At 36.5% G+C, this 72,089-nt stretch overlaps 2 protein-coding genes and 1 long non-coding RNA gene across 3 annotated transcripts; 2 read left to right on the top strand and 1 right to left on the bottom strand.

The window, feature by feature from the left end:
- Positions 1 to 15,898: 15,898 nt before the first annotated feature.
- On the top strand, positions 15,899 to 68,351 carry LOC131439556 (lipase 3-like). The gene is made up of 7 exons (XM_058610710.1): positions 15,899 to 16,160; positions 16,283 to 16,638; positions 26,161 to 26,407; positions 26,474 to 26,717; positions 26,781 to 26,926; positions 32,481 to 32,727; positions 68,216 to 68,351. Exons 1-6 carry the CDS (start codon positions 15,990 to 15,992, stop codon positions 32,631 to 32,633), a joined length of 1,317 nt encoding a protein of 438 aa, XP_058466693.1. The 5' UTR covers positions 15,899 to 15,989; the 3' UTR covers positions 32,634 to 32,727; positions 68,216 to 68,351.
- On the bottom strand, positions 45,885 to 46,455 carry LOC131439557 (uncharacterized). Its single transcript, XR_009231140.1, has 3 exons — positions 46,367 to 46,455; positions 46,098 to 46,303; positions 45,885 to 46,012 (listed from the first exon to the last, which is right to left on the bottom strand). It is a non-coding gene; the product is annotated as an uncharacterized LOC131439557 (long non-coding RNA).
- Positions 56,247 to 68,611, top strand: LOC131433841 (homeobox protein Hox-B5). Its single transcript, XM_058600446.1, has 3 exons — positions 56,247 to 56,940; positions 68,216 to 68,367; positions 68,426 to 68,611. The coding sequence occupies exons 1-3, from the start codon at positions 56,247 to 56,249 to the stop codon at positions 68,609 to 68,611; spliced, it is 1,032 nt and encodes a 343-aa protein (XP_058456429.1).
- The last annotated feature ends 3,478 nt before the right edge of the window (positions 68,612 to 72,089 follow it).

The raw sequence follows: 72,089 nt of genomic DNA, 5'->3' as shown, positions 1-72,089 counted from the left end.
AACTCACTTCACTGTTCCGCGTAAAACATTATTACGCACAATCGCTTCAAATGCGCACAAATTCTGAATAAACACACTTTCCACTAACAGTTTACGTCATTTTTACATATCGGTTTAGAAATTGAAATATAGATATATCGTAACACATGCGAAAAACATCTAAACAATTGCAAGCAGTTTCAACAAGACTGTCTTTTTTAGCTTTTGAATGGATTATTTTGCTTTGACACTTCTCATGAGTTTTTGGCTAATAAACTTATTAATAAAACCAATTTCATTTTTGTTTTCTTTGTGCTGTCCTTCAGTAATGATGGTGATAGATAAATATAGACAAATTTTATGATTTCAATAACAAAATTAGTTGTCAATGAGAATTTTGTGTTGGATTGAAATATTGCTCGTTTGTGTCCAGGATATTCGCCAACTAAACACATTCTCTAAAAATAAGACTTTTTTCAGCGAAGTAAATTCTCAATTTTAACTAATTTTATAATCATTTAGGGAATTTTGTTGATAAAATCAACTAATTCAAAAACAGTAATACGAATTTGGCGCAGAGCTAATTTCGATCGTTCCGTGCAGAAAAATGAGTTTTGTCTTTTTTAAAGTTTACGCTGCATAGAAAATTGATAGGAAACAATCCTAATAATAATAGAATACCTTTTCGGAAATCTATGTTACCTTGAATAGAAAATTATGCTTAATACTGATTTCCGCCTTCACTGTTTAAGTCAGTATTGAGAATCCGTTATATTTATTTTTTTCGGTATTTTAACGATATCAAACTAACTAGAGATTATAAGAGGAGAAAGAATATGAAATCATAGAGCCATAGTACTCAAGGAAGAGCAAGGATGTGAAGAATAAAGTGCGGAAAAGTGAGACGTGACAAGGGTCATTTAAGTAAGCAGAAGGCTTCTCGTATCTAAACTTTTACCTTCTACCAGAGGAGTCGAACTTAGGCATCTTAAAGATACGAGTCATCCGAGTCTCTGATATGTCAGAAAGTAAAGGCAAAGGTCGTTTGCCATTTACTGTCCGAACCGGCAAAAGTAAAGTTACGAGAAGTTGTCACATTCTGCCCACGACGGTTTCTCACACAATGTGTTTCATTGTGTTGATATTTTCTCATCTCTATACAGTTAGTTATAACACCGAAATGGAAGATTTGTCCGAAACTATTGCTTGAGTGCCTGGAGTTGTAGCGTATGGCTATGCGTCCCAGGGTGCAAGCGGCGCACGGACAGCGCTCCATTCATCGCTGTGTGTGATGGAATCCCATCAAATTTTTTTTACTTTTTACTTTTTTATTTATGACTTCTGGTCAGTCAGTAATTTTTACTTTTTTCGGTATTTTAACGATAGCCATACGCTACAACTCCAGGCACTCAAGCAATAGTTTCGGACAAATCTTCCATTTCGGTGTTATAACTAACTGTATAGAGATGAGAAAATATCAACACAATGAAACACATTGTGTGAGAAACCGTCGTGGGCAGAATGTGACAACTTCTCGTAACTTTACTTTTGCCGGTTCGGACAGTAAATGGCAAACGACCTTTGCCTTTACTTTCTGACATATCAGAGACTCGGATGACTCGTATCTTTAAGATGCCTAAGTTCGACTCCTCTGGTAGAAGGTAAAAGTTTAGATACGAGAAGCCTTCTGCTTACTTAAATGACCCTTGTCACGTCTCACTTTTCCGCACTTTATTCTTCACATCCTTGCTCTTCCTTGAGTACTATGGCTCTATGATTTCATATTCTTTCTCCTCTTATAATCTCTAGTTAGTTTGATATCGTTAAAATACCGAAAAAAGTAAAAATTACTGACTGACCAGAAGTCATAAATAAAAAAGTAAAAAGTTATATTTAATTTCCAGGTATTTTTTCTGAACAGATGTGTGTTTCTGACGCACTTTTAGATTCAATTATTCTCGGTTTCAAGTCGCGGTGGGTCGCTCTCAGTATTTTCGTTCCAATGAATTTCATTTAATAGAATTTTCCAACCCAACCGTATTACGTGTACTTCGACGTAAATTTGTGCGAACTGCGATGCTCAATTTATGTGCACCTATAAGATGTAAAATCACAGAGATTTTTTCAAACTGTGCGTTACTTTAAGCTCAAAACAAGCTTAAAAAGCACCATCACCATAATCTATTTTTCTACCAGGTGTTCATAATGAATTAAAGGAACAACGTAATTCGATGGACATCTCAAACAAAAATAACCAGAGTAAAAAGTTTACATTGGGATACAATTTCAGTGGTTTTCATTGGATTTCATTCGGAACTCTCAGCACGTCCTCCCCCAGGAAAATCGAGATCCAGCGAACAATCGCAACAGCATGCAGTTCCAGCACATCTCACTTCAATCTTCTTTGTATCTCGTACTGCTTCATCGGGGAACGAATCGGACTTGCAAAAACGGAACTGATTGATTGAATAAGGAGAAAAAACAGTGATTGCCATTCGATTTGTTGTCTTTATTTCACAAGCTACTTTTACGTTGGTTTGATTTGTTATCCCACCCAACCTACCTCGTTTCAAACTTCTTCAGACGATCCTGTTCTGATTGTACTCAACTAGGGGCAAATATTATCGTATTCTGTTAATTTAATTGAAGGCTTCGCAATCCGGCCTCCCTAGAAAACCCAGACAAGACCTCCAATCAAATCGCAGTCGCTTTGTTCGCGGTAGAATGGGGCTCGGTTTGTTATTCTTTCGACTTACTCCGACTCCGGAATGGTTGCCACAATTTCAACGAGTAAATCGTCAAGTGCTGAATCAGTTCGGTGCAAAACGAGCTGTTCCTTTCCATCAAACGGGCATCTCCTTAGATGGTCGGGTAAACATTTTCAATCCCGGGCTGATTTTGTGAGTGAGCATCCTCACACATTGATACGTGCACGAGACGAGCGCCATCGTCATCAGTTGAAAGTAAACGACTATATATACGAAGAAGCAATTTCATCTGATTAGCATAAAAGCAAATGGGAAATTTTATGCATAGACATAATATTTCAGCATATTGGAGAACGCTTTACTTGCTGAATAATTCGATGCTTTATGCCCGGTGTGTGGATACGCATGATATGTTAGGAAAAGTTTAAGAACTCACCTAAACACCCTGGACCATATGCGAAACATCATGCAACACACTTCAATTGATTTAACTTGCATTCGATCGTTTAGTGTCGACTATGACAATAACTGAAAACGAAGTAGTTTAGCTTACCATTTTCTTTCTTCATCAATCTTGCTCAAATATAAAGTGTCTTCCACAAGAAAGGAGAAGAGATTTTCGATAGACGCAGACTGACGTAGTCACTCTGAAGGAACAGTCACTTATAGAAATTAATGACTTTCCTAAACGTGGGAAAACAAGAAAGACGCACAGAAAACACAACAAAATTAGAGCGCAGATATTTGAGAAATCATGAAACCAAGATTAAGCTTGTCAGCAAAAACATTAATGTCAGCCCCACAACACAATCAGGTGACATTTACACGACTTCTGACATCAACATTCGACACCCATTCATTATTCCTGTTCTGAAAATGCTCATATACCGCATTCTGATTTGGGTTTTAAAAACTCTCACCTCTAAAAATCAGCATATTCAGAGAAAATCGAGAGAATGATTTTCAGTAAGGGGCTGTCCATAAAAGACGTCACGCTTTTTTTGCACTTTTTGACTCCCCACCTCCCCTTTGTCACAAATTGTCACAGCAGCAAAGACCCCCCTATGTCACATGTCACGAATTCAAAATAAATAAAATTCATTCCAATACATACTCAATATATATAACAAACCATACAAAAAAAAAACGATTTATTACATGCTGTCATTAGATTAAAAATATCCCTAAAACTACTAAACCATCGAAATTTTTTTATTAATATTAATTATATAATTTAACAAAAGTATTTGATTGGAATTGATGAAACATTTAAATCATCTGTTTTATTCCATAGATATATTATTTCTTTAGCTAAGGAATAATATTTCCTTAGTGTAGCATACAGGGCTGAGAAAATAAAGATCAAAACCTCATGAAATCGAGATCACTGCCGAAGAAAATCGCTTGTGATCTTTCCCGATAAAGATCACTTCTGATCTGATCTTTTGAAGATCAGTTGGTCAGTGATCTTAAAATCACATCGATCAAAATCGGTACTGATCTTCCGTCACACAAAATCGGTAGTGATTTTGAGCTAAAATGATTCTTGGTTCATGTGAGTTCTATCATTGGATGATTCGATCAGCTTTGATCACATATAATCAAGATAAGACATGACATGATCTACGTCTCAAATCGTTGATCCCCCGCTAAGGGGTGTGAAAATCAGTTACAACAGCAATCCTACAGGAATTAATAACTAAGGATAACGCGTACCAATGAGACTTTTACAAAATCATGGAACATTGTCAATTTTGTAGCTTTGGGAAATGCGCTTTTAACACTTCTTATCAACAGTTCGTATCGAACAATCGTTCAAATCGGTCGCTTCGTTAGAATATCCCCAAGCGTAGAGTGCCAATTTGTGAATTGCAACCTTTTGTTACGGGTAATTTCAGTACCAGTGTATAGGATCGGAGCTAATCCATCCCGATCAAGTGCAATTCGATCCGTTGTACGGATTCGAAACCACAAAAAATATTCAAAACTTTATTCGAAACCACAAAAATCGTTGTGATAACACGTGCTTACAGCAGCGAATCTCCATATTGGCTGCCAAGGTCGAGCTCTGCCTCCCGAACGGTAGCCAGCTCGGACTTAGCCTTCCAGGCGGAAACTGATAGCCATCGGCTATACTGTATATGTGCAGTGAAGACTTGTGTGATAGTGAAAGTGTGTGTCTGAAGATACTGCTTAGCATCCACCGCCATCGTGCAACCAAACACGTGGTCAGCGTTCGCTTGAAGTGAACCAGTGTTATACAAAGCTAAGTATTATTGTAGTATTTGTTCTCTCTATCCTTCTCGCTAGTATATATTTGTAAAGCGTCTCCCTCACCTTATTATGAGCGAGGGTGGAGGCCTTTCCCCCTCAAATGATAAAACCCTCATCAATATGGATGGTATAGATGATCTTCCTCCCTCTGATAATCCATCTTGTACTCGCGTGTGGCCGATCGGTTCTGCTGGGCCTTATGTGGTATATTTCCGGTCCAAAAAAGATGAACCGCTTAATTTGATGCAAATATCGCGCGAACTGGCTAAACATTATCCGGACGTGATTCAGATAACAAAGGTTCGGGCAAAAAAATTGAAAGTGGTCGTAAAAACTATAGAGCAGGCGAATCAGATCGCTCGCCACGATGCTTTTACACGGAGTTATCGAGTCTACATACCAGCGCGAGAAGTAGAAATTGACGGCGTGGTCACGGAAGCGAGCCTGAATTGCGAAGACCTCCTGAAGCATGGGGTTGGTTGTTTCAGGGACCCTACACTTCAGAAGATAAAAATATTGGACTGCAAGCAATTGAGTTCAATAAAAAATTGCAGAGGATAATACAAAAACATATTCTCCATCAGGCTCGTTTCGAGTGACTTTTGCTGGATCAGTTCTCCCTAACTTCATCCTTCTGGACAGAGTTCGCTTACCGGTTCGACTTTTTGTGCCGCGGGTGATGAATTGCACCAACTGCAAGCAGTTGGGCCATACAGCCACCTATTGCGGCAATAAACAGAGATGCATCAAATGTGGGGGGGACCATGCGGATGATTCCTGCGGTAAAAAAGCTGAAAAGTGCCTTTACTGTGGGGAAAATCCACATGAATTGAGTTCATGCCCCACATACAAACTGCGCGGGGAAAAATTAAAACGATCTCTTAAAGAACGTTCCAAGCGCTCCTTTGCAGAGATGCTGAAGAACGCCATGACACCTGTCGAATCGGTAAACCTTTATGATTGTTTGCCTTCTGACGAGACAGACTTCGATGATCCTCAAGAGGGACCTTCCTTTGCTATGCCTAGCGGTTCTAGGAAAAGAAAGCCAACCTCATCTCCTAAACTGCCTTGTAAAGGCCCAAGGGTGTCCCCTGCGGGGATTAACAAAGTTGCAACACGGGGAAATGCTTTACAAAAACCGAAGCGAAATGCTCCTGGTCTGGCTAACTTAAGATCAGACCAAGAATTTCCATCGCTTCCTTGTGCATCAAAAACCCCTAGTACCCCCAAAATTCAACTAGAAAATCAATCACGTGCTGGACTACTAAAATTCTCTGATATTGTGGACTGGATTTTTAGAACTTTCAATATCACTGATCCTCTTAAAAGTATGATGATGACATTTATACCAACAGTTAGAACATTTTTGAAGAAGTTGACTGCAACATGGCCCCTCCTTTCTGTGATTGTATCCTTCGATGGCTAACTCATCGAACGGGGTTGAGGATTCAATCACTGTCTTACAGTGGAATTGCAGAAGTATTATCCCAAAAATTGACTCCTTCAAAAATTTAATAAATAGTATAAAATGTGACGCGTTTGCATTATGTGAAACCTGGTTGACTTCAAATATTTCCCTCAACTTCCACGATTTTAACATTATTCGCTTGGATCGAGATAACCCCTACGGAGGAGTACTTTTGGGGATCAAAAAGTGCTATCCTTTCTATCGAATTAACCTCCCCTCGATACCAGGTATTGAAGTGGTCGCATGTCATATCACAATGAAAGGCAAGGACCTTTGCATTGCTTCCATTTACATTCCCCCAAGAGTCTCGGTTGGGTTCCAATGGCTCAGCGATATCATGCAACTCCTTCCTGCGCCGACGTTAGTTTTAGGAGACTTTAACTCTCACGGTACGGGATGGGGTTGTCTTCACGATGACAACAGATCAACCGCGATCTATGATATTTGCGATAGCTTCAATATGACTATTCTGAACACGGGAGAAATGACACGGATTCCTCCACCACCAGCAAGACCAAGTGCGCTGGATTTATCCCTTTGCTCGACCTCGTTACGGTTAGATTGCAAGTGGAAGACAATCCCTGATCCCCACGGTAGCGATCATCTACCTATCGTAATTTCAGTCGCCAGGGGATTGAGACCATTGGAGACAATCAATGTTTCGTATCACCTCACACGAAATATTGATTGGAAATGCTACGCAATCTTGATATCAGAGAAACTAGAAACAACACAAGAACTTCCCCCGGAGGAAGAGTACACGTTTTTGGCTGGCTTGATTCTCGATACTGCGATTCAAGCTCAGACGAAACGTGTACCCGGCGTGAAAACTAACATCCGTCCTCCCAACCCGTGGTGGGACAAAGAGTGCTCATCAGTGAACGCGGAAAAATCTTTATCATTCAAAAAGTTCAGAAAAAATGGAACATCTGAAAATTATCGGAATTACGCAGCGCTAGACAAGCAAATGAAGAACTTAGTTAAAGCAAAGAAACTAGGATACTGGCGACGGTTTGTTGACGGGTTAACAAAAGAAACATCGATGAGCACTCTTTGGAACACTGCTCGACGAATGCGCAACCAAAACAAGTCGAACGAAAGCGAAGAATATTCTAACAGCTGGATATTCGATTTCGCAAAAAAAAGTATGCCCCGATTCTGTTCCGGAACAGAAGATCTCCCGCGTCGCGACATCGAATACAAACGAAACGCCGTTTTCGATGGTAGAGCTCTCACTTGCGCTCCTGTCGTGTAACAATAAAGCCCCGGGGCTAGACAGAATTAAATTCAACTTGTTGAAAAATCTGCCTGACACCGCCAAAAGACGCTTGCTGAATTTGTTCAACGAGTTTCTAGAGGGTAATATTGTCCCACATGACTGGAGACAAGTGAGAGTGATCGCCATTCAAAAACCAGGGAAACCAGCCTCCGATCACGATTCATATCGGCCGATTGCTATGCTTTCCTGTATCCGGAAGTTGTTCGAAAAAATGATTCTCTTTCGTCTAGATAATTGGGTCGAGACTAATGGTTTGCTTTCAGATACACAATTTGGCTTCCGCAAGGGCAAAGGAACGAACGATTGTCTTGCGTTGCTCTCAACAGAAATTCAAATGGCATTTGCTCGTAAAGAACAAATGGCATCAGTTTTCCTGGATATCAAGGGGGCTTTCGACTCAGTTTCTATAAATATCCTGTCTGAGAAGTTGCATCAGCATGGTCTTTCGCCAGTTTTGAATAACTTTTTGTATAATCTATTGTCCGAGAAACACATGTATTTCGCGCATGGTGATTTGTCGACAATACGATTCAGTTACATGGGTCTTCCTCAGGGCTCATGCTTAAGCCCCCTTTTATACAATTTTTACGTGAACAACATTGATGAATGTATCAACTTCTTATCAACAGAGTTAGGGAAAATACCGGTTTTAAAACCTAATCATATGGATATTTCCGGAATGTATTTGATGAGTAGGACCCGGAAAAAAATACTTGGGGTCCTTTCGAAATTCAATATGGCGGCTTCCGGTTTATTTATGTTCCTTGAAAAGCCTTACAATATGGGTATTTTCAGAACGGTTTTAATGTGGTACACGGGTAAAAATTCATTGCCGGCACCATGATTAAAAATCATGAAATCATGAATCATGTCTGTCATGAAATCATAAGCAAAATGATTGGTATCATGAACAACAACACATCTTTCATGAAAATTTTCATGATATCAATCATTTTGCTTATGAAATTTCATGAGAAGGCATGGTTCATGATTTCATGATTAAAAAATCACGGTACCGGTAGTAAATTTTTATCCGTGTATGTACCGAAAAAAGATGTTTGAGGCAGATCCGAAATCCAAGATGGTGACTTCCGGTGTATTGATATTCCTTTGAAACTCTTATAACAGGGGTACACTGAGATCATTTTTACGCGGATTTCCGAAGTTACACGATTTTTCTTCATACGAATTTTCAATTATCCATATTTCTTGTTTTGTGTTAGGAATCCATAAAATGTCGAGATCAGGTTTTATCCCGAACTATTTTTTAAGTCAACTCTCTGACACTTGGGAAGATATCAGTTTTTTTTTAAATTTATGCATTTCTAAAATGCATAAAAAATGTCTTTACTTTTGCAGGTTTTTTTCTATGCGGGTTTCCGAAGTTACACGGTTATTTTTTTAACGCGGACTTTCGAGGTTACACGTTTTTCCTTTACGCGGCACGTATAGGGGATACGTAAAAGAAACCTCAGTGTACTTTCTGAACGGGGTTGAAAAGCGGATACCGGAAAGCTATGTTTGAAATAGTTTCGAAACCCAAGACGGTTTCGGGAGAAGCCCTCAGATAAAAAGAATATTGTTACTGGAGATTGTTTATGTACATAATTTTCGGTGCGCCTTTTGCCGGCGTTTTAAACAGACACTTTAATCTTTTCCACTGGAACTTTCATTATTAAGGAGTGTATCGAAAATAAGCGATCCACATACATTTGTGTTATACGCATATATTTGTGATGGTTTTTTACGCTCAGATCACAGCATGCTGTGCGTTTGGCTGTCAGCTTTCGTTTGTTTATTTGTTTGTACGGTTGAAATTATGCGTATTGAAAAGGAAATGAAAATTTAGATCTTGGACACATGGCTAAGTTAGAAGGGTATCACTATGCGAAAATTGGCGAAGCGGTTTGGAATTCATCATGTCAGTGATGAAACCATCAGTAATAAGTTTGAGGAACACTATTCTTTGCATGAGCTACAAGGAAGAGGCAGAAAACCCGGTTCTTCCAACCCGAAACTGGACCAAAAAGTGGTATCTCTAATCATGAAGAACAAATCAATGTCAATACGTGATTTGGCAAAAAAAACAGGAACGAGTGTCGGAATGATCCAGCGTATCAAGAGGCGAAATCACCTGAAGACCTAAAAGAAGCAGAAAATCTAGAAACGTAGAACAGAAGAAGTGAGCAGCAACAAGGGCCCGAAAATTGTATTCGAGCCTTTTGCAGTGTCCGGATGCATGCGTTTTGATGGACGATGAGACTTATGTAAAGAAGGACTCAAAACCCCTTCCAGGTTCACAATACTTTACTGTCGTCGTTGGAGAGGATGTGAGCGATACGGACAGGTCGATTCAAGTGGAGAAATTCGGTCGAAAGATACTGGTATGGCAAGCAATATCTTCCTGTGGTTTGAAGTCAACCATTTTTTACACTACCGAAACTATAAATGCAGAAATCTATCGATCTGCGTGTCTCCAGAAAGATTGCTGCCTTTATATAAGAAGCATAGTACACCTCCACTGTTTTGGTCGGATTTAGCGTCGGCTCACTATGCCAAAACCACTCTCAATTGGCTTGCGGAAAAGGGTATATATTTCGTTGATAAAAATATCAATCCACCAAATTGCCGTCAGCTTCAACCCATCGAACGTTACTGGGCAATCGTGAAGAGGGTCTTCAAGTAGACTGGTAAGGCAACTGGAAAGATGCAGAAGTTAAACAAAGGGCTCAAGCGTCCCAAAAATGCGATGCAAGACTTGTCCGGAACTTGATGAAGAGCGTTCGATCAAAAGTTCGAAAATTCGTGAAGGAATAACCTAAATTTCATCCGGTTTTTATTATGCTCAAGTTTAACCTCGTACAATAAAGGATCAAATTTTAGTTTGAATAAAATAACGTTTTTTATCATAATTTGAAAGAAAATATGTGGATAGCTTATTTTCGATACACTCCTTAAGTATTGTTGAGTATTGTGACTATGGCTGAGAGAAGGTTATTATATTACATATCTTAACGTTTATTGTCATGTCACTTCAGTCTAAGACATTCTGAATGTCCATTTCCAAGGCACAAAAGTCCGAGATAGTTTCCTTACTTCGATTCGTGGAGAACGGAAAACATCTTCTAAATTTGTAGGTCATATTAGATGATGGCCATGCAAACTTCCTATGGGTATACAGGCTTCGGTATCAGGTTCCGAAAGTAGCGGTCTAAAATTCAAAAACGACCCCCTTTTAGAGATGACTTGAGGTTTGGGAACAGTTTACATCCTGAACCATGAGGCTCTTTCATAGTGATTTCGGCCTTCAATGGCTCCATTAATGCACGCTAAAACTTGCATTAAGGTTTTCCTCCAAAGGTATACTATGACAATCCCAGAAAACCGGCATCATGATCTTTCCGACACATTGAGCCACCTTTCCAGGCATTCGTGCCGCTTCGAAGCACCACTTCAATCCATTGTCGGGTGATCATTTTGTTCTCTGGAGTATAACAATGAATCCAACCAAACATGTACTGGAAGTGCACTTGCGCTCGTCTTTTTAGTCCTAAACAAGTATGTGCGGGATCCAGTGGCAGGATAACTTCCTGATCTGCGGAGTCTTGTCCAACTATGATAAACTCGCGCACTTTCTCATTTAAGTCAACCAATACAATTTAGTGTCTTTTTATTATTGTCGTTTATTTTGCCTCGGATTTAGCCTTTATTTTATTTAATTTTGACACTGTTCGCTTCATATCAAACATTTATTTTTTGTCTCTGTTTCTGATTTCGGGAGGAGCCAGGGCCTGCATTTTACTGGTATTGTTATTGCAAAAAACATCCATAATTTATCTCAGAAGTGCGATTTTTCTTTGAACATATATTTTTTATAACATTTATTTTACCCCGGCTTTAACCATTCTGGTCGTTCACCGGGGAGATAAAAAAATTGACCGTTTTGGCCCACAGAGTTTAGTGTTTTTCTTTTTTTTATGTATATAAAATTTTCCTTCTTCGCCTGTTTTTGAAAATAAAAATAACACCTCTTATTGGACAACCCTTCAATTCACAAAAATTAGCTTACTGATCCAACAAGCTACGCTAAAAACCGGTTTTAAGTAAATGGAGCATGGAGTTCACGTAAATTTACGTGCAAGAGCATGTAAAATTATGTGATTTGAAAATTACATGACTTGAAATTCAATTAAATAAAAAACAAAACAATCATTGCAAAAATTACAGCAATAAATGCTGGAAGAACATAACACCCATATACCATTCGAATCAGTTCGCCGAGAGCATCAAATGCGTGTGTGACAAATAATTTTACTCATTTTTTTCGGAGATGACTCAACCGTTTTCTACAAACTCAGATTGGTATGAAAAGTCGTATGCTCCCAAACAAGGTCTCTGAATTATGTTTGGTTCCAACCTCTGGTTCCGGAACTACAGGATGATATGTGAAACGAAATTAAAATTGTGTAACTCATTTTTCTCGTAGATGACTGAACCGATCTAAGATTCAAATGAAAAATTTTATGATTCGATAAAACATCTTGCTTTTCAGTCAGATCCAACTTCCGGTTTCGAAGATACAGGGTGATTAGTATAAAAATGTCTATATCACATAAATTAATAAGGTTTATAGGGTTAGCAGATTTGGATAGTCGATAGCCAAATAAACTTATTCCAGTTTTAGAGGTATTCAGTTTTCGATTCGGATTTAATTCACACTACGATTTCTCAAAAATGTCTACACTGTTTTTCAAACATTTTGAAACAAATGTAAACTATACAGCTACTGAGGAGAATTTATCTGATTTCGGCTACACCGATTTTCGAATTCCGGTTTCAGTATTGAATCGTTGAATTCAAATTAAAATAAACTTATAGTCCCATACAAAATTTATAAATTTTATCCAATTCTAACGATTATGGAATTACAGGATGATGAATTTTTAAATTTCAAACCGATATAGATACGAATCGGTTTGGGTTATGTTGGTTCCTGATTACCGGCTCTGGAAGTACCATAAATTACCGTAAACTTTAAAGTGGAACTTACGCAGAATATTTATGCAAAAAACACATGCGGATTGATAAAAAAAGATATCATCTCACTGCTAGGTCGATTAAGCACGTTTTTCTGTATATACTCTCACTTTTTTCATTTATTCATTTCACACGGTTAAAGATGCTTAGAGCTAAACGGAAGTATGCAAAAAGCACATCAGTTTTGCTCGTATTCACATCATCCAGTTATGTTTCTGACATTACCAGCCCGTGTTTAGTCAAGCACACATCAGTTTTTGCAATGACTGAGTGGAAACATATATTGGAGAAGCCAAATGAATGAGAAACTCACAGAAAAGATGATTCTTTTTTGGAAAAGATACGCCTTGTGATAGACACAGCTCTAACACACGACTAGGTTTGGTAAAGCGTACATCGAACATGATCTAAATCCTAAATCCAAGCATCTCTATCGATTACCGTAACCACCCAGCGACTGGCACAATAGAGAAGGAAGGCAGGTATAGAGGGAGAAGACTAGTGTTTGTTGTCTGATGAACAGAGAAGATGTTTGGATATGGGATACCGGTCGTGAGGCGGCTAGGATTTAGACCATGTTATATGTACGCTTTACTAAACCTAGTCGTGTATTAGAGCTGTGTCTATCACAAGGCATAGGATGGCGAAATGGTAGCGCTTTTGCACGGAATGTCTCTGAGCGTATCTTTTTAGAAAAAACCACTTTCCGGAGAGTTTTTAATTCATTTGGCTTCTCCAAAATATGCTTCCACTCAGTCATTGCAAAAACTGAACCTACCCAAGTGGCATGTTAAGTTGCTGTCCTGCATTTTTCTACTAATTGTGCAATTTATCAAGTTAGTTTATATTATTATTCTGATAACTGTTGTGTTATGGAAAAAGCGCAATTTTTCTGTGTTGTGCAACATATCTTCAAGTTCATCCGTTATTACGAACATTTATTCACAACGATTGTGCAACTGATACAAAAACTCATGCCTCGATTCCACCACAAAGGCAGTAATAAAATCAGCGAAAAAACAATTGTGAAACTCGTAAGAACTACTACGTAATGTAAACAAGAAATGGAATGACGTTTACAAAAACATGCAAACTTAATTTCAAATGAATAAGTTTCACATTTGATTTTCAATACAACTGCTCTTAACGCAAACACGAGTCTTGTAAAATAATCTGCACATGAAAAATGATAATGGTACATATTGTAGAATTGATTTTTTGTGTTTTTGTAATTGAAAAATCGACAACGAACTGCATTTTTATGGTGAAACATGTATTCGTACGGCCGAAATTTTCAAGCGCCTTTGAATTAACGCGTTTTTAATGATTGTGCACCAATTACTGTTAAAATAACAGTCTATTATTTTTAATGAGAATCATCGGAATGGTGTGTAAAATACGTGTATTCAAACATTCTTAAAATTTTCAGACGATTTTGATCAAACAAATGTGTAATTAATGTGAATTTTGCTTGAATATTTTCCAACATGGAATCATGGTAACAGTGAGTTGGATAGAAAAAGGTTCACCCAACCTAATAACATATATCATCTAAATAACAGGAAACATTAACATGTTAATATTTCGGAAAAAATGCTCTACGTTTTGTTTTTTTATCAGTAATCTTCTAGTTGAATTAAACAACAATAAAGTATAGTCATTCATCTTAGCGGGCCCGACTTTTGTGATACGCACTGTAGGTATTATATTGGCAAGTCCATGTGCTGGAGTTGCAAAAACAAGTTCCACAATCGGTAATATATAACTATGAGAGTAACTATTATGAATTAACTTTGCGTTCAATATCTTTAAAAAGTGAAGTCAGATCTGCTTTTTTTTTCGCGAGATGAAAACCGAATACAATTTATCTGATTGATTTTTGTTTTCATTGCGTATGTTATGCTGTATTCCTGCAACCTTTATGATAATATTGTCATGTCGGCAAGTTTTGCATTCATTTCAAGCAGATAAATCTTGCACAACTTATTTGCAAGATTTGGATTTTATATCATTGTTTTTCTAAAACTGAAGAAAACTGCACACACTTACCTAAAAATTCATGAGGCAGCCAAAACTATGCGGACTCAGCAGAAACATATTTTTTACAGCAAGGTTATCAATTCGGTTAATCATTTTTGCGGAGAGCATCAATCATTTCACTAATTTTTCTTCTACAAGAGATTTAAAGCAATTTCGACGTATATTGTGTCCGCTACTATTATGACAGCCGTTTGGAAAGTTTTCGATAAGTTGCACAATTGTTATAGTTACTCCCGTTTCACATGACGATGTGAAATTTTTTGCAGGACTTTAGTGAAACTTAAACAAGTTGGTGATTTACTGCACAGTTGTTTTAGATATACATTAAGTTGTTCTACAGTGATTTTTTCGGTAGTATTGTGAAACTTAACAGTGATACGTTGCACAACCAATTTTAAAATATTTAAAAATCTTTCTGAACATATCTAACATAACTAACACACATGCCGATTAATTATCAAAAAAAAAATTCTCAAAGTTATTAGATTAATCCAGTCAAAGAGACAAGATTCTAGGAGCGAAATTAGTCGACAAACGAAACGGAATCCACATTTGAAGGCAAAATTATTTTAGAGGTTTTTGGTTACCATGCACAAAATGTTTTTGTCAAAATAAATGTCGTTCTATTTTACGATTTGTCTTCGATTTCAATGATGCACTAGCAGCTCAATATCGAACTACAATGCACTGTAGACTCGAAAACAATACGTAGAAAAATAAAAGAAATAATAATGGTTCTCAGCGAGACCATTTTTCAGTCCAGTCCAAATGCTCATTCGAATGCCGCGCTTGAAATCAGTTCCTAACACTCAAACATATATCAAAGCAGCGAACGATAAATTACTCATCGCTCCACAGAAGGCACTAATTGCTGAGGTGCTTTGATACCTCGAAATCCAAAATAGTACTGGCATCGCTCTTCAGGGCAAGTGAACATTTGTCAACCATGGCGAAACAAATGACAATTCCGCTTGCCCCGTTTCAGTTTAACGAAAGTTAGTGAATACAGCGCAATACTCTGGATTATTATTGGCCATGGACCGTCCATTCCACGAGGGCTACGGTTGACTGGTATCTCTAAGGTAGCATTAAATTCGATTCACTCGCTCGGCCATTTGAGATTGTCGTTCCAAATTGTGCACAGTGAGCTCACAGTGAGCACTACCGACTAAGCAGGGAACCGAAAATTTACAGTCCATGTGCGATGAAAGTTATTCCGCAATTAGTTTTAATTGTAATACCGAGCTTTATCCGTACCGAGACCAGCTGTAGTATTCCGGAGTGTGGCGATGATGGCTATTTATTGGCTAACGAGACCTTCGAGCCTCGAGCCCGGAGCATTCGGCAATCGTCTGACTACGAGCGGGATTTAGTGGTAAAATTTGTTCCTGCTGAGATTAGATTTAAATCTTCGAATTATTGACCCTAGCTCCACATGCGAACGCTCTAATTTGTGGCACAATTAGTTTCAATGCAGTTTCGGAATTTTCCAAATAGATGGATACTATCCAAGCAGCTGATTACCCGGTGGACGTTCACGTTGTCGTGACAAAGGACTCCTACATCCTGAAGCTGCATCGCATTCCGGATCCTGCCCTCCAGGATGATGACAGTGTAGCAGAGCGAGACCAAACCTCGTCAGATGGTATCGCTACTTTTCGAGGAGTCGTTCTGCTAGTGCACGGTATGTTTTCCACGGCAGCAGATTTCGTTATTACGGGGCCGGAAACCGGTCTCGCGTTTATTCTCGCCGATGCCGGATACGACGTTTGGCTGGGAAACGCCCGAGGAACACGCTTCTCACGGAAACACCTTCATCTAAGTCCGAAATCAGCCGCGTTCTGGGATTTCAGGTGAGTAACTGTGAAGCAAAAAGTCTAATCGCTTTTTGGTTGCTACGGCTGATTACGCATAAACGTTTGAAAGCTGTCGGTTCAATACCAGTGAGAAATCTTACCTGACTTTAAATTCCATCCCAGAATGAAAAATGTTTTCGATTTTCGGTGAATGCAAAACTGAAAAACTCCCACTACTGCAGCCATCAACAATCGTCTCGGAAACGATTCAATTCACCTAGGAATCTCCACGTGCTCGCAAAGTAGCTGATTCATTAGCATGATAAGCGCACTTTTCCAGCAGCACGGCGAACTTTGCAGCATCCGTTCGGGCAGGGAAGAAGAACAGGATTTCCTTTCCGTGTGAAATTATTTCTACACTTAATTTCACATTATTGCAGCTAAATGAGCGCACGTCCCGATCGCATTTTGCGTTGGAAATGCCGACATACAAGAAACGTTTACGCCCGACACCACTACACGGTACTAGGATCGAGGGTCATTCGTGGGTGAATTAAATAAATTACGATAAATTAATTACCACTAAGTGAAGGTATGCCGACCATTCTGTGTACGAAAAAAAAAATGAGTTTACGTGTTCTGATAAAGCAACATAATGCTTTCTTTTTCACTAAAGCTGTTTCATTAGTTATTCTCATCTGCATTCGTTTGCTCGTCTCTTTCAGTACAGTTCAACGAGAAAGTTTCAATACAATCTCAGCGTAGTTTGAATCTTACAACCTTTATCAAATTGTTTATAGCAGAGCCGTAGTGAGCGTGCCCGAGGCGAACCCAAAAATAACCACCAAATTTTTAACAAACACCTTGAAGACGAACATACATTATTTTATTTTTCTGTAAGGTTATCCCAAGTAACATTTTTACCTCTAGTAAATACCCATAGCAGCCTTAAGTGTTACATCATAAATCTTGCATTGAAACTGTATAATCCTTTCGTTATCTTATGTATACGAAAATACGCGCTCTAATGCTAAGTAAGATTTTTGCTACTAGCTTGAAAAGGTTCGCAGGATTACTCTCGAAAAACGATCGCAACAAGCATAAGCGTCGGACGTGCAAAATGTTCACTCCCTTCAAAATTTTTCGATAATCAGTTTTTTTTCGTTTTAGTAGAAAAAAATACAAACTAAGTCTTTATTATTGTGATTCTGTATTAAGTTGAAGTTTATTTAAGTTTATTTTACACGAGGAGACGAGACATTCGTAATGCGACTCCTGTGTCGTGAAGTTTTTTCACCATTGTCGACCTTCTGTGTGTTGAATTTTTGATTGTTGTTGAATACATTGAACTAGTGATCATGAAAAATGGACTCCTGGTTTGACAGGAATGATATAGCCGGTGAAGTTGTTCAAATTTTAAATTGAATGTTTAGCACATTGTGGTGAAGCCCAACTTCTCATTCTTGTTTCCCTCTTACACCATAGTCGAATGGCTAGCTTTAAACGAATCCTAGACCTCATACCAACCCAAATATCCAGCTTCGCGAAACCTATTAACACTCCAAATACTAAGCCTCAAAAAATGTTGGAACGGTAACTTTGAGCTGTCATAGCTCAGCTGTTTTTCAACGAATCATAATAAATTTTACACCCTCGAATTTTGTGAAGTTCGTAGATTGATTCCAAAACTTTGTAGCAGACGATTGGTACAGGAAAACCAATGAAAATTGGATTTTATCCGTTCCAGGTTTTTTTCACGCGCCCAATATGCCATATCTGCTTTCCAATTTTCTTTCCTTACGCATAAACGTCGCATAAAAAATATTGAACACTTCAACTTTACCGAGTCATAACTTTGTTGTTAGTCAACCGATCTTCAAAATTTGTTCACCATTGGAAAAGTATTACTTCCAGAAATAACACGAACAATAGGGTTGTCTATCCGAAGTTATAATGAAAAATGTAGATAGATGACCTCAGAAAAGGTGAGACTTTTTACAATGACCGTAAATATCTCGAAATTCAAAGCGATGACCTATATATTTTTACACATCATTCTATTACTAGTGATACCAGCTACAATTTTCGCCCTACTACCATTCCTGCACTATCAAAAGAAAACCTTAAAAAATCGATGAATTTAAAATATATATGAATTTTTCATTTTATTCACATGTTTGTATATAACTCAAAAATTAAAGCGATGACATGTACATTTTTCTACTCCAAAATATTGAAATCATTACCAGAAACAATGTATTGATGAACAAAATTATATATCCGTTCAAAGAATCTCAAAAAATTTGGTACAAATGCAGAGGATTTTTATTAAAACCAAATTATTATAATTGCCAAACAAAATTAAAACAAAAATTTTAAATTAGTTGACATATATTGTTTTATTATTTTAGTTGGAAATTTATTATGAACAAAATTTACAAAAAACTGAAACTTGGATTTCACAGAAAATCTTAAAAATTTAGGTAAATATACCTAAACTTTAAAAATAATTATATATTTGTATTGGACAAAAGATCTAAACAATTTTGATGTAGTACGCAAAAGCAATTGATAACTACTAAAATTCTGATTTTGTTATAGGTTTTCCATAAAATCTAAAAAAAATCGGTTGAAGATCAGAAATTTTAAAATGTGCGATATATATTACGTTCCAACTGCAAATCAAAGTGAATATATTGCAATTCGTGTTGATTTCATCTATTTCAAAAAGACATAGAATTGGTTTTTTATTAATAAAACTAGCTGACCCGTCGAACTTCGTCTCGCCCAAAAACCATTTGTTCGCATTTATGTGTTCGAAGAGCAGAATGGTCAAACGACTAAGTGGTTAACGTTTTTCTCCAATATTTTGCTGATTACTTAACTGCTGATTACAATCAACGGAATTCGACACACATTCGCTTTAGCCCAAAAAAAGAAACATCACCCAAAATTAATGTGAACATGTGTACAGCTTTTAAGCATCGATAATGTTTTCTAAAAACTTGTTCTGTACGTTCAAGTTGCCAAAAAGTACCACACGTACTTTAGAGTTCTAATAAAGTGGATATTTTTAGATACAAAGGAACTTCTGGTGCCTTGGAGAGACGACGCTTACATTTTAAGTTGATATTGAACTTACCAATTTGAGCATTCTTCTCAGCAACAATGACTTTTATCGTATCAAAGAACGCTCTCTAGCAACTCTTCACACGATTCAATCAGTGCCATCAAAGAGAGACGAATATCATCTCAGTAACAAAGCACCTGCATGGTCCATTTAACACAGAATGGACACCAGTTTTTCTCTAGACAACCCTTCTGAACATCACGGGTTAGCACGTTGGGGTAGGGATTCGCTCTGAAGCAATTCTCGTTTTGCGATCCGATTCTATACGGGCAGTGGATAATTGCGATAGAATCATTTTACTATTGTCGCCTATTCTAACTATGTACATATAACTTCGGCATAAGTAAAAAAAAAAGCAAAGTCTTGGCATTACATTCCTTTTGTGGAATTTGACCTTTCTGTTTCAACAGACTTCGCAGCCGATTCTTAGTGTACAGAATCATTGCTTGGCTAGTACCATGGATCCTACTGACACTAAGAATCCTTCCAGGTCGGGGCTCGAACATACGGCATAAGTTGTGTCTATGAAAATATCTGTGAATGCTCAACACAAAGGTTTCGAAATATTGTAACCTAGTATGAGAATCATCAAGTTGATTCATCGGTTCGATTTTCTGGGATAATTGTCAAATTGCGATTATCCCTTGTTAAATTCCACACAGCGCCGATTATTGCAAAACTGTATCTATTTTGGTAAGGTCCGTGAAATACTCAAAGTATGAGATGGAGCGAAAAAATGTAGAAAAACTACAAGGATCAGCCCCATGGGGTTGCTCGAGCCATTGATGTGGAACAAGGCAACCAAAATTCTAATGATCGACATTTTCAATTAATCATCACACTTTTGAATCCGCAAATGCACGAGAGTCTGCTTAGTATTTATTAGGAACCAACACCGAACACGCGAACTCAGAATATAGACTATATTTGTCGTGATTTGTATTTGTTTTGTAGCCGACGAAATTACATCATTAGCCCAAATGTATGCAATTATATATTTGTAAATGCTTGCGATACGGATATCGATATTTAGGCTTCTTTTCGCCAAGCTTGTGTTCAAGTTTTGTATGCAAGCAGTTATTTTTATAGCGTTTCTCTACCACTACTACCATTCTGCGATTTCGGTTGAAGCGATAAACTTTTTCTCATTATCAATCTAGTTCATCTTATATAAATTAGAAATTAATCTTATGCACTCAAAATTTACTTGGGGTAGTTGTCAATTTCTCAGGCGAAACGATATTTCATCCAATCTTTCATGATCAAGATCAGAGCATAGCAATTAAAGCTTCAAATCGTTTTATGGCATTTTTTGTCTTGCTGTCTAGCAACAACCTTCGTCTGGCATGCTACGTGTAGGACTGACACGTTAGCTATAATTTTGCTTATATTTATAGCTTCGCGTGCTTCCAACGGCTTGGCTTTTGCATCGATTGACCAATCAGAGCGCTCTTTTCCTTTGATATATCGCTAACTCCTTCAAAACCGTCGACTATGGCAGGGAAATCCGGTATGCCGGAGATTTTTTGCAGACAAAATAGGACACTTCTAGCTATTAATCAACATTTCAATAATATACAATTAAAAATACATGGATGTGAACTTTCAAATCAATACGTAGAAATATTTCCAATCAAATGGTGACATGATATTAATAATTGATACAAAATTGACTGAGCTATAATTGTTCAAAACCTGACCTCATTTCTACGTGTATTTTTCTTAGGTTTTTAACTTGCACCCCTATATAGAAAACAAAAATGTGTTCCACATTAAAAATCTTCCACGGTTCATGCATTGAGAGGCAGTGAGTTCTTGTAGCATCATCTACCAGATTGACGATGTTGTATACAATTTAGAGAAATAGTATCAATCCATCTTGATTATTGATATCTAATTGCCACTTATTATGTGCGCTTCGTGTAATCTAAATCATTCGAAAGCAAAACGCAAGAAAAATCTCTTAGTTTGACTTTAGCGCTTCTAGAGCACAAACTATTTGTTGATTCCCAGTGACCAATAGTATTCATCTGACTCCATTACACACATTCTGGAATTCCACCAGTCATTTAGTAGGCAACAATGTTGATACCCAATTAAGCACGTGGCTCGGAATGACGAACCACATGAATCAAGCATGCACATCACACAAATCAACTCGTTGCGCGCCAAAAGATTCTTTCAACGATCTAGTATTCCTTCCTTCGACGGCCAAACACTTATGCAACTCGTTATACGCCAAACACCTATCAATGATCTAGCAATCATTGGCGACTTTTTCAGTGGAAAATCCCATTGTCCATACAAAATAACTTTATTGGTTTTTCCCACTTTTCCGGTAAGTTTTCCTATTTTAATGTGGAACACATTTTTGTTTTCTATATAGCGGTGCAAACTAGAAACTCAAGAAAAATACAAGTAGAAATGTGGTCAGGTTTTGAACAATTACAGCTCAGTCAATTTTGTATCAATTATTAATATTATGTCACCATTTGATTGGAAATATTTCTACGTATTGATTTGAATGTTCATAGCCATGTATTTTTAATTTTAAATCATTGAAATGTTGATTAATAGCTAGCAGTGTCCTATTTTGGCTGCAAAATATCTCCGGCATACCGGATTTCCCTGCCATAGTCGACGGTTTTGAAGGAGTAAGCGTATATCAAAGGGAAAGCAGAGCTCTGATTGGTCAATCGAAGCAAGAGCAAAGCTGTTGGAAGCACGCGAATCTACAAATAGAAGCGAAATTATAGCTAACGTTTCAGTCTTATGCGTAGCTTGCTAGAGGTAGGTTGTTGCTACACAGCAAGATAAAAAGTGCCATAAACGATTTGAAGCTTTTATTGGTATGCTCTGATCTTGTGTCATGCAAGATTGGATGAAATCCCATGTTATGTCGTTTCGCCTGAGAAATTGACAACTACCCCAGGGTAAATTTTGAGTGCATAAGACTAATTTCTAATTTATATAAGATGAACTCGATTAATAATGAGAATTATTTTATCGCTTCAACCGAAATCGCAAAATGGTGGTAATGGTAGAGAAACGCTATAAAAATAACTGCTTGCATACAAAACTTGAACACAAGCTTGGTGAAGAGAAATTAAATATCGATATCCGTATCGCAAGCATGTACAAACATTTAATTGTATACATTTGGGCTATTGATGTAATTTCGTCGGCTACGAAACAAATACAAATCACGATAAATAGAGTCTATATTCTGGGATCGCGTGTTCGGTGTTGATAAGGATCAATCTAAGCAGACTCTTGTGCATTTGCGGATTCAAAAGTGTGACGATTAATTGAAAATGTCAATCATTGGAAATTTTGGTTGCCTTGTTCCACATCAACGGCTCGAACAACCCCATGGGGCTGATCCTTGTAGTTTTTTTTATGTACGAACCCGGTGAGGGTAAAAACTGATCAAACAAAAAAAATCATCTCAATCCGTCCATCCGTTCTTACGTGATGCGATTACAAAGAATGATCTCTGCATTTTTATATATATAGATAAATTTTGTGACAACACAAAAATTTTAAATTGTTTCAATGGCTTTGTACAATAAGAAACAGAACGTAAAATTATATGAATTCCATATACTAACCCAGGACAAAAGAAACCAACTACAATTTAAAAAAAAAACTACAAGGATCAGCCCCATGGGGTTGCTCGAGCCATTGATGTGGAACAAGGCAACCAAAATTTCTAATGATCTACAATCAAACAGTTCAATCAATCGTCACACTTTTGAATTCGCAAATGCATGAGAGTCTGCTTAGATTGAACTTTATTAGGAACCAAAACCGAACACGCGTACCCAGAATATAGACTTTATTTATCGTGATTTGTATTTGTTTTGTAGCCGACAAAATTAAACAAATAGCCCAAATGTATGCAATTACATGTTTGTACACGATACGGATATCGATATTTAAGCTTCTCTTCGCCAAACTTGTGTTCAAGTTTTGTATGCAATCAGTTATTTTTATAGCGTTTCTCTACCATTACAACCATTCTGCGATTTCGGTTGAAGCGAGTTTCTTATTATCAATCGAGTTCATCTTATATAAATTGGAAATTAATCTTATGCACTCCAAATTTACCCTTCGGTAGTTGTCAATTTCTCAGGCGAAACGACATAACATGGAATTTCATCCGAACTTGCATGACACAAGATCAGAGCATACAAATTAAAGCTTAAAATCGTTTTATGGCACTTTTTGTCTTGCTGTCTAGCAACAACCTACCTCTAGCAAGCTACGTGTGAGACTGAAACGTTAGCTATAATTTTGCTTATATTTATAGATTCGCATGCTTCCAGCAGCTGCGCTTTTGCATCGATTGACCAATCAGAGCAATGCTTTCTCTTTGATATATCGCTTACTCCTTCAAAACCGTCCGACTATGGCAGGGAAATCCGGTATGCCGGAGATTTTTTGCAGGCAAAATAGGACACTGCTAGCTATTAATCAACATTTCAATGATACACAATTGAAAATACATGCCTATGAACATTCAAATCAATACGTAGAAATATTTCCAATCAAATGGTGACATAATATTAATAATTTATATAAAATTGACTGAGCTGTAATTGTTCAAAACCTGACCACATTTCTACGTGTATTTTTCTTGTGTTTCTAGTTTACACGCCTATATAGAAAACAAAAATGTGTTCCACATTAAAATTATTGCTTGATTTTTGTTTTACAAGTAATTAAGAACAAAAACATATATCTTCAATTATTTTTACGTTTCGTCTTTGACTCATCAGTGCAGAGCAGTTCAAATTGAACTGCTTAGTGCTAAACTCGGCAGTTCAATTTGAACCGCTAAGGAGACGTAAAGTTTCTGCTACTTACAGAACACTTTTTGTTTTGCAACGGAGTGCAATGTCTTTTCTGACGTGCCGAACGAAAACGTGTTTTCGACTATTTCTGGCCGATGCAGGTATGGTAACTTAGGGGTTAGCCAAGTTTTGTGCTAGGGCACATAACCGTTTTTAATTATTTTGTCGTGAATACGACTTACTTTACTATGGGGTGCCTTTTCAAAATTAGCCATATGGAAGAATGGGCAGAACTTAATCGTGAATATCTCGACCTGTATTAACGGCAGCAACATAATTCTTTCATCATTTCATCAAAAATATGATCAGGAATTTAGGATAATATTTTGAACATTGTGAGATAACCACAAACAACTCAAAAATTAGGTTGTCATGTCGCTTTTGATATTGTGGCCGCTTTTCTTTTAGCGCACGACTAAGGCACATCAGTTGCGTTCGGTAGCGATTTCCTGTGATGGTTTCACCCGGTTTTAAAAGCTCGTAGTAAATCACACCGAGCTGATCCCACCAAATACAAATCATAACCTTGGCGCCGTGAAAATTGGGTTTTGCCTTCGACGAAGTAGCATGCCCGGGCTTTCCCCATGATTTTCTGCGTTTATCGTTTATCGATTTATCGTCTCGATCCCAATTTTCATCACCGGTTACGATTCGATGTAAAAACCCCTTACGAAGCAGTTGCTCATATACAAATAGACGGCGCTCGATGTCCATCGGTTTCAACTCGTACGGCACCCAGTTTCCTTCTTTCTGAATCATGCCAAGAGCCTTGCGACGTTTTGAAATGGCTTGCTGACTCACTCCCAACGATTCGGCAAGCTCTTCTTGGGTTTGGCACGAATCTTCATCAAGCAATGCTTATAATTGTTGTTCTTTGAAGGTTTTTTCTCTTACACCACCATGTTTATCTTCGACATCGAAATCACCATTTTTAAAACGTTGAAACCACTTCCGACATGTTCTTTTACTCAGAGCCGTAAGTTTCTGAGAGCATTCGATGTGCTTCAGTTGCATTTTTTTCGAATTGTAATAGAAAAGTAAAACTTCCCGCAAATTGCGAGAATTGGGCACATAAACAGACATTTTCGAGCGTGAATAATACGAAAACAAGAACAACTGTCACTGAAACGGCGATGACAATTCGTTAGGCACTGTACATACTCACTTTAAAGGCATTATCATCTATGTATTTTGACCAGCCTCAGCCGGTACAGCCACCTATCGGAAAACGGCGGAAGCAAAGTTGTACACCTAATAGAATCTACTCTTCATACGTCATGATAATGGAACGCTTGGAGAAAATATATATTCGATTCTTTAAAAAAAAATCCTTTCAAGTCGAGATCGGCCTCCGGCTTCATTTTCCCATATCACTTTCACCGGCTTAATTTTTCCATATCACTAAAAAATTTGAACCTTCATGTCTTCTGTGCTCCACTACCATCTTTAGACTAAACTGGTTTTCTTCAGACGAAATTTCTTCGAACGGCGTTTGGACTTTATGAACCGCTAGCAACATTCGATGATTCAATTACCTTATAAGACCCACTGTACTGTCAAATCAATTAAATTACCGAATTTACTAAATTGCAGTTGGCACGAAATTGGCGTCAACGACTTACCGGCGATGATAGACTTCATCCTGCGGTATACAAGACAGCGAAAACTGTTCTACATTGGTCACAACCAAGGTGTAACCGCCATCCTGACACTGCTTTCCGAAAATCCAGCGTACAACCGGAAAATCAGTGGCGTCGTCGGATTAGCCCCACTAGTTTTCCTAGGAAACGGAAACAATGAAATAGTCCGACAACTTGGCAAACTCAACGAACAGCTTTGGGTTACTATTTGATATCGCTTCTAAAGTTGGCTCATTGATCCAAGATCCTTTTTTTATCATTCACAGCTCACACTAAAAACACTGAACATCTTTGAATTGACACCATCGCCCAATGTTCTCAAATTTCTCGGTAGCACAATCTGCTCCGAAGGATCATTCACCGGTACAGTGTGTTCCGATTTACTGGCCACCATTTTTGGATATTCTTCGGAACAAGCCAAATTCATGCTTCCCGGTTTAATTACTAACTCGATGCTCACGGGAATCTCGACCAAGCAGCTGATTCATTATGGACAACTGATGGAGACAAGTTAGTGTCTTAGATTTTTAGTCGAATTGTACAGAAATGAAAACTTATTTTGTTACGTTCCAGGGAAATTCCAACAATTTGACTACAAAAACTTCATAGAAAATTTTCAACGATACAAGCAAGGGAAACCACCGTATTATGACCTTTCGCGAGCGACGGTCCCTTTTACTTTATTTAGTGGTACAAACGATTTTTTCAGCTCCTCCAAGGTGAGATATAAGCATGGAATGTAAGATCCAAAATCAAATCAATTATCTGATGCGCACCTTTGTTCTCGCTATTTGTTAACAGATAGCAGCAGCAGTAAGGTCTGGCAAGCTTTTCAATATGCTCATGAACTTTCGTCACTAACAAATGGTATTCAATTCAACACCATTTGCTTCCGCGATTCTGTGATTTATTGTGTAATGTAATCATTTTCAGAATTTTATTCTGACTCCTTTGAAGCGTTTTCTTCCTGGTGGCACAACAACTTCACCAATTTGGTATTGCATGAGGCATTTTTTTTTATAAATTGATAATTTGTTCTAAAGATAAAGCTTGAAATTTTAGTTTATAAGAGGATATAAAAATTTAATGTATTTAATACACTTTGCCGGGATTCCTTCTATGTGATCCTTAAAAGTGAGTTTTTTGTCATATTTTAAACCGATTAAGAAATTACGAAAATCATGAAACGTGTCTTCTCATGATTTCATACCTATTACTAATGATATTATGAGCAAAATGATTTAAATCATGAAAATTTTTATGAGATTTGATTACAAAATCATCAGTAATAGGTATAGTCTCAGGATGAGTAATGTTTCATTCATCGACTTTCGATCTGTAACTAAGAAATTGTTGGTAAATACAGGAATATGCCGTTATAATTGAAAGAGTGAGTGAACAAAGAGAAACTGTCTTTTGCATTTGGGACCTTTTCTAATGTTCAAGCTTCTTTGTAGGCGACTGTAGATCACTCTTAGATTTCTACCTGTGGCTAACAGACTTGTGTCGTCACAGAATTGAGACTTTTAACAACCAATGTGTAGATTTGGAAGATCAAAAGTGAAAATATTATACAAGATTGGAGCTACGCTCGAACCCTGCGGAACACCTGCTCGTACTGGTAGCAATTCAGATTTAAAATTCTGATAACTAACCTGAAGAGTACGATCAGTTAAATAATTTTGAATCATTTTGATCAAATAGTCGGACATTTTTGCTATCAAACCTTTGTGCCAAAGACTGTCGAATGCTTTTCCTATGCCTAAAAGAGCAACTCCAGTGCATAACCCAGAAGAATTATTTGCTTTTATCATCTTCGTTACTCTGACAAGTTGATGAGTAGTTGAACGTCCATGACGAAACCCTAACTGCCGTGGTAAAAAATAGCATTTTCATTGAATCATAGAATAATGTCCCATTCTCAACTAGATAGGGTAATGGCTCCCTATTTCATCGCATTTGTAAGGACGTAACCTTAATAACCTGAATTAGCCACTAAAATCACTATGATTTTTTTCATATTTCTGCTTAATTTAATAATTAAATAAAATTATGTTCAAAAAATCAGCTAGAAACACTTCTGATATGTTCACTACTCTGCTCTTAATTCCATCTCAAAGGATTTTTATTCATCTTATCGTTGGTCCTTTATTCAACCTATTAATTAGTAATGGCGACAGCAATCAAAACAAAACATTGCACTATTACACTCTCAGGCTCAAATTGTCCGAATTTTTCTTAAAAATGGCCTAATTCCAACTATAAGACAACACACGATAATTTTAGAACCAGTTTGAAATCATTTCCAAGTTTACGAAGTTTTACTGTGCAGCTAATTTGGTAAACTTAACAACAAAACAAAAAAGGAATTGTTTTTATTTAGGCATTAGCCTTCTAAAAACAAAATGCAGAGCCAGAGATGCCATCTATACAGATTATCTGTATTATCTGTATTGAATAGATTTTTGAGTTCGCATACTGATTTAAATCAGGATACAGATTTTATACAGATTTCCTAAATGTAATACAGATTTGTACAGGTTCATAAAAAGTGAGAAGTAAAACAATTAGACTTTTCTCTCTGAGTATCTATTAGTATTTGATTGCAATAATTCTTTGAAAGTTTATTAATCAACGGACAAATCGCCTGTTAAACTGGAAATCTTCGCAGATATGAAGAATTATCTTTTAACATAATTTTATTAGTGAAAACAGATAGAGCAGATATAGACTTTTTATGCAAAGCAATACATATTTTTAATGAAAATATCTGGCATCTCTATTCACAGCCGATGAAACAGTTTGTAACATTATGAGAAAACCTGATAACTTTGCGAAACCAAATGAGATGAAAACAAAGCGCAATCAAGTGAACTAAGTGAAAAACTTAATTAGAGAAGTAAGCGAATGAAAAACACTTGTTTAAAAAAGTGTTCTGTAAGTAGCAGAAACTTTATGTCTTCCTAGCGGTTTATGTTGAACTGCTGGGTTACACAACAGTTGAACATAAACTGTTATATACTGACGAGTCGAAGACGAAAGTATAGACTTGTTGAAAATTTTAACCTAGAGTCTCAAGGAAACATCGGAAAGATTTTCAATAAGACCATCGAACATTCCATCATTACCAGGAGCCTTCATGTTTTTAAGTTTCCTAATGATTGAATTAATTTCATCAAAATTCGTCTCAGTAATGTCATCTTGTAACAAAACTTGAGTTGAAATATAATCATATTCCAGTGAGACTTCATTTTCAATAGGACTCACAACTTTCAAATTAAAATTATGGACACTCTCGAACTGCTGAGCAAGTTTTTGAGCTTTTTCGCCATTTGTAAGAAGTATTTGATTTCCTTCCTTGAGAGCAGGAATTGGTTTCTGAGGTTTCTTAAGAACCTTAGAAAGTTTCCAGAAAGGTTTAGAATATGGTTTAATTTGTTCAACTTCTTTAGCGAAATTTTCATTTCGCAAGAGTAAATCTATGTTTAATTTCTTTTTGTAAATCCTTAACTATGTTTTTCATAGCAGGATCACGAGAACGTTGATATTGTCGTCGACGAACATTCTTCAACCGAATGAGCAGTTGAAGATTGCCATCAATGATAGGAGAATTTAATTTAGTTTGAGCTTTTGGGAACTGGAAGATTACTAGCTTCGATAATATAATGATTCAAATTATCAATTGCTGTGTCGATGTCCGCAGAATTTTCTAAAATAGTTTCATGATCCACATGATTTTCAAAGTGAGATCTGTAATCCAACCAATTAGCTCTATGATAGTTGAATATAGAACTAATTGGATTAATTATAGCTTCGTTGGAAAGTCTGAATGTTACAGGAAAATGATCTGAGTCAAAGTCAGCATGTGCAATCGGTTCACTACAAATGTGACTTTGATCTATTAGAACCAGATCAATTGTAAAGCGGTTTTTTAACGGAAGAGAAACAAGTCGGATTACTGGGATAAAGAACTGTAAAGTAACCAACAGAGAGTTGATTATGAAGTATTTTGCCATTACTGTTATTTTGTCTACCATTCCACTGGACATGCTTAGCATTTATGTCCCCTATTGCGAAAAATTTCGGTCGATATCTTGTGAGTTTTTGCAAATCGCCATTAAAGAAATTTAATTGTTCGCCGATGCATTGGAATGGCAAATATGCTCCAGCGATTAAATAAATTCCATTGATGATTTCAATTTCGATTCCCAAGCTTTCAATAACTTTAGTATTGAAAAAAGGTAAAATTCGATGTTTAATTTGCCGTTGGACAAAAATGGCAACTCCACCACCCGTTCCAGTAAACCTGTCAAATCGATTAACCACATAATGTGGATTGCTTTTCAATTTGACAATCTATATTATTATTTGAACTAAACGATTAACTTCTATAAATTATAAAATAAGCTGTTATTTTAAGACATTTTGTTGATAATTTCATAAACTATTTCGAGCTTGTTTGTATAATTACATAATTTCTATTCTAATTTAGCTATTGGTTGAACTCATGGACGCAGCTGGAATCAGAACTAAGTTTTAAAAGGGTTATTTATTAAATTGAATCTCCAATTATCTTTATGAAATGATAAAGAAGTTTCATATATGGAAGGTCACGACAAGCAAGAATGTCTCGAACTGGGATATTGGATAGTCTACCTTGGGTACGCAAAGAATTTATTAGTTGAGATCTGACATCACGATACTCCACGCATGTCCAAACGACAAGATCAATATCCCGATAACCTTCACCACAAGCACAATGATTAGTCTCGGAGAGCCCAATTCGAAGGAGATGTGCGTCTAACGTGTAGTGATTGGGCATGAGTCTGGACATCATACGAATGAAATCCCTACTCACATCCAGTCCTCTGACTCATGCCTTAGTCGATATTTTAGGAATAATTGAGTGCATCCACCGACCCAGATCATCTCTATCCCAAGAAGCTTGCCAATTGGTAAGTGTTCTTTGGCGAAATACGCTATAGAATTCGTTGAAAGCAATCGGTCGCTCATAAATATCACCCTCAATAGCACCACACTTGGCTAAAATATCGGTTCTTTCATTGCCAGGAATAGAGCAATGAGCCGGGGTCCAAACTATAGTGATTTGATAATTATTATTCAATATGTCGTTCAGACACTGTTTTTTTTGCCCAAGAAAAACGGTTCATTTTTGCCAGCAGCGTTTGAGCGAATGGCTTCAATTGCACTCAGACTATCTGTGAAGAGAAAATAATAGTTTGGAGATAATGTGACGATTACACTCAAGCTATAATGAACTGCTGCTAACTCTGCTATATAAACAGATGCAGGTTCTTGAAGCCTGAATGAGGCCGAAACATTATTGTTGAACATACCAAACCCTGTCGCCTCTTCAATTCGTGAAAAATTCATCTTCATTCGATTTTAAAGATCGAGCATTCCAATTTAAAATTTTCAAATAATTATTCAACATCATTGTTAAATTTGAAATTCCTTATAATATTATAGGCATATTGCAGGGGCAGATAATAAATGTTTTCGTTGGAAGAGGAATTGGAAGGTTTTCCAGTTTTTTGTTCGTTTACGTTAGAAAAATTAAGTGTAATAGAAGACTTAGGCGTTAAATTTTTTTTTCCCTGCGCGACATATCAATTCCATTACAATTAGAACATGAAAAGTGGTTTCATTCATTGGACAAACATTTTTTGAATGCGATTTACAACAATTGAAACACCGTATGTCCATACGAAAATGTTTATAATGTTCCCAATGAATTTTAATGCAGAACATGAAACGTACTTTTTCTTAAGTTTTCAAATTCTTTACATCACTTCGATTGATGTGTATTAGGTAAAGTTCATTGGGAATCCCAGAGCGTAGCTTAGTAATACCATTCGCTCATTTTTCCATAAGTGTTAACAAATATTTTTTTTAGTTTAGCCTTTCAAGGAAAAAAGAAAGTTTTTTTCCACGCGCCATGTTCTCCAGATAATACGCCATCCGATTGTTAATTGCTCCGTTCGAAGGTACATGGTCGAGCTGATCAGTAGCTCCACTCTAATGGAGTCTTTTCAAAATGCTCCGTCAATATATTAAAACTCTCCCACAGAGATTGCAAAAAAAGGTCTATACAGCGTTGAGTAATATTTTCCATGTTTTTTTTGTAACAATTTCTTTCAACAAAAATACATTTCCATTAATAATAGCTAGAGCTTAGATACGCATCTAATGTATAGTTCATTACTCTGCTTGTAATTAGTATATATTGCTTACATATCATGTATTTTTCAGGATTTCAAAAAGCTAATTCGTTCGCTGCCGAACGTAAGCGAATTCAGCGAATTATTCGGTTGGACACACATGGATTTCATTTACAACGCACAGATCTACGTAAATGTGTACCGCAAAATTTTAGAAGCAATGAGAAATAGCACAACAAAATAATGTAACATAACACAATGAAAATAACACTTCCAGTTATCCTTAGAAGCATAAAGTATACGAGTCCAAGATACATCACTCGAAGAAGTATTCGTAGGTAAATGAAAGATCGGAAAAAGATATATTTTAATTTTATCAGCTTTATATTAATACAGGGTTAAAACTGTAAGCGTACAGTTTTTGCATTTCTCCTACAATGTGGAAGTATAAGTTTAACAAAATAAACGTTATTCACCCCGACGACTGATTATCAATTTACACAAGCGTAGTTTAATGAAATAATGTCATTGGTTCTAATCAAACTGCATTCAAACCTTAGGTCCAGTCAGGCCCATACCCAGGATTTCTTTTCGGGAGGGGCCCAAAGATTAAAAAATAATGTTACTGAAGATTGCTTATGTACCCAATTCTCGGTGTGCCTTTTACGAGTGTTTTTAACAGACAGTTTAAACTTTTCCACTGGAACTGATATTGTATTACATTTTATTACGTTTACTGTCTTGTTATTTGTGTAACACATGTCTGAGACCTTCTACATAATTATAGTTCTGTTTTTGATTTCGGATAAAATGTTCTAGAATTTTTTAGAAAACTATAAGACTTTTTATTTGAATCTTAGTTTGTGAAAATCGGTTGAGCTGTTTCATAAAAAATTAAATGCACACTTTTTCTCTAATTTTCACATATTACTCTGTAACTCCAGAACAGGAAGTCAGATCAAAATGAAATTCAATAACAGGCTATGGGACCATAAGACCTTTCATTTGAATCGGTTCAGCTTGTGAAAATCGGTTCAGCCCTCTCTGAAAAAAGTGATAGTGAATTTTTTTTTCCATTTTTTGATGCATATTATCCTATATCTTCGGAACCGCAAGTCGGATCGGGATGAGATTCAAAAGCAGACTATGGGACCATGAGACCTTTCATTTGATTCTTAGTTTGTGAAAATCGGTTCAGTTATCACCGAGAAAAGTGAGTGCATATTTTTGTTACATACATACATACACACACACACACGGACGGACGGACGGGCACACACAGACATTTGCTCAGTTCGTCGAACTGAGTCGAATGGTATATGACATTCGGCCCTCCGGGCCTCGGTTAAAAAGTCGGTTTTCACAGTGATTGCATAGCCTTTTTATATGAGAAAAATAAAAAAGAAATAATAGGCCCAAGTTTGAATTTATTTTTTATTTGTTTATTAATTTAGACTTTTTTCCATTCACAATAAGATTGTTCTTTGGAATCGCTTATTTGAAAGCTAAGGAAAAGACGCAAATTTCGTGTCTTGCACGGAGAACCCTTCGATCATAAAATTGCGATATCGCAGTTTTTGATTTTTGCGATAGTTGATTTAACTAATTTCTTTTTGATTCAACCAAAATGGTTTTTGATTTGCATATATTCAAGTAGTTGAAAAATATGTTGTTTTGAATGCTGTCAAATGCCGGAGACAGTTGAAAGCAAAACAATAATTGCAATGCAAAATCAACAACTTTTTTAGTTGAAATCTGTTCGCGTCGCTTCAAAATGTCAATGAAAACAACATCGATGGTTGAAGCGTTTGGTGAAATTGTGTTCATTCTATTTGAGAATTTTATGATAACAAGTGTTTATCTAACAGCGGTGTTGTGATAAAGTTAACCTCGTTTGAGATGAAAAAGATTTGGTGACAAATTAGAAAATGTTAATTAATGATCATCTCGTAATCTTTCAGGTATGCGCAAAAATTTTATGCTTCAAATTCGATCATTATTTACTTCCTGCAGACTGTTTTACTTCCAGCTGTTTGTCACCGACGATGATGTTCATGCATTAGCAATAAAACGCTTTTTGACATGAATTTAATTTATAAAAGTAACAGGAGCGAAGGGTTTCAAACGCACAGAACGCGCTGCGATTGAATGGCGCGTTTGAATTGCCGTCGCAAAATTCCAATTCCCAGCGGTTGATACACACAAGCTCATATAAATTGACTAAAATTATCAGTGCATAACTTTAGTTCAACCGTTTGAAGGCATCATTTTAGGTAAATTTAATAAACTCGCCCCTCCGGGCACTTTTGCTGATTAAAAACGTTTTTCTACATCAATCATTTCCGATCGAATCAGAAGTTTTTTTTTAGAATTTAGATCTTTACTGATCTCAAAACAAACAAACAAATAAAACCGATTTATTTTTCAACTAACAGAATTTTGTTTCAATAACAACACCAGTTATTTCAACTAAAATATTTGTTGAAATTGAAAGGTATGTGTCCTCACTAATTGACAGCATTTTTTTTCAAACAGTTAAATTAGTTGTTTCAACCATCGTTTCTGCTAATCGAAAAACAAAAATGACAGTTTAGTTAAAACAACAATCGATTAGTTGTACCAAATTTTAACCAATCGAATTCAGAAAATCAACTAATATTCTGGTTGAAATGGGATCGCGGGTGGTTCCGTGTGGATGAATTTCTGTATCTTTGTTAGACTTTCAGTATAGGCTTCTGAAAAAAGGCTCTTTATGTGAACACGGAACTTCAATTTGATTGTTACGGAGCCATTATTGGAATTTCCTGAAAGTGTCCAACACAAATCGAAAACTTGTGGTTTTACTTGAAAGTTTTGCGAAGAGTAAGGCATCAAACAAAAAATCAATCCGGTCAATCGTTAAAAAAAAGAAAACAAAGAGAAACTGTCATTTGCAGTTAGGCCCTTCTGTCGTGCGACTATCGATATAAGGTCACTGATAGCGTAGATTCCTTTTCTCATATTCTTGAGTAATTATTCTTATCCAAAACCCCTCTGTATGACATGATGCCTCTAATTGGGTCCTCTTCTACGAAACAACACGATGCGATTGCTACCGGAAAAAGAACTTATCAATTATCTGTTTGCAAAGAAATGTGTTGCGCGCAAAACAAATATTTTATGAATGAGAGAAAAGAAGAACAATAATAAACACGTGGTCCGTTTACGATTTCTCTATATAGCAGCCTACCAGACCGGACATAACGTATATCAGCTTTCAGTAGCTCCCATTACGCGAAACATTACGAAACAGCGGTCCAGATGGTCGTAGAATGGTTACGTGTGGTCGCTGAATGTTTCAACAGACCGTTTAGAGTGCTACATTTGCATCTTCTAGATATGGCTACGGAGAGCACGATATGCGTAAAATTGCATTTTTTGTTTTATTATGTTTTCCTTCTTATGTTTGCCGACAGCTGAAGCGATAGACATATGGCCAGTTTGATGTTTGATGATTTAAGAAAGTGCGATTATAATGAAATTACGCATCGCATCAAACTAACAACGTGCGATAAACAACTGATTAGGAAGCATACATCTAGGCTATTTGAATAAAGCTTTCGTCGGATCTCACATCTTCACTTCTCACGTATCACCGAATAAATCATTTGTCAAAACCAAGCACTACTCGCACTATTGGTATACGAAAATAAAAACTTTCGTTGTTTTTCTACTGCTGTTCGAAATCTCCGCAGTGCTCGTCTAGTAAGTAGAGATTTATTTATTATTTCCCTTCAACAAGGTTTATTTTGACTGTTGGCTGTTTAGAAAAACATGAGATTTATTGTTGAATGAAACTTTAGTTTCGAAACAAATTTATTTGGGAAAATATTCTCTGGCAATGGTAGATTTTTTTCTTCTCTTGACTCAGTTCATTTAATGAGTTATCCAGATTGAGCCAAAAACTAAAATTCAAAGTTCAACCTCATCAAGCCGGATTCTATCATGAATCCGTTAGTCTAGGCAGCCGATCGGTGAAGTGGTTCTAGGGAAATCTTTTTCACTGAGTAGCATTTCTAGATTTTTTTATGAATGAACTATCTCTGTGTAGAAAACCTTTCTGCGATCCGCCTTGATAGATAATTCGAAGATCTGAAAACACCGCCCTCGCCGGCATATCTCGTTGTCGAAGCAGATAATTCCACCATTGAGCAGAAGAGCAATCGGTAACGGAAGATGGCTAATTACTTCGCTCATAATTCAACACGATTGCACAGAGATATACACGCGCCGTTCGCGACGTATGGTAGGAAAAAATCAGGTCGTTTGTCACATTTCAAGTGGTTCAAGGTGCTATGCTTTCTGCTGTTGGTCGAAGGCGAAAGGATGTTCCTGCAGGAGCAAAAGAAAACAAAACAACGAAACGGCAGTCGAACATGTGCTCGGTCGGTTGACGGCACAGGACTGCTTTCGTCGGGGTGTAATCGGTGTCACTTTCCACTTTCTTTAAACACTTGCCCAATGATCCCATTTCACATGCTCTTCGCTTTGCTGGAATATTCCACGATTCCTTTTCGTTTAACAAACTAATGATTAGAACTGCGTAGCGGAAGCAAAACATACATTGTAGCCCATAAAAACAGTATAAATTATGACGGAGTTGAATTTTATGACAGTTTAACACATAAAATAGTGTCCGAAAAAGCAAATTGATTAAGCAGCCATGATATAACTTAGACTACCAACAGGTTTCGATAACCGTGGCTATTCAATCCCGGTTTTAGTCAATAATTATTACCGTGTAGAATCCTGTTTTTCGATCGATGGCATTCTATGTTTTGTATTGCTGTTAACAGATAATAGATCACATTCCTTTTCTTTGTATTGATAGTCGAAACCAAAAGCGGCCCTTACACAAGACAATATTATTGTCAATACCTAAGACAAGACCTGACAACTGAGGGGGCTGCTTTTGTTCCAAAATGGACCAGTTTCTGATTGGCTGATTTTGATGTTGCTACCCGCACATTGTGAAAAGAAAACCCTGTTTTAATCCACCTAGTGGTGTAATGATGCCTTTCTCATGTACATATATGTGGTATTCTGTTCAAACTTTTCTTTTCGATTTTTGAAAGAAACCAAGAGATTGTTTATGCATAACATACAGAATAAAACAGTGCTTTGATTGCGTAAGTGATCCTTGAGAAAACGAAATGGGTTCACTATTATATGCACTTCCGGACCGGAACCCGAGAACCGGTATAATCAAAGTCGGTTCGTACAGCCACCAACTAACATGACACACAAACTCTTCTAGTACGCACTCTAAATTACGATTTAAATGTTTGCTGCATCCGAAAATATTTTAGGTGACGGTGTACAATATTGAACACACTTTACCCTATAAATCCGGAACCGGAAGTCGGATCCGGGTGAAATTCAGGAATTCCGTATGGGACCACGAGATCTTTCATTTGAATCTAAGTTTGTGGAAATCGGTCAAACCATCGCTGAGAAAAGTAAGTGAGATCTATTTTGGTAAATATGACCACTATTTCCGGTATTTCCGGAACCGGATACCGGGAACCAGGATAGCCGGAATCGGTTTGTTTAGTTGCCTACTTATAATGACTATCGATTTTTTTCAATATCATTTGTAATAAATGTTTATAGTATTTTTTTTTATTGAGTTTATTAAGGACCTTTTAACTGTTGTCTTTCGGGTCCGCACTGTGTAATTAAAATCAGCATCAAACGTTTATCTCTTTAGTGAAATAAAGTGTAACCAAAAAAGATTTGTTAAATTAGTGTAAGCTCGAAAGTGTGTTTAGTTTTTCGAGAAGAATGAACTGTTGTGTTCCACACTATGGTCACACTAAGCATTTCTATCCAAACTTGGCTTTTTCCGGTTTCCAAAAGATCCGGTAATACGTCAACAGTGGATTCGATTTTGCGTCCAACATAAAATATTTCGTGTTTTGTCATCAAAGCTCAATTAATTGTTTTTAAGCATTAATATATAATAAAAAAATTCATTCATCAAAACATTTTTCAAATCAAAAACCGAGTCTAAAAATTTAAATTTAATAAATATTTTTTCCACAGCATAAAGTTATTAAAAAATCTGCAAATATGGTTACACTGTAACCGATACGTAGGTATTTATTCCACACACGCTCTTTGAAAATAACTCATGGTTTGAGTTGCGATCACTCACATTCATAAACTGGAACAATATGTCAGAATTTGAGTACGGATTTGAGTAAAATTTGCTCAGGCCATGAGTTCTCTCGCATTTATTCATACAATTCTCATTTAATTTTTCAAAAGGGCGCATAAGCAAGTGACAGTTTCTCTTTGTTTACTTTCTCTTCTAATAATTACCAAGCGGTTTCCACGTTTATCACTCAACTCTTTGCATGAAATGATACCCGAAATTTTCGACTTTCAAACAGAATGGTGATATCAAAGAATCACATTTTAATCACATCACAATAATCGAAAGAAAGAGTGATTAAAGAGAAACTGTCACTTGCTTTTACGCCAAATTGAAAAATCAACCGAGAATTGAGTAAACGTTGAGTTTTCAAACATTTCAATGCGTTTTCTTTATCGGAATATTCTTATCGAATTTAAGGATGCAAGAATACGTCGTTTTCTAGTCTTTGAAACCATAAATCATCAATCATAGATGTTTTCATAGAAATTTTGTGATTTCAATTATTCTAAGTGAGAAGTACAACATAAGAATATCAACATTGTTCAATTTCGACTCCAAACCGGTCAAAATGAAACGGTTTTGAATCACTTTTCTGGACTTTCCATTTAAAAGAAAGAAGAATGACTTTGTATATAAACATTTAAGAATAAGAATGTGTTTATTTTCAGTACAAGGAACTCAAGTTTTGAGTTAAACTCACTCAAATTGTGAAAAAAATATTTTTCCATATTTTGAGTAAAAAATACTCCAATTTTGAAAGCTTCGTCTCTTAACTCAAAAATGAGTAGACAGATGGTAACTCAAGTTTAGAGTAAGTGCACTTATTATGAATTTGAGTGGAGTTGTAGGTCTTGCCTTAGGTAAATACAAGGAGTATCGACAATATTTTTGATCGTGTAATGGAAACTTCATAGGATTGACGAAAATATTATCAAAAAATCAAAACTGCTTTTCGATCCGACAATACTTTCTCTCCAGAGAGAAACTGTCAAATATGTGCAATGACCTCTTCTCTCAATATTTTAATATTCATTTGCAATATTTAAAGCGCCAAGCCCTTGAATTTCTCGAAAAACTCGGACTCAAGTTATCAAACCAATTGGATTGATGGTATTGACAATACTTTGGATTGACAATAATATTGTCACGTGTAAGGGACACTAAAAACAAATTATAATATGGAATACTCCGACAAATTTTCAGGGATGCGGTACACTGTCAAGATACACTGTCAGTTCGAAGGTGTATTTTTGCAAATTTTCTATACAACTTGCAATGCTGAATGCAGAACACTAAAATTACCACAGGTACTATTTATTATTCTAACAAGCAAAGGTTTCTCAGAGAAATGTTGGCTCGTTGGTAATCAGTTAGATGATTAATGTTGGCTATATATATATATATATATATATATATATATATATATATATATATATATATATATATATATATATATATATATATATATATATATATATATATATATATATATATATATATATATATATATATATATATATATATATATATATATATATATATATAAATATATCTATATATATATATATATATATATATATATATATATATATATAAATGCAGAGATCATTCTTTGTAATCGCATCACGTAAGAACGGATGGACGGATTTATATGATTCTTTTTTTTTGTTTGATCAGTTTTTACCCCCACCGGGTTCGTACATCAAAAAAATTAGGGATACTTGCCGGAAAAGTGGGAAAAATCAATAAAATTATTTTGTATGGACAATGTAATTTTCCGTTGGAAAAGTCGCCTATGCTTGCTAGATCTACGATTGATGTTTGGCGCGCAACGACTTGCATAAGTACTTGGCCGTCGAAGGAAAGAATACTAGATCGTTGAAAAAATTGTTTGGCGCGCCACGAGATATTTTGTGTGAAGATTTCACATGCATACTTGATGGATGGCATTCGTCATTTCGAACCACGTGCTTAAATGGGTATCAAAATTATTGCTTACTAATGTCGTTTTCGCTTGAATGAAAACTGAAACTGACCCAAGGTAGTTTCATCAAACAAACACTTTTCACGAAACTGTGTTGATTTTGCACTTAGCAACGGGGGTTTGAGTAAAACTGATTTAAAATCCAGGTTCGAAACTGACTTGATTTTCAGTTCAACAACGTTGAAACTAGGTTCGAAACTGAGTTCAAACAAACGGTTTGACAGCAGTTAGAGTGGAAACTGGGTTAGGTTTGGCATCATGCGGAAACGGCATAAATGAATTGAATTACATTTGCTCTCCAGAAATAATTTATTCAAATAAAATGATCAGATATCTTTCGGATGCAATTCAGTAGAATATGGAATCACCCTTCACATTTTTAGAGTGCTGAAATAAGAAGTTTTAAAAAATTTTTGAATATATTCACTAAATGAAAAATTACTGCTAGGAATCAGTATTATCTTTTTTTTCGCAAACAATCAATTCGCACCATTATTTTTTCTCGACAAATCTAGAAATTTTCACATTTTTACGTCCGAAAATTATGTTATTTGACAGATCTGTATATCTGCTGAATGTATAGTTATGGTTACTGAAATTCTTCATTATTTTTTATTAATTTTCCGAGTATTGGTAGAACTTTCACTGAGTTCGTCAAGAGAAATGACATTTCGGAGTTCACAGGCCGTGTCAGTAAATAATAAAGAACCGTAACTTTTACATAGGAGTTGGATAAATTTTACGTATCTTTCAGTAAAAATAATATTTTACAGATCGTTGCCGAAAAAATTATTACCGAACACAAAAATAGAAACTTTTTGTGTATAAGAAACTGCTTCAAAGTTTGTTCTGTCGGGTGAACATTCACGTATGAGTAATTCCATATAACGGACTGTTCAGAATAGAAATCTGTGCATTTGTTCAATTTTCGGTTAACAGAAGTGTTTCATATTTTCACATGATTCTTTAGTGATGTTTCTTCTTTTGGAGCTAAAGCGAGTGTGTGTCGAATTCCGTTGATTGTAGGTTAAGTAATCAATGGAGAGAAACGTAGACCACTTAATCTTTTGACAATTCTTCTGACGAGACAAAGTTCGACGGGTCAGCTAGTACGTAATAAATCGAGTACGTTACAAGCATATATACATATGAAACTCGGAGATTACTAAGAAGGTATTTATGAAGAGAAAGGTGTTTTAAGTATTACTAACAAAAGGGTTCAAATATAAAACTGACCCAATTTGTCGAGAATGCCTTGGAAATTATTATCATTGTGAGATCTGAAATGGGACACTGGTCGTGAGCAATTTGGACATGTACGGAGTATTGTTCAATCGAGCTGTCGTGTTTTACAACATTCAGAGCATTTCGATGGGCAGGACAATTTCTAGAATCCCCTTTCAGCCTTGCCTGCGAAACATTTCCGAGCAACGCCGGGTATTTCAGCTAGTCTATCTATATATATAAAAATGCAAAGATCATTCTTTGTAATCGCATCACGTAAGAACGGATGGACGGATTGAGATGCTTTTTTTTTGGCATTAAAAATGCCTTACTCTTCACTATACGGGGCCGGGTGTCAATTAAAAGTTTCAAAAATAGCCGCGTAACCTTTTTGTGTCATAATTTTGAAAGTTAATAACTCGATCATTTGTTGATGGATTGTTATAATTTAACAACCAATCGATTCGGAAACTTTTAACTTAAACATGTATGACGACGTCGTTGCAGTATTTCAATAGCATACTATTGAAAAAATGGTTGGAATCGACCTATGTTTTCATCCACCAATCCCTGCTTTACAAAATGACGTCAACTTATTGTTCGGCATAGGAGGCTTTGCGTCATGCATAAAAAACACCACATCGTTCTGCGTAGTATGAAGAGAAATCTATAAATATAGGCTGCACAATATTTCTTTGCCTAGTTGATGTTTGACTGCGAATGAAACAAGTAGCTCGTCCAGTGAGCTGATGACTGGATTGTATATGCGTTCACTTGCTGGATTGTCGCTTTTGCATTATGTGTTGGTGAAACTTCCTGCTGTCTGCACAACACCGCTTCGTGTTCGCTTGAATATCTTATATATCATCTAGCTATTGAAGAACCGAATCAGCGTGGTTATCGGTTCTTTTGAAATATCCCATGTATTTAGCAAATTGTTGGTCGATTTTGCCATTAAAAATGCCTTACACTTCGCTTCCCGAGGCTGGGTGTCAAATTAAAACATGCAAAACTAATCGCGTAACATTTTTCTGCCATAATTTTGAACGCTCATACCTCAGTCATTTGTTGATGGATTCATATAATTCAACAACCAATCGATTCGGAAACATTTAACTTAAACTTATGAGATAACGTCATTTGAATATTTCGATTGCATTCCATTGAAAAATTTATTTGAATTGAGTATTTTATTTTGGTTATCTGGTAACTATCGGGCTAATTTAGTATTAACGGCAATAGATCTAATTCGGATCTAATTTGCAGCGCTTGTTCCTCGATGATTTGTTAATGGAATTTCCTCATTCAAATGATTCCAAAGCTTCAATATTGTAAGCTTAAAAATGTTTTAATTTGTCAACGGATCGGTTTGCATACTTAAATCTCCATTCCCATACGAACAAAACGGTGGCGCGAAAATGGATTCAGTATAAAGTTGTGTTATTATGATAATCATAGAAACTTCTTCTTCATTATATGTGACTGAACAAGTTGTTGTCCCACCAGGTATTAAACGCTTCAAAAGATTCAAAATTAAATTCTGAAACTTATTTAAAAGCGGTCTCCTTGGTTTAGTAGTATAAATGAGTTCCACAGGCTCACATATACAGTACAATTAGATACAATATCATATAGTATCAAAGATAAACTAAAGGTAAGTTTACTTGCGATTTTACATGTATCGTTTGAATAGCAACCCTCGTAGAATTTGGTTAACCGCCAGTTTCAGTTCAATTATTATTTGCTTCAAAACACGCATTGTAACTATGACAATGTTCATTCATGTGTTAATAACATCAAGTTACAATATGAACAAAATTTCTGAATTTTGTTGCGTATCAATTTCGTATATTCCTAATATGCCAAAGCGAAAATCAATGTAAGTAACTAAATATTTTATGCGGACTGTTTCACATTTTTCTTCCTCGTATTGTTGCCATATTATTTACCGACACTTTCCGAAGATTATCGACGATTTTGAAGAAGGATTAATAAAATTACACTATTACTGAGCTTACTGGTACAACATTTTTCGTTAAAATAAATAAAATCCTTCTCTTGGATCGATTAACTGTTTATAAAATTAATAAGTTTGTATGTTTCTCGAAGATTATTGTCATAAAATAAAACAGTTTCATTTGTTCAGGATTAAATCTTTAGGTTGTTTGTATCTAAAATTGAGCTTTCAAGTAACTTTGAATTCTAGTTAAAGGACGTTATTCAAAATCTTAACAATGTAAAAAATTGTGGAAAGGGATCAAAATTGAATATAATTAATTATCAAGAAAAAATCTTATTGTCAATTTTATCATTCGCCAACAATCTAAGCGCTTAAACTAGAGCAAGTTTGTAATTAGTCAATTGAAAAAGTTTTTAGTTTAGTGTATCATCGTCTCTTTATTTTTGTATATATTATGAAGACCTTAGAAACGTTCCATTTTTAATGTTATTGTGCTCGGTCGTGTCTTGAATACAACCCTCTAATTTTTGTTTGATCAGTTTTTACCCCCACCGGGTTCGTACATCAAAAAAATTAGGAAAACTTACCGGAAAAGTGGGAAAAACCAATAAAGTTATTTTGTATGGACAATGGAATTTTCCACTGAAAAAGTCTCCAATGATTGCTAGATGATCGATAGGTGTTTGGCGCATAACGAGTTGCATAAGTGTTTGGCCGTCGAAGAAAGGAATACTAGATCGATGAAAGAATCTTTTGGCGCGCAACGAGTTGATTTGTGTGAAGATTTCACATGCATAAAGTATGCATCGATGTGATTCGTTATTCCGAGCCACGTGCTTAATTGGGTATGAACATTATTGCTTGCCAAATGATTTGATGATGGAACGCATATGAGTGTAGCTAAACAGGATATTGCTTACCAGAAGATGCATTGTGTGCAATGTAATCAGTTAGATGATTAATGTTGGCTATCGTAGGCGTGAGTTGAACAAATCACAGTATAAAACGATTTTTGTGCGTATCAATTATAGGGGCCCCTATTATCGTTCTCACTTCCACTTCCACATTCACTTCACTCACATATCACAGAAGAAGGTTTCTCACACTTCACTTGATTTTACCTATAACCAGTATCACGCTCAGTGAAGTAATCACTGCAGTGAACAAAAACATTTTTTCTAACAAAATCTTGGTGATTCGATGTTCGTAATAACATCAAGCTCATCTAAGTAATTACGTTTTTCTCTGAAGCGGCTTTCGTGATAAAGACCTACATTCACTCCACTTGGTTTTCACCGTGAAATCGACGACACGACCTGCCACTCGCTGTTAAAACTGTATCGTAAATTTAACTAGCCCTCAGTAACTCGTAATGTCAAAATGAAATCCTTAGGAATATATTTGCAACTGGCAACCCTGGTTGATAAACTGTTGTTTTTAGAAAACGGTCACCTTGGTTACGTTTGTTGTTCAACTGAAAAATGTAAATAGAACAAAACGAACCAATATGTAATAAGTATTTCGCAACGGTTCCAACGATTTTTTAAAGGCTTCAAAATTATGTGCAATTGCTGATCATTTTTATTATGAATTAAGACGTATTTATTTATTTAGGTTTTGCCCCCAGATGTTGCTGAGATTGTCGCTGACTCTAATACAAATGCTGGAGAATCTAAGTGAGTGATAAACCAGTGAACGGCCTTTAAGATAGAAAAATCAACACAAGGAGATTCGTACCACTGGCAAATTTTGATTGAACAGAAAATGTATATAAAAAAATGTTGATGCCTTCCGAAATCAACCATTGAGAACCCGAAATGAATAAATTTGATCTGTATCGAACGGGGAAAACAGATTTTAAAAATGACATATGAATGCAACTATGTGATGAAACAAGGGAAAAACAAATCATCATAATTGATACTGTCGAATATGGTTAACGATTTGACAAAATATTAAAATCTCGTACGAGAAAAATAAGAGGAAAAACAAAAAAGATTAAGGCGACTTAGGTAAACTTCACTATGATAGATTCTTAGTGAAGAAGTATTGTTGATATAATAAGGTCTTTCTTAAATCATATATATATTTCTACAAATTAATATCATACTCCTTCTTGTATTCGTATAATAACTTCACAACGGTATAGAAGTTTCGCGAGTAATACTTAAGAAAATCCATCCGTATTTTAACACATTTACATTTAGAGCATTCTGGAACAGGATGTCAAGCGAAATATCCTATCGATGGCGATTGCTGCAATTATTATTTTTTCATTGATAAAGAAATGAAACGGGCATTGTACCGCGGTCACTCGAACCATGGTAGGATGGGAATTTACCTTATGGACAGATAAAATTTTGGTTGATCTACTGGTCATATTCCTGGGCTGTTCTACCCACACTTTTCTCATATCTCACCAGGAAACAATTAATCGGTAACTTTGTCAAGTTTTCGAATAGATTGGTAGTAAAGATCGCAATCATATTTTATGTAGAGCTCCATAGTCAAACCTGCCATACAAACAGCTAGGTTTCGTACCAATTCCTGGATAATAAAATTTGAAAGCTTACCAAATTAAAGAACTCCGAAACATATGTTGTTACTCACCATAAAATATGCTAGATGCAGAGAATTATAAGTCTACAATCATTTAAACTCCCCAGAAGTAATCTAGAGATAGAAAAACTATCTCAATTTGTTTGTTTATTTATATCTCTATGGTACCTCGGTAACTATTTAATAGCAACCAAAACAGTGTTGCTTAGGAATTTTATTTTTATCATTAACAAGGGGTCGCTATATTTGTGGTAACTGGCGGTAAATCGCTCACGGACACTTTTTATTCCGATTTTACTTTGGAGTGCCTGGTCGTGTCGTCGGTGAAATGATACCGTTAATAAGGTAAAAATCACTTCACTTGGTTTTCACCGTGTAGTGATAGCCGTAATAAGGGCTAAGATTCTGATGTTTAAATAATGAAATCAAACAAAGAGGTTTACCTTGCATTTAGCATGCTGAAGTTCGTTTGCGTCTTGTAAATTCTGGTGGATTGAAAATCATTAGTTGTGAGATTTTATGCATTGACTCGAATGATAAGCTGAATACTGATACAATCACTCCTCATATTCACTCCCCTATAACAGAAGAATTGCACATTATTTTCATACAAAACTTTCTGATATTGATTCTCAGTACCGAACTCCACCATTCGTTAATCGTAGGTGGGGTACTAAACAAAATGATGTGGCGTCGACTAATGCGACAACTATTGAAAAATTCAACGTAACAAGGTTCATTTAGGTAAGAAGAAGGTTTTTCGCATCTAAACTTTTACCTTCTACCAAAGGGTAGATGCGATGCGAAACATCCGAGTCTCTGATATGTCAAAAGTTTACTAAATAATAACTTTGACTGATCAGAAGTCATAAATTAAAAGTTAAAAAAAAGTTTTTTCGCTGAATAGTTAATTGAAAATTGTTCCTGTGATTGTCACCCTACGAGCATTCATTAAACACGACTAAATAATATCCCAGACTAGCGAGAAGTGACGAACTACAAGTAGCGATGGCAGCTTTTGTAAATTTCCGGAATTAATTTAAAGTAGGGTAAAGTGTTATAATATGCCCCCCTTAAGAAAAAATTTAGATATTTCCAAGTGTATTGATACATTTTCCTCGAGAATGTAAGTATTTCATTGCAATACGGATGAGGAACATAATTTTCAATGACTCCAATAGAAAAGATGAGAATTGATAGATACAAACACATTTTCCAAAACGGCCACATTCTTAGTTTTTTTCGCTCGCCTCAGACATAATGCCCCAGCAGCCGTAAAATATGTCTCACAACAAATCAGTTCTCTTTGCTCAACATCAATTCGACTAGATTGCACCTGGAAAATATTGCCTGATTTACACGGTAGCGATCATTTACCAATCATCATCTCAATTAGCTGTAACAAATGTATTGCTAATTCAGCTAGTATTCCATATGATTTGACAAAAAATATCGACTGGATTAAATACCAAAGTAGAATCTCTAGTATTTTGAATTCAATGGAAGAGCTCCCTCCACTTGAAGAATATGACTTCCTCGTTTGTTCGATTCTGGAGGCCGCAGAACAATCCCAAACTAAACGCTTTCCTGGGCCAACGACTAACAGAAGGCCTCCCAACCCCTGGTGGGACAAAGAGTGCTCAGAGGCTAAACTCGCAAAACAAAATGCTTGCAAGACGTTTCTAAAACGGGGAGGAGGAACTCCTCAGAATTTTGAAAAACTTATGGTTTTAGAAACCAAGTACAAGAGCACACTTCGAGCCAAAAAATGTAGCTATTGGAGACATTTTGTCGAAGGTTTGTCAAGAGAAACCTCAATGAGCACTCTTTGGAATACGGCCAGACGAATGAGGAATCGTAACGTGGGCAATGAGAGTGATGAATACTCGAACCGATGGATATTTGACTTTGCTAGGAAAGTTTGCCCAGATTCTGTTCCTACGCAGAGCATTATACGGGAATCTCCTCCAAATAATGGTTTTATTAATAACCCATTTTCAATGATGGAATTTTCTATAGCACTCTTGTCTTGTAACAATAACGCCCCTGGGTTGGACAGAATTAAATTCAACTTGGTGAAGAATCTGCCCGACCTCGCAAAAAGACGTTTGTTGGAATTGTTCAACAAGTTTCTTGAGCAAAATATTGTTCCACCTGACTGGAGACAAGTGAAAGTTATCGCCATTCAAAAGCCGGGGAAACCAGCTTCCAATCACAACTCATATAGACCCATTGCGATGTTGTCCTGCATCAGAAAATTGTTCGAAAAAATTATTCTGCGACGTCTCGACACTTGGGTCGAGACGAACGGGTTGTTGTCAGATACTCAGTTTGGCTTCCGTAGAAATAAAGGGACGAATGATTGCCTTGCATTACTTTCGTCTGACATCCAAATTGCCTTCGCTCAAAAGCAACAAATGGCATCTGTATTTTTAGACATTAAAGGAGCATTTGATTCAGTTTCCATTGATGTTCTTTCAGACAAGCTCCACCAACATGGACTTCCAGCGGTTATAAATAATTATTTGCACAACCTTTTGTCAGAGAAGTGCATGTATTTTTCACATGGCGATTTGGCAACATTCAGAATTAGCTACATGGGTCTCCCGCAAGGCTCATGCCTCAGTCCGCTCCTCTATAATTTTTACGTGAATGACATTGACAGCTGTCTAGTAACCCCATGTACACTAAGACAATTGGCAGATGATGGCGTGGTTTCAGTTACTGGGCCCAAAGCTATTGATCTGCATAAACCATTGCAAGATACCTTAGATAACTTGTCCGTTTGGGCTGTTCATCTTGGTATCGAATTCTCTGCGGAGAAAACAGAGTTAGTCGTCTTTTCAAGAAAGCATGATCCCGCGCAGCTTCAGCTCCATATGATGGGAAGAATGATCCAACAGGTTTTAACTTTTAAATACCTCGGGGTTTGGTTCGATTCCAAATGCACGTGGGGAGGACACATTAGGTATCTGATAACGAAATGCCAACAAAGAGTAAATTTTCTTCGAACAATAACAGGATCTTGGTGGGGTTCTCATCCGCAAGATCTAATAAAATTGTATCAAACAACGATACTTTCAGTGATGGAATATGGATGCGTTTGTTTTCGTTCCGCTGCAAACTCTCATATTATCAAACTTGAGCGAATTCAGTACCGTTGTTTGCGAATTGCCTTAGGCTGCATGCATTCGACACATATAATGAGTCTTGAAGTTCTGGCGGGAGTTCTTCCATTAAAAGATCGATTTCATCACGCCTGCTAATAAGATGTGAGGTGCTGAATCCCATGGTAATTAATAATTTCGAACGACTAGTCGAGCTTCGATCTCAAACAAAATTTATGACAGTATATTTTAACCATATGTCACAGGAAATCAACCCTTCAAGATATATTCCTATCCGTGTCAGCATCCTAAGTGCCCCTGACTCAACTTCATTTTTCGATACATCCATGCAGCGTGAAGTGCGTGGAATCCCGGATCATCTACGCTCGACGGAAATCCCAAAAATATTTTCAAGTAAGTTCAGGCATATTGACTCTGAGAAAATGTTTTATACGGACGGATCGCGAATTGAAGAAGCGACAGGGTTTGGTATGTTCAACAATAATGTTTCGGCCTCATTTAGGCTTCAAGAACCTGCATCTGTTTATATAGCAGAGCTAGCAGCAGTTCATTATAGTTTGAGTGTAATCGTCACATTATCTCCAAACCATTATTTCCTCTTCACAGATAGTCTGAGTGCAATTGAAGCCATTCGCTCAAACGCTGCTGGCAAAAATGAACCGTTTTTCCTGGGCAAAATAAAACAGTGCCTGAACGACATATTGAACAATAATTATCTAATCACTATAGTCTGGGTCCCAAATCAGTAGTATGACACACAACAAAAGACATTTTATCCCACAACAATGATGCATTATGCTTCTTCAAATGTCCATAAAGTTATTGTTTTGAGATAATCAGTATGTCAGAGAAATGGCGGATAAAACATCTATTTAGTCGAAGTAAAACCTTACATCGAAAAGCTGCCAAATGAAATTTTTAGTTTTTTCTTACTTTCCTGCAAACGACAACCACCAAACTTGCATAGCAGAATGATCCTACCAAAAGATAGTGTTAGTGATAAAACTTTGGTTCAGAAAAGTCTTCAATGCTTAAGAAAGGAAAGGGGGCATTTTGGCTATCAGGGGCGCTTTATAAGACTTTCCCCTAGTTGTCTTAGTTATTTGCATATGTCGAAACCATTAGTTTGAGAGAGCTACAATAGCTGTTCGATGCACTGACTCAAAACATGATAAGTGATCAGTGCATTCGCTTAATTTTTGCTTAATTTAAAGCTTTTAACATATTCACAATATTTTTTGATGAATTCATCGCAGCCAAGTAATCAGTAAAATAATGGAAAGATACATTAACACCATAAGACGTTTGACAATTCTACTGTCCGAAAACATAAATTCAAATAAAAAATTCGGGCGAGACGAAGTTCGACGGGTCAGCTAGTTATCGAATAAAATATATTAATACATTAAAAACTATCTCAATGTTTTCTTAAGGGGGGTATATTATAACACTTTACCATAAATTTTAGATTTGCTATACGTTGGACATAACAAGCTCGTTGCAGCGATCTATTCGACTGTAGGCCGCGATCGTTCAAAATAATCAGCTTCGTTCCGGAACAATAACAAAGTTCTCTTGCCTATTAATCAAATTTTCTAGCTACAACGATTGGAACACTATCCATTTGACTTTCACAAGTTTAAATCATTTCATTTTATTTCCATGTAGGGAAAACGTTTGAAATTTTTGTAGAAAGTCCTTTTTCATGTTTGTGGCTCTTTAGACCTCAATGATTGCCAACCTCAGGTTTAGGGTTCTCCAAAAATCCATTTTTGTCATCACTGACAATACGAAGCAGGAAAGACTTTCTTTTGTACCGCTGTTGAGGCGTTTCACACGTCACTTTTCGGTTTTCCATTTGTCTCTCGGTCAACTCATGCAGTTCCCACTTTATTCCCGGGTATTTGAAAAATGGTATTGAACCAGATATAATGCTCCATTATAAATAAACTTTAGTTTTCGCACAATGAAATAAGATCAACATTACCACCTAAGAGTAAAAGCTTTTTCTTCAACTTATGTTCTGATTTTTCAAATCAATTTTTATGTTTCTATCAGACATTGTTAAAAAAATGAACTAATTTAAAATTTTCCAACCAATTAGACTGCTCTAGCTGGAAGTATCATCTCTAGTATGTCGGTCGATATAGGAAGGTTATGCGTCAAACATGAAAAAATATCCCACCATTCTGCACAGTATAAACATTCGTACAAAATAGAATCTATAAATATAGGCTCTGTCACATTTTTTGCCTTTCTCATATAGAAAGGTTATGCAATCACTTGAAAAACCGACTAGTGAAAATTGGCCCGGAGGGCCAATTGTCATATACCATTCGACTCAGTTCATCGAGCTGAGCAATGTCTGTGTGTGTGTGTGTGTGTGTGTGTGTATGTGTCAAATAATCTCACTAGGTTTTCTCGGAGATGGCTGAACCGATTTTGACAAACTTAGATTCAAATGAAAGGTCTCTTGGTCCCATACGGAATTCCTGAATTTCATCCGGATCCGACCTCCGGTTCCGGAGTTATAGGGTAAAGTGTGTTCAATATTGTACACCGTCACTTAAACCGTAAAAAATGTTATAAACTGGACTCTAAACCGTTATTCCCAATCTTAGGGCTAAATGAAAGGTCTTATGGTCCTACCAAAAATTACTGCATATTTTTGGGTTCAACAAAAATTTAAACCGTCGTTTGGAGTACGATGGCAAATCGTATAAAAACTAGTGAAGTTTAAACGTTATGTTAGTTGGTGACCGTACGAGCCGAATTCGATTATACCGGTTCTCGGGTTCCGGTGCCGGAAGTGCATATAATAGTAAACCCACTTCGTTTTCTTAAGGATGACCTACGCAATCAAAGTACTGTTTTATTCTGTATGTTATACTAGTTAATGCACAAACAATCTTTTAGTTTCCTTCAAAAATCGAAGAAAAATTTTTTGAATAGAATACCACAATATTATACATGAGAAAGGCATCATTACACCACTAGGTGGATTAAAACAGGTTTTTTACTCAGTTTACCTGCCTTCATACAGAACGGATGAGTGAAATATTCACTTTGCCATCCGCTCCATGATTAGTGAACGTGTACAGTACCGAATCGACTTGCACTCGGTGCGGTTCGATAATGTCCTAGAAAAGATTGCATCAGCAAGTGGACAGTTTACGACTGCGGGTTTATTTTATATGCCGTTCATATGAAGACATAACGTCAAGCGTAAATATCATTTTTTCTAATAATGTAGGTGTGTACGTGTGCAGAGATGGCATTTCACCAGAGATATACACGCTAGAGTCAGATTTTTGCCACACCGAGGATGAAAAAAACGAAGCATCGCACAAAGAGGAAAGCGCACTTCTTCTCAGTGTCGAATAGACAGCATTTGAGTGTGTGCTTGTGGTTAAAGCAGCTGGCGCGAGTGAAACACATTCTCTTCGCATGAATCGCTCACACGCGCTCTCGTCTAAATACACCCAAGTGACCACTGGCGCGTGATGCTGAGCGAACACTTCTGTGAACTTCAATTAATAGAGAGTAGATCTGGCCTTGCTATGAAAAATTTGCAAGGAAAACCGAAAAATTTACGATAAATTGTTTTATTTTGCTGATTTTGCGTGTCCACGCTTCATCTACGAAAACCATACAGCAGAGTGCTCACCGGCGTGTACACCTCTGTGAAAGTATCTGCATCCACCTCAGAGAATTTATTAGCTAATGCTCTAGCACTTTGGTGCGATTCAGTGGAAGAGGTAAAAGGAAATAAACAAACGCACTCATGATGCGTGCACACTTACACAACAGTGGTGTATAAATGTGAAAGAGAAGAGCTCTCGTTGAAGTTGTCAGTGCGAGGGGAGAAATTTTGCTTGCTCTTCGTCACACAGAGGAGATAGACATCTCTGTACGTGTGTGAGTATTACGATTGCAAGTTTGTCTGTCAAAATGCAATGGAAATTGCACTTGTACAATCATTTACATATCGCTTAATTACAACGTCATTTATTCAAGCGAAAAGTTAGTTTTAGTTGAGAAAAGTAATTTTCGTTTTACATGATGGAAATTTTCAGTTCCGTTTTTAACATGAGAGAAAATGTTATGTTGATCGTTTTCAAATTTTATTCGTCGTGTACATTATGAAATGTCATTTGAAGGACCATATAGATGCGCATATTATGACGAAAAATATCTTTTTACCGCCTCTTGATTTGTTTCTCTAGCGTTTAAAGTAACCTTAACCGAAACAAATTCCGGATCGTAAAATTTCTTACATTTTCATATCACCAGTTCTTGTAACAGATCCTAAAATTTTACAAAATAAAGCTTGTTTCTTTTAGAATTGGAACAAACTTTTGCTCATATTGTGGCGCTCCTGGTGGACGGATTTGGAAGTTTTTGGCGCCCACGTGTCGGGAATTTTGTCAGCTTCACGTATGAGTTTTGACATTCCCCAAATCGACTGTACTTTGTAAACCATCAACATGGAAGCCTGAAGAAGGGATAAAATTGTGCACAGTTATTTGGAAAATCTATTGTGGTCTGCATCTAGGCCAGCTAAACAGCTGAAATTGCCCAGAAATACCGTATGACGCATTATCAAACGGTATAAGGAAACATTGACGACGATTCGGAAGCCTCAAGCGAATCGTCGGAGTGGAACTGTCGACCGGAAACTGCGTAGTAAGATTTTGAAGACGATTAAGAGGAATCCTAATCTGTCGGACCGTGATTTGGCCAGAAAATTCGGTCCTGCCCATAGTACCGTGAAGAGAACTCGACTCCGGGAAGGAATCAAGTCGTATCGAGCTAGCAAACATCCAAATCGGACCATGAAACAGAATAGTGTGGTCAAAATTCGTGCTCGGAAACTGACCAAGTTCGACGGGTGTCTTCTGATGGACGATGAAACTTATGTCAAGGCTGACTTCGGGCAAATCCCAGGTCAAAAATTTTACTTGGTAACGGCTCGGGGGGATGTTCCAGCCAAATTTGAATTTGTTTTTGCCGACAAATTTGCAAAAAAATTTATGATTTGGTGGGGCATTTGCATCTGTGGCAAAAAAACGAAAATTTTCGTTACAAATAAGACAATGACATCGGAACTATACCAAAACAAGTGTCTCCAAAAACGAATTTTGCCGTTCATTCGATCCCACAACCATCCCGTAATGTTTTGGCCAGATTTGGCAAGCTGTCATTTAAACAAAGTCGTTCAAGAATGGTATGCAGAGAAAGGGACCCAGTTTGTTCAGAAAAACCTTAACCCACCCAACTGCCCCCAGTTCCGCCCTATTGAGAAATACTGGCAATCATGAAGAGAAGACTCAAAGGGAAAGGTTGTCAAAAACATCAATCAGATGACGACCTGGTGGAATAAGATAGCTAAAACGATGGACGAAGAAGGTGTGCGCCGTCTAATGAGCCGTGTTACAGGAAAAAATCGAGAATTCCTTCGAAACCGTGACGAATAATTTTATCCGTATTTTTTCTTGAAAGTATGAAGAAAACGCTACATTTGTATAAAAAAAGATCTTGAATTCAATTATAAATAACTGAAATACAGAAATTGTCTTTGTTCCAATTCTATCTGAAGCAAGCTTAAGTTTTCATTTAAAAATCAGTTCTCATACTGTTATATTGTTATAACCCATCGAAGCTCAGTAGAAAATAATAACATCTGTTAACTCCATTTCACCCATTAGCTCGAATAATCTTCTGAAAATTGTCGCCCCTCAGCGTTTGATTATATTTATATTGCTCAATTGAAAGTAAATTTTCGAGTTCCTCAACTGTATTGAGTATTCGTTTGAATCCTTGACACGCCCCTTGCAGTGACATAGCTCTAAAATATGGAACACGATTATATCCATTGTGTGTGGTAAAATTGTCAAAACAATTAACTAACCATAAACAACAAATAAACTGCAAACGAATAGTGTTTAAAGTTGAATTTAAACATTTCACAAATTAACGTTATGATTTGTTTCGAATAATTTTCAATTATCATCTATGATGATGTTTGGAAATCAATAACACCCGAATGCTGCGATTTTTTTGCTTCTGCATTAGGTTAGGCCCATCTCCAATACTGTTGAATTAAGATGAGAAAACTCCTATTTTGATCACGTCAACTTTTCCGCTGCAGCAAAACTATTTATCCAAGATTTTGACAAACATCTTCAAACTGAACAAACAGGAAAATATCAATTTAAGTCGCAACGACATCCCAAAAAAGCTGTAACCCAATACAGAAATCACAACAGAAAAACTGGTGCTGACAGTGTTTAAAAAATATAACAATACTACTGATGAGTACCATTTGGCCGACTGTTGCTCAGTTTCTCCCGAAATAGCATCATTATAGCCGAGTCCGTGCAGTAAGCATTGAACATAGAGTAAAAATTACTAATTAATAATATAATTACCGGGAGATAAGCGGGTATGGCCGTCATAAAATTCGAATTGTTTTTCTTACATAACAAACCCCTCGAAACGTCAACCAAGATGTCGAGGGAAGAAAACAAAATCGTAGCGGAAATTTGAATAGCGCTAAATTAATCTGTCATCAACAAGTTGCCCTGGGCCGATTGAGCGGAACGGTTCTCATCTGCTCGATCGCAGAGCGTCAGTGAGCACCGCCTACTCGAAATGCATGCCGAACGCTGATTGGCTAAGACGCCACAATCTGTTTTCACGCTTTTCTTTGTCGTGATCACTCAATTCGTCTCATTTGCGTAATGTACTCAGACTGTGTCGGGTGGTTTTGTCGAACTGGTGGTGTTAACTTTTCATAAACAATGTATTCGCATTACTGCAAAGTTGAGACACGTGATCATTTCGTGCCGGTAACGCCAACAAATTTCGAGAAAAGCAATGCAGTGTTGGAATCAAATCTTACGGAAGCAACGTATTACGATACAGGCTACGGTTCGGCCGAGCACCTTCAGAAAATAGGCGGCATATTTCATAGTTTTTATGGTGCCACCAAGCATGGCAATTATTACAACGACGAACGGGATCTGTACACGAACTACTGGATTAAAAGTTATACGTCTCATTCATCTCGAGGGTGTTTGGAGTCCGCTTGTAACTCGAATCAATACCCATTCGTTGCTTCCCATCAGGATCAGCAGTTCGTAGGAACACCTTTGCTTGATCCTTACAGCAGTGATTCTCAGTGTACCCAAGCTCAAAGTGTCCATCAGTTATCGGAGTGTAATTATAGTGTTAGTAGTTCCTTTGGTTCAAACGCAGTGTCACAAGTGGGTAACATCGATCATGTTGATAATCTGTTCGGTTCACCCGTCAGTACAGCCATGTACGGCGATGCATATGGTAACAATCTTTGTGATACGGAACGAAACACAGAACAATGCACATCATTCAGCAGTGACGATGATAAAAATCAAGGAGCGTCTTATTTGGAACACACGGACTTTTCCGACGGATCTATTTCGATTCCGGAAACGCCGTCAAATGCTAGTCAAAAAGGTAATTTATTGATTGTTTGATATCTACAGAAACTGACTGAAACATTGATCTCATAAAAGAAGCGTCGCGATCTATGCAACATTCACTAGCAAAGATGTAACAATGTGCCATGCCATTAATTTCGCAACTAATCCAACTGATTTCGACGTTGAAACAAATAGAAATGCTAATTGATGTGATATCAAGCCATCATTTGAAAAAAGCGGGTGTGTAATGTCAGAGACATAACTGGAGGACGTGGATACGAAGTAGACTGGCATGCTCAGGTTCGGAATTCAGATCAAGAATTTAGTTCATGTATTTAGTTCTACACGCTTTTTGAACTTCAAACCTGAGTGACACATTCCAGGGGCTGGGGTCCACTAGGAGATTGATAGTACCTATTAGCTCTCTCCGGACAGTACCACCCTAGATGCCGCATGGAATCCGACGGAAAAAAATTAACCAAGAATAGATCCACTGCGTTCCTGCTCCCATGTCGTAAAAGGCGACAATCGCATGAGTTTTTTTTCCTTTCAGTTACCAGATATTTTCAATGTTTCACTCCTGATTACTCTATTTTACTAAATTATCTCTTCATTCAACCTATCAATTAGCATTAAAAAAAGCGGTGGTGGCGTTATGATAGCCTGTCGCTCAAACTTCCATTCTCGCTTGCTACCTGTTCCAGACTGTGCTAATGTTGAACAGTTATGGATAGCCCTTTCTCTGAAAAACTACACACATTATATCTGCGTGATTTATGTACCACCTGATCGCGTCGGCGACATGGGATTAATTGAACAGCATTTGAATTCTCTCTCTTCAATTTCAAACCAAATGACACTGAATGATAACATTGTTATACTGGGAGACTTTAATCTATCCAGTATTAAATGGGTTCGCTCTGCCGCTAATCATCTGTTTCCCCACGCTGAGTCTTTGAACAATGAATTTTGTCACAGGCTACTGGACGAATATAACATTGCTGGACTAATGCAACTGAATGAGCAGTACAATAGCAACAATCGCCTTCTCGATCTCTGCTTCACCAGTCAGGAGCTTTCAAATTTTTGCCTAGTCGCTGTAGCACCTGAACCACTCGTTAAAATTTGCCGTCATCATCCGCCTCTCCATATCTCTATAACGAAATCTTCACCGCTAATTTTTAAGCGTAATTCATATTCAATATTCTACGATTATAAAAATGGAAACTTCAAGGCAATGAACAGATTTTTATCATCATTAGATTGGAGCTTGCTACTATCTGACAACGATTGCAACACCGCTGCTTCGGTTTGGACAAACATTGTTTTGTACTCAATCGACCAGTTTGTTCCAAAGAAAACTTGTCGTCAGCCAGCTCATCCTCCTTGGTCGAATCCGCTTCTGAAACGATTTAAACGTGTAAAAAGATCAACCTTGAAAAAACTTACTAAGCATCCGTCACTTCAATTAAGATCACATTACGTATTCGTGAATAATCGATATAAACGGCTAAATAAGGCGCTCTATTATGACTATCAACGCAGCATCCAGAACAATCTTAAAACTAATCCTAAACGTTTCTGGAATCATGTCAACGACCAGAGAAAGGAATCTGGATTACCAACTCACATGTCCTTTGGTGAATTGAATGGATCGACCTCTGCTGGTATTAGCAATTTATTCCGTATTCAATTTAGTAGTGTTTTTTCCGATGAAACTTTAACTACACAACAAATCTTAAGGGCTGCCAGTAACGTTCCACTCCGTTCATCGATTGGTCCTCACCCTAGGATTACGACTGCTGCCGTTAACAAAGCGTGTTTAAAGCTGAAACCATCTTCAAGTGCAGGTCCTGATGGTATACCGTCACTAGTGTTAAAAAAATGCTCTAGAAGCCTTCTTGTACCACTGACGATGCTGTTTAATATCTCTCTTCAACGCGGAGTTTTTCGAGAGTCATGGAAGGTTTCTTATATTTTTCCTGTTTACAAGAAAGGCGACAAATCCAACATTTCAAACTATCGAGGAATTGCCGCTTTATGTGCCGTATCAAAACTATTCGTAATAATAGTACTAGATTTTATAGTTCGCAACTGTTCCAATTATATATGTGATACTCAACATGGGTTTATGCCAAAACGATCTACGTCCACGAATCTCGTTTCATATACGTCTTATATCATTCGTTCATTGCAAGCACAACATCAAGTAGACGCTATTTATACGGGTTTCTCCGCAGCTTTCGACAAGATTAATCATCAGATAGCAGTTGCCAAGCTCGATAGGCTAGGATTCAACGGATCATTCCTTAATTGGCTTGAATCATACCTGACGGGTCGCAGTATGTCAGTGAAAATAGGTGACTGTGTCACTTCATCATTCATCGCAAGCTCCGGAGTCCCCCAAGGAAGCCATCTGGGGCCGTTCATATTTCTTATATATCTCAATGATTTGAATTTTTCGTTGAAGTGCATGAAGCTATCTTTCGCCGATAATTTTAAGCTATTTCATCTCATCAAGAATCCTGATGACACCGGTTTCTTGCAGTCTCAATTAAATGTATTTCTAAATTGGTGCAACGTTAACCGGATGGTGCTAAATGCATCAAAATGTTCCATCATTTCTTTCTCTCGCAAAAGAACAACGATCACGTATGATTATACTATTTCGCAAACCATCCTAAAACGGGAGTCAACAATCAAGGATTTAGGAGTGCTACTGGATTCTACACTTAATTTCAAGGATCATGATCAATCTCTAAAGCATCTAAGATGTTGGGACTCATTTTTCGCATTGCAAAAAATTATGACAACATATATTGTTTGAAATCGTTATATAGCGCATTAGTTCGCTCGACCCTTGAGTACGCTGTCGTTGTTTGGGCACCGTAATATCAAACTGATAAGCTGCGAATTTAAGCTGTTCAGCGGAAATTTGTTCGTTTCGCTTTGCGCCGTCTGCCATGGAGAGATACATCAAATCTTCCAAGCTACGAAAATCGATGTAGACTCATAAATCTCGGCTATCTGTTCGCCGGGATACCATCAAAGCTGTTTTCGTTGCGGACTTAATCCAATCCCGGATTGATTGCGCTGATCTCCTACAACTGCTGAATTTTGACATCCATCGTCGTAATTTGCGATTCAATCCTTTTCTCCGAGTTCCTCGCGCTAGAACTAACTACGGTTTCAATGAACCAGTCTCCAGTATGTGTCGCTTATTCAACAGTTGTTCTAACGAGTTCGATCTTCATTTACCTCGAAATACTGTCAAAAACCTATTTATTGGGAACCGTTAATATTTTATTTTCATTCAATCCCCATTCCGTCTCTCCATCATCTTCATTTGAAACTAACTAGATTCGCTCGCCTAAACTAACCTGGTCGTTATTTCCTCTTTTTTCTGTCTTCCACCATTCATTTCGATCACTAATTAGATCTACATGTCGATTCTAACCTCGTCGTTTTTTTTCTATCTTCCACCATCTTTTTGATAACTAGGGTAACAGAGGTATTTTGGCCACTTCATGTATTTTGGCCCACCTAACAAACTTTATCGATTTTATCGGATTTTATCCATGTTAAGTAACCCATGTTGCATCAATTTGATGCCTATCATATTAAATTACCTATTGCGGAAGGGGTTTTCAAAGATATCATAACATTTGGTGGATATTTGTACAAAGTGGGCCAAAATAAAATCAATCCTAAAGTGGGCCAAAATACCTCTGTTACCCTAATTAGATCTACATGCTGATTTGAACCCCGTTGTTCGTTTTCGCTCGTTTAGCACCCCCTCCACCAACCCTTGTTTTCAATTTACCCAACCACTGTTCTCTTCTCTCTCACCTTCTAAGTAAGAGTACTAATACTGCTATACTTGGTGTCATCAACTAGTTATAGTGTTATAAATTTAGTTTTAACTGTTAGTTTTAATTGTAGTGTTAGGCCTAAATGTATCTGTTGGATCATTGTAATCTGTTGATACAAATGATGAGGAGGTTTTATGCCTGTTGGAGAGAGAGATTGATAAATTTCATCTCCACCGGACTTTTCCCTGCTCCAAATAAATAAATAAATAAATAAATAAATAAATTTCCGTCTAGCTTCGGAGAAAAGATTTACTTGGAATGTTTTCTTCTTCCATGTTATTGATTGTCTTTCAGGATTATAAATTGAATGATTAAAATCAACTATTGCGCAAATCTTTTAATATTACAAAGTTAATAACAGAGATAACATATATTGGTATATTAAATACATAATAAAAAACGTGCTTAATCCACCGAGCAGTGAGATGATACCTTTTTTATCAATCCGCATGTGTTTTTTGCATGAATATTCTTCGGTGTTTCAGTTTTCATGACATTATTCTAATGTGGCAATTTGAGATTTTATTCACTCATTACTCTGTAATGTCGAAACTGCAAATCGGATCGAATTTGAATCTAAAAGTGTAACAATCGATTAAACATTCCATGATATGTCTAAGTAATTTCCACTTTAGAGTTTAGGGTGATTTAAGGTACTTCCAGAGCAGGTATTCAGGAACCAGCATAACCCAAACCGATTCGTATGGCCATATGACGAATAAATTGCAATATTTTTGAGTCCAACTTTAAAACTTTTCGGGATTGTCATCTTCTATATCGCTTTGAATTTTAAAAATTCATCATCCTACAATTCAAGAATCGGAAGTCAGAATTGGATAAAATGAGATTTATTTTAATTTGAACTTTTGTTTCTGAAATTCGATTTAGCTTTTTGAGAAAACGATTGAGCTTTGATACTGGAACCGGAATTCGAAATTCGGTGTAGCCGAAGTCAGACAAATTCACCTGAGTAGCTGAATTTTTTTATTTGTTTCAAAATGTTTGAAAATCAATGTAGGCATCTTTGAGGAATCGTAGTGCGAATTAAATTTTTTGGTCCCTTCCGAAACGAAAACTGAATACAACAAAAAATGAAATAAGTTTATTTGGTTATCGACTATCCAAATCTGCTAACCCGATAAACCAGATTAATTTATGTAAAATAGACATTTTTATACTAAACACCCTGTATCTCCAAAACCGGAAGTTGGATTTGACTGAAAAACAAGATGTTTTATAGAATCTTAAAACTTTTCATTTGAATCTTAGATGATTCTTAGATTTCATTTGAATCTAAGATCGGTTCAGCCATCTACGAGAAAAATGAGTTACACAGTTTTAATTTTGTTTCACAAATCATCCTGTAGTTCTAGAACCAGAGGTCGGAACCAAACATAATTCAGGAACCTTGTATTGGAGTATACGACTTTTCATATGAATCTGAGTTTGTAGAAAACGGTTGAGTCATCTCCGAAAAAAATTGAGTGAAATTATTTATCACACACGCATTTGCTGATCTCGACTAACTGATTCGAATGGTATATGGCTGTTATGTTCTTCCAGCATTTATTACTGTAAGTAGTTTAAATCAATATAATTATGGAATTGCTTTCAACTCGAAAATTCTGCCATCATCTGGTTTACATATGGCATATTCGAACGATTATGTTGCCAAAAACGAACCGTGCTAAAATCGGTCCGAGGCAAAATATCATGCTGTACACAGTCTTTTGGGTACTTAGAAACAAATGTATGTCACAGTACAAAAAATCGTGTTTTATGTTGCTCCCAAGCATTCATTTGCCAGACAGCTCTCAAAACTTCTACTGCTGAAATAGAGGAAAAAGTCGCTTACACAAAAATTTCGATATCTCCGTTAAAAAAGAACGGATTTCAACAATCTATGGCTTGTTAGATAGGTATTACCGTGCGGAATCTAACTCTAAAAATATATTCTGTTTTCAAGGTCAATTGTGACAGATACTGTCAAAAAACTGAAAATTTTGACATAAAACTTTGTATAACTCAAAAAGTAAACATCCGATCTCAAACCCATTCAATAGCGTTCAGGGTGACGGGGAGACCTTTCATTTGCGACTATCGGTCCAACCATCTCTGAGATCTCGACCTCTTAGTTGACAACACACACGAACATTTGCTCAGTTCGTCGAGCTGAATCGATTGGTATATGACTTTCGGCCTCGGAAAATTTTTCTAAAATTTGAGCGAATTCTATACCTATTTTTTATATTTATAAAAAAAAAGTTAAAAATAGGGAAGTTTTTATTCTTACGCGATAGTATTGCAAATTTTTCTTCAGTTTCCTCGAATAAGAGCTCTGAATCAACACTTCCCGGGACTTCAGTATAGGATATTGTTGAAACGTTCACTCGGGAAGTCAGTGAGTTTAGTGGTGCATCCGAGCATCTTGAAACCAGAACATACTGAGTCGCGCGCGTTACTGTTGATTGAGATGATGATTGGTAAATGATCTCTACCGTGTAAATCAGGAAATACTTTCCAGGTGCAATCTAGTCGAATTGAAGTCAAGCAAAGAGATAAATCTAATGCACTTGGACGTGCAGGAGGTCTTGGAATCCGTGTCATGCTACCCATATTCAATACTGTCATGTTGAAATTATCGCAAATATTATATATTAAAGATGATCTGCTATCATTGTAAACGGAACCCCACATCATTCCGTGCGAATTGAAATCTCCCAGAATCAATCGTGGAGCAGGGAGGGCTTCGACAATTTCATTAAGCTTGAGCTCTTGGAGGAATATATACCGAAGCAATGCAAATGTCCCTTCCTTTAATGTTTATTTGACAAGCAACAACTTCTATACTAGAAGTCGAAGAAATGTTTAATCTATAAAAGAAATAACATTTCATAATTCCTAAAAGCACTCCGCCATACGGGGAGTCTCTATCGAGATGTATAATGTTAAAGTCGTTAAAATTTAAAGCTTGATGTGAGCCATGTTTCGCACAAAGCAAATATGTTACATCACTTTTTTGACTATGCAACATAACTTTAAATGAATCAAGTTTTGGCATGATGCTTCGACAATTCCACTGCAGGACAGTGATTGAATCATTTGCTGCGGATGATAAATTATCCATCAAATGATACAAAACCTGAGAGAACTGGCCATTGAGCTGATAACTGCTTCAAAAAAGTTCTAGCTATTTCTGCATATGTGCGCTTAGGCCGTGCTTTTAAAGAAAGGTTAATTTTGTCTTTACGCAACTTAAATGCAGCGCATACTGAGAGATCATGAGGACTCTCCCCACAATAAAATTATTTTTCAATATCTTTATCGCAAAAATTATCCTTATGGAGCCCTTGACATTTTATACATTTAGACTTATTACTACAATAAGTAGCTGTATGTCCGAATTTTTTGCGGTACGAAAAGCCGAACAGGAAGACGAATTTTATCGATATAGACATGGCTAGGCAACGCAGATCCGGCAAATGTTACTCGAAATCTGAGGGACGATAAGACTTATTTCCATCGACAATAGATGCTGAGTACAATTGCTTGCACTCGAGTATCTTAACTCCCTCAAGCATGGAGTTTTTAAAATGACTAACTCTATTTTTAAGTAAATCATCGGCAGTCAGACTTGCTTCAGTGACAACACCGTCAATTTCCACCTCGTGAAGCTCGGCAATAATTGATAGTTAATAAATTTAGGATTGCCGAGATTCTCAGTAATTATGCATTTTGCCGAGACGATTACCGAGCACTCGGCTGTGCAAATCTCGGCATTTTTTTGCCGAGATTCAGTAATAAAATTTAAGTGTGTACGGTAAGTCTACTCGCATTCCTTGGAAAATCCTTGAATTTATGGTGGCTTCACATACATTCATGCATACATACATACAATTGTATCGTATCATTATAATTACTTCTGATATAATAATAAGGCATTTGCAAGTTTATCTTTTTATAGGAAACTTCAAATGAATGTATTTTTACTTGCGAATTATTCCAATGATATTGAGCAGCGTTTGAATAATTAAAAACTAATCAACTGCTACACTGAAAAAATCGATTTTATCAGTGTAACAGTCGATTACGATTTTCCCTTGTTTTTTATTCGAAAACTTGACTAGTTTTGTAAAAATCACTCACACAACACGTTTTTGTAGGATTTGCCAGTTTTCGATTACAGCCATTTGCAAAAAAAATGGTAAAAAATGTTTGGCCTTTTTCAAAAGACAGTCTAGATCATGTAAGGAAAAAACAAAGTATGCAAAGTATTTTTTGTGACAAAGACTTCATGCACAGCAAGTTTCATTAGTGCGAAATTCGTCATTTGTATGTATTCATTGTATGTATCGAACTAATGCAGCTCAAGGAAATAAACAAACAATGATACTGGATGCGTTTGATAGTGCGAGTGTTTGAGTCTAGATGAGTTGAAATTGAAAGTTAACTTTTGAATGGTGATAACTTTTATTTGCCACCGCTTAATTTGCTCGGGAAACCTGTCGAAGATTCGCCATATTATTCAACAAGTTGAATTTTATTCTGCTCAACCCAGGAGCAACATTGTTATAAGACAGGAGTACTGTTTGAACTTCCTTTATTGATAAAGGGCTATCCCATATTGATGAGCCAGAGGTTTCCAATTATTTTCGGATGAATGCCCATTTTAGGTATATTTTCCTTTCTAGTACCCACGAAGTTGAAAAATTTATAATTTTGGTTTGATGAATTGACTTGCATCAAATTAATTTGATGAATTTGTTTGAATCAAATCTAGATATTTGGTGTGTTACCATGCAACGTATGGCTTAGGTATATGTAACTAAAACTGTGTATTTTGTCTAGGTGCGTAATAGCTATCCTAAAAACGTGAAATAGGACTGAGTGTAACTCAAAAGTTTTTGTCTTAATTAAATTGATCGCGCTGCAATTGTAAGCTGACTCGACTATCGACCTCATTAGACATCATGTCCACTGTTTAATTTTGATATTTGTTTATGGGTTTGTGAAAATGACATCGAAGCAAGTGTAACAACGTGATAACATTTAGCTCGTACATCGTAAAAATCCAAGCTACTCACACACACTGGATATCGCTAAATCGTCGAAAACAGAGACCATTTGTTTCAAGCGGAATCCTAGCTTCTTCATCTAGAATTTTACAAGCAAATTGAGAATACCGTCTACAACCGACTACAAATTAGCAGAACTGTCCAAATCAAGTCGATCGATCGCGTAAGCAACAGATGAAGTTTGATTATAAGATACAGGTACAATTTTCGGATTAGAATCTATCAGACTGTAAACCTTTACTAAACTGATTGTTTTTTTATGTAACATTTGGAGCCATTGAAAGGGCTGATTTTGTATAATGTTCCCCATCGTTGTCCACTTTTCGTTGTTATTTTGCTCCAATGTAAACGACCAGCAGCTGGATTACGCAATAGCTCCTGTTTGAAGTGAAACTCGTACTGCAAACACCTCGCAGCAGAATTGCGTCCTGTGCGAATTAATTAAATACTTAGGCAGTTTTGGTGAAAAGTTTTCTTTTCGCGTGATTTCGTTTGTAGCTTTTTCACAAATCGGCGGTCTTACCGGTCTCAAAAATAGCTACATACAGAACCTTGATGTCGATTATTTCGAAACCATCAAAATGCTTTGCGGGACTAATTTCTTGCTTCAGATGGGCCAAATCGTGTGATTCTCTACGATATTAAACACTTCGGAGCATTTCTCTCAAACGCGAAGCAGTCAAATGCTGGCTTTATTCGCACCCATTTGGTGGGAATTTTGAATAAATTTTTCTTGATTTGTACTAAACAGATGATTTTTACCTATCTTTGTAGTTCTTTAAATAACATTTGGAGCCATTAGAAGGGCTAACTTTGTATAATGTTCCCCATCGTTTTTCACTTTTCGTTGTATTTTGCTCTAATGCAAACTACCAGCAGCAGAATGACGCAATCGCTTTCGTTTCGCAGCAAAACTGCTTCGTGTGCGGATTGATTCAATACCGAACTGAATTCTGAATACTGGAACTGAGCTCCAGAGCTCCTGAACCAACCGGAATGATGCACTTGCACTTACTTTCTGCTCAGTCAACTGCGCAGGCTAGAACGAACGAATCATATCAAGTGTTTATTTTTTATACCTACCCAGGTACGGTAAAGGCGTCATGAGCTCTCTTCTTTAAATCTCGTTGATATCAAACATTACATACAACTTTAATTTTGAATTATTTGTGATTATGTCATACAATTGAAAATGTTATCATAAATTGCTGATCATATTTCCGATGGCATTCGGAATCGGAAAATAAAACTTTGAATGCAAAAGCTAATATACTCTGTCCGCAGCGATAGTCGACCAAAGAAACTCAAAATACAAGAACCGGATAAAAACATTTGTTTCGGAAGAACCGACTGAGATTTTATTCGGGTTTTGCATTCAAAATTTTGTTGTCCGGTTCTTGCAGCAAAGAAGCTTTTAAACGATTTTATATAGCAAAATCCGTGTCCGTTTTGCATTCAACGTTTTTATTCGGTTTGGGTAATCAAAGTAAACGGGGTTTCCGAATTAAGTTCCACTTATCATAATTTTGCATTCAACTTTTAAGTAAACATACAAATTAAGACGAACCTCGAGCTCACCTTAACTAGAAATTGAATTGTAGACGTTATTTAAGCCTGGAGCAATGCTTTGTTGCATCGCTCTGTTTTCAACTATTGCAATCGCGAATTTGACTTACTCTTGTTGTATTCAAGGCAGCAACATAATTTCTTCTCCTTATCATCGGAAATATGTTCAGCAATTTATGATAAAATATTCAGTAGCATGAGATAATCACAAATAACTCAAAATTGAAGTTTTTTGAAATGTTTGATATGAACGAGCATTGCGATGAAATTCAGTGCCCTACACCTCCCCGTGTTTTTTTAACCTTATAATTGTAGGGGCGAGTGTTCGGTTACCGGCACCCTTTTTATTTTAAGCTTATACCTTTAGACTAAGTGCACATTATGCGGACATATATACATCAATGGAAAGCTAAAGTTCCTAGCTAACAACAGACTAAGAAACTAAGTTGATTCATTTGATTGAAAAAATTTTATTATCATTTTAGTAGTGATAAATTTTGACCATTTCAAAAAAGGTGTTCGGTTACCGGCATTCCAAGAAAAATCGCTAAAAATGGAGAAATATCAGTTGAGACTTTTTATTAGAGAATTTATTCCATTCGGAGTCGTTTTGAACAAAAGTCTTCATCGCCTGATGGTGACGTGGGCTAGGCTTTCTTCTACATGTTTACTGTTGAACAATCTACATTCTGGCAAGAAAGATGGTTCAACAATTATTTCTTTATTTAGACAGGAAACGCAACATTGACTATTTACTAAGACTGTTTAAACCTGATAAAATCAATCCTTGTTCCAGAAAACGCATTGGCAGCCACAGTCTGCGAACTTCAACAGAAACCATTTTCTCCACAAGAGTCACCTGCCTCCCCACCAGAAACGCCAGAAAAGCTCGGCCGGCACTCCAATATCAGCAACAGGAAAGAGCGAACAGCATTCACTAGATCACAGGTAATGTACATTAATTATCACTGATACATTTTATTCTAAGACTAGTTTTCTCTTGCAGGTCAAAGCGCTGGAAGCAGAATTCTCCCATTCGAACTATCTGACTCGGCTCCGACGTTACGAAATAGCCGTGGCTCTTTATCTAAGCGAGCGACAAGTGAAAGTTTGGTTCCAGAATCGACGAATGAAGTGGAAAAGAATTAAAACATCAAATGCAACAACGACGAAGGAAAAAGATTCTAATTAAACTTACTATTTTAGCCAGTAAAAAAATTGAATTAAAATTGGTTTTTTTCTTTACTGCGCTTTATCCTAGATTTTTGCTTTTTTCTCACCAGCACTAATAATGAGAAGCTTTGGAATGTTGACGTCGCTTATTTGAACCACAATAAAATAGATTCTTGTGATACAAATTTATTGAAATGATACGATAGTTGAATGATTGCATAAATTTGCATAAATCAAGCGTACTCCCAGTTGAATTATCATATTCACTGATATTCGTTAGAGCCAAATTTGAATCATTCTTTGATACAGATTCTTTCACAAATTACAGTTTTCGTACTAAAACATTCATCCGTTCCTGTATTTTCTGCTCCTCACAGCAGTGATCACTTTCCATTTACCAGTGATGGATGGACCCGGTAATAAGCCATCAGTGTTTAATACATTTTGACAAGACATGTTAGCTTCCCGAGCTTTTGGCTTGAAAAGTCAAATGTATGCAAACTCACAGCATAGAATTTTTTTTAAATACACCCCCAGAGACAGAACTCGAACTTGTGTTCATATGCATTCCGTGCATACGCGTTTACCATTTTCGCCATCCCGAGTTGTTGTAAATACAGTTCTTCAAACCCGCACCAAGTTATTACAGCGTATATCGAACATGTTCCAATCCAAGCCGTCTCGTGACAGACAGGTTCTATCCAAGCATCTTCTCTATTCATAACACACACAGACCAGTCTTTACGCTCTGTCACTAATTTCCATCTGAACACTGGCTAGGAGAGAATATTCATTTATCGTCTTTTGCTGAAAGGTACGGATATTCGATACGGATCTACGGAAATGCATGGATTTAACTATCAACATACACAGTACGAAAAAATTTGCGTCTCGATAGATGTATGTTCGAATTCACGTAAATTTACAACCCAAAGCATGTAATATGGAATTATGCCATGAACTTTAAGCTAAGTTAAATGAATTTGTTATCGAAACAAACATCAATTTGATTTCACTTGTTGATTAACGTAAAAATCTGTCATCACCCAAAACAAAATATGGTATCCTTGGATTTAGGTTATGTTGTTTTATTGCTGAGTGTTTTACTAAAGATATCAACCGCCGGATTTTCAAAACCAGAATATGCTTGTATAGATGTACTGAATGCAAAGAATTTTGATGAGTATTATACTTGAAAATATTCTACACGCTCTTTGAACAACATGTCAAAATTTGAGTTTGGATTTGAGTAAAGTAAGCCAAGAAGTTCTCTGCATTTGATCATACATTAGAGTAAGTGTAGAGTTTTTGTTTGAAAAAAAAATACTTCTTACTTATTCAGTGCGTTTATTCTCAGAATATTTTTATCGAATTCAAGATTGCAAGAATACATCGTTTTTCATTGCCTTTCCAAGATCATCAATCAAAGATGTTTTCAATAGAAATTTTATGGTTTCAATTTTGCTAAGTGAGAAGTCATGTGTGTTTCAATTTTGTTAAGTCTACAAAAGAAATAAAAATTTACTGAAGTGATTCTGGTTCTATCTGTGGTCAGAAACGAGATAATCGTTCATTGTCCCAATTAGTCGAAAAAACAAATGATCTGGGATACCTTTTGCCGGATTGCTAATTCACGTTCCCTGTGTTGTAGAAGACTTCACTGTAAAATGTTCGGTCTTCAGAGCCTCTAAATTCGTATTTCAAAGTGATCACATGTGCGAGTTGTGTGAGATCAAGTAGATAACACTATTTAATGTTATAATCTTTGAATGCTACAGCTTTGGATATGAGAAGAACAAAGAGAACATTTTTATACTGTGCTCAAATAGCCACACTGCTATTCACGGTGGAACTTGCTTACAACTTTATGAAACAACACTGCTTGTCAGTCATATAACCGAACATTTTCCGTCTACTTATAGCTAACACTTAGGACATATTCAGTAGTGTTCTAGTTCTAGATGCATAATTTATGTCAGTTACAAAATTTAAATCTGGATTTTATAACAAGAAAAACTGGCAGCCCCAGAAGTGTTTTACTCGTGTTTCAAATATACATAATATACATATCGGCATCGTAGACCAGTCTTAAATTTGACAGTAGAACTGGTCGAATAAATAAAACTAGAACGGCTTGCTGGGGATACGTTTGTTCCAGTTTCCGTTCTATTATAGATCTTCCATATAGAACTTCTAGCTGCTGAATTTCCTCTTACAGTCCATAGCAATCGCAAAAAGTACGCATTCCAAATCACCTAAGTTCGAAATCGGATTCCCGCCGTAGTGTGGATAGCACACAATCATTTTTTTGTTTGCGAGTAAATCGCCTAAATGTATACTATCCCGGACTTTTTTGGCTAGTCTATTTTTAGCTTATGCTCGTGACGTGTCATTTCGAGAAAATCTACATCAAATTAAGTTTTCAGTGTGCTTTCACTGAGAGCAAAACTAGATTTCAGTTTGATGTCGGACAGCACTTTTTTATGTGGAACACATCTTTATTTTCTATATAGGGGTGCAAATCAGAAACTCAAGGAAAAATACACGTAGAAAAGTGGTCAGGTTTTAAACACTTACAGCTCAGTATATTTTGTATCAATTATTAATACTATTTCATTATTTGAATGGAAATATTTCTAAGTTTCGATTTGAATGTATGAAGCCACGTATTTTCAATAATCTTGTGTCATGCAAGCTCGGAAGAAATTTCATGTTATGTCGTTTCGCCTGAGAAATTGGACAAATTTTGAGTGCCTAAGATTAATTTCTAATTTATGTAAAATGAACTCGATTAATAATGAGAAAAAGTTGATCGCTTCAACCGAAATCGCAGAATGGTAGAGAAACTTAATGCTATAAAAATAACTGCTTGCATACAAAACTTGAACTAAAGCTTGGCGAAGAGAAGCTTAAATATTAAATCCGTATATACAAGTATATACAAAGATATAATTGCATACATTTGGGATATTGGAGTAATCTCGTCGGCTATAAAACAAACAAAATTAGGTGTTTGTTCCTAATCAAGCTTAATCTAAGCAGTCTCTCGTGCATTTGCGAATTCAAGTGTGACGATTGATTAAACTATTCGATTGTAGATCATTAGAAATTTTGGTTGTCTTGTTCCACATCACCGGCTCGAACAACCCCATGGGGCTGATCCTTGTAGTTTTTAATGTGGAACACATTTTTGTTTTCTATATACGGGTGCAAACTAGAAACTCAAGAAAATACATGTAGAAATGTGGTCAGGTTTTGAACAATTACAGCTCAGTAAATTTTGTATCAATTATTAATATCATGTCACCATTTGATTGGAAATATTTCTACGTATTGATTTGAATATTCATAGCCATGTATTTTTAATAGTATATCATTGAAATGTTGATTAATAGCTAGCAGTGTCCTATTTTGCATGTAAAATATCTCCGGCATACCGGATTTCCCTGCCATAGTCGACGGTTTCGAAGGAGTAAGCGATATATCAAAGGGAAAGC

Source organism: Malaya genurostris, chromosome 3, assembly GCF_030247185.1.
Source record: "Malaya genurostris strain Urasoe2022 chromosome 3, Malgen_1.1, whole genome shotgun sequence".
Classification (NCBI taxonomy): Eukaryota; Metazoa; Arthropoda; class Insecta; order Diptera; family Culicidae; genus Malaya; species Malaya genurostris.
This window is presented reverse-complemented; position numbering and strand designations above follow the sequence as displayed.

What these genes read in the sequence shown, in the direction of transcription:
- LOC131439556 (XM_058610710.1), top strand. Translation starts at nt 15,990, where the DNA reads ATGAAAGTTATTCCGCAATTAGTTTTAATTGTAATACCGAGCTTTATC. An exon ending in GCCGCGTTCTGGGATTTCAG is followed by an intron (nt 16,639 to 26,160) that starts GTGAGTAACTGT and finishes ACTAAATTGCAG; the next exon opens with TTGGCACGAAATTGGCGTCA. An exon ending in ATTTTTTCAGCTCCTCCAAG is followed by an intron (nt 26,927 to 32,480) that starts GTGAGATATAAG and finishes TGTATTTTTCAG; the next exon opens with GATTTCAAAAAGCTAATTCG.
- LOC131433841 (XM_058600446.1), top strand. Translation starts at nt 56,247, where the DNA reads ATGTATTCGCATTACTGCAAAGTTGAGACACGTGATCATTTCGTGCCG. An exon ending in GTCAAATGCTAGTCAAAAAG is followed by an intron (nt 56,941 to 68,215) that starts GTAATTTATTGA and finishes TCCTTGTTCCAG; the next exon opens with AAAACGCATTGGCAGCCACA. An exon ending in CAGCATTCACTAGATCACAG is followed by an intron (nt 68,368 to 68,425) that starts GTAATGTACATT and finishes TTTCTCTTGCAG; the next exon opens with GTCAAAGCGCTGGAAGCAGA.